A 67,189-nucleotide genomic window follows, 5' to 3' on the forward strand; every position below is an offset into this window, starting at 1 on the left:
CTGCGCCCTCTCTCCCGCACCTGCCCTGCGTGTGAAAGGGGCTGCTGGGTGGGGGGACGGTCTGGGTGCTGGGATCTGCCTGCGCTCAGGGTGGCTCCAGCTCTGCCCCTCCCTGAGCCCCGACTGCCCCCCACAACCTGACCTCACCACACCGGCCCCAACAATTCTCTGACACCATTCAGATGCCTCCAGCCTGGGTCCTGCCCTGCCCTGCCCTGCCCCGCCCCGAGGGACCTACTGGGGACTCTGACTCCCCACCCAGTTGGGGCTGGGCAGGCCTGGGGGCCACAGACGCCTCCAGGCCCATTTTTGATCTCTGGAGTCTCCCCACTCCTCTCCCTCTTCAAAGCCGAGCTCAAAGATCCAGGGAAGGGCTCTGGCAGGGAAACATTCCAGCCAGTCATCCAAACGCGGCACAGCTGGCGGAGGGAGGGGCAGCCCGCAGGCCTCGGCCTCGGCCGGCTGGCCTCGCAGGAGCCCTGGAGCCCTGGTGGCCCTGGGGGGGGACATTCCTGGGGCTAAGCGACAAATGCAGACACCACCACCACCAAACACCCACAGCCTCCTGGCCCTGGCCCCAGCCCTGCGGGGGAGACCCAGCTGCCCGGTGGCCGGGTATGCATCTGGAGGTTGTGAGTAGTGGCCTTAGCAGTGGACCAAGTGCTTGGGGGCAGGGGAGGGCAGGCAGGAGTAGTGATGCTGAGATCACAAGCTGGGGAGGGGACCTGAGGCCGCTTCTGCTGGCAAACTGTGCGAGACCCCAGCGCGTCTTGACCCTGGCTCACCAGTGAATCTGAGATCTCTCGGACGTCACAGCCAAGGCCCAGCTGTGTCCAAATGTCCAGAGACGTCCATCTTCCCTCCCCCAACCCTGAGGGGCCGGCTGGGGCTTGGCAGGGAGGAGACTGATTCCCACCCACTTCCACCAGCCAGCCTGAGCCCCCTCCCCTCCTGCTATCTTGGGGTGATGGGGAGACCCCTCCCCCCCACATCCTGTTTTTTCCATTCATTGTTTCCAGGTGAACCTGAGGTCTGAGCCTGGCAGAGGAAGGTGGGGGCATGGGGGAATTTAGCAGGGGGATCCGCGAGGAGCAAAAACAGGAAGGGGGTGGGAGCCAGCCATGGAAAATTCGCTGCCGGGAAAGGGAGGCCAGCATCTGGTTTGCATTAGGCGGAGAAGCTCCGAAGCCCAAAGCCCCGAGGGGCGTGGTGTTGTCCAGCGGACAGGGTGTGGCGCTGGTGGGGGACCAGAGCTGCTCCCCAGCAGGGACCCGGGCAGGCAGACGAGAAAGCAGGAGAGAGAAGGGGAAAGGCAAGTTCCTGTGTAGCCTGCCCGTAGGCAGACTCTTAGCAAATGCATCTTCTTGGACACTCACACTGGCACAGAGGAGAACTGAGTCCCAGAGAGGTTAAGTGAGCTGCCCAAAGTCACACAGCAAGGACTGGGATCGGAATTCAGGCCAAGGGCAGCAGGTGGAGCGTTGCAGCCAAGCCACAGCTGGCTGGAGGCAGACCCTGAGCCAGCCCAGGGGGGGCACTGAGACGGGACTGGTCACAGGGGCCGGCCAGCCTCTGGCTGAGGGTCACTCTGTGCTGCTTGGGGGTGTCCGGAAGTCTCATGACAAAGCTAACCACATGTCCTTGGGCTCTAGTCCAGTGCCTGCAGAGGCAATCCACGTGGGAAGACTTCCTGGAGGAAGGGGCATGAGCCAGAGAGGAGATAAAACAGCCTGTCCGACTCCTGTCTCTACTGCTACACTGAGCTGCAGGGGGATCTGAGGCCAGGGGGTAGTGGGGGAAGGGCCTGTGCAAGGCCTGGTCCTGTCACAGGACCAGGGCGGGACCAGACTTTCCAAAGCCACAACCTCGGTGAAGCGGGAACAAGCGCCCCACTGGGGGGCCTGGCTGAAGCCTGGGGTCCCAGGCTCCTGGAAAAGCTTCCGACCTCCCGACCCCCCCAGAAGTGTCTCACCTTCCCCTGCCCAGAGCCCAGTAGGTTGGCTCCAGGGACTTGTGCCGCCCTGCTGAGCCGCGGGAGTTAATAATTAGGGGTTGAAGGAGGCAGAGGCCTGTCTGGGAGGCGCCTCCCTCCCAGGCGGCTGCTCCTGAGAGATAGCAAAGGTTAGTGTAAGGCTTGGCCGGCCTGCCGAGAAGGCTCTGCCACCTGCCCTCCTGCCGGTCTCCGGAGAGACCTTCTGGCTGGCTCCTCACACATGGACGACACTGCCGAGGAGCCCTCCGGGTGCCCCGCCAGAGGGTCATGCCCAGTGTTCCTGGCCATGAGTTCAGGGGCCGTCCGCTATGCCCCATCAGGCCTGGGCCCTGCGCTGGAGGGGAGCTTGGGCGAAAAGTTCTGGGGCACAGACAGGTGAGCCAGGGACCTGGGTCGGGTGGGGGCAGGGGGATCGCGTCACCCCCAGGGGGAGGGGGCACGGCAGGGATGAGGTGCCAGGTGCCAGGCACAGGAACCAGGGGAATTCCTTGAGTCTCCTACAAGATCAGCTCCGAGGCGGGGGGTGGGGGTTGGGAGGTGGTCTTGATTGTCTTCTCCAGCAGGTAGGGACTGGAGCTCAGAGAGGGCAGGACACTGGCCCTGGGTCGCCCAGTGAGCTGAGGTCAGAGCTACGAGTCAGGGCCTGGGGCAGCCAGGCTGAGGGTCTCCTGCTCTGGATCTGCCTTCAGCCGTGGGTGAGAAGGGGGTGACCGGACAGAGGGAAGAAGGCTGGGGAGGGCAGAGGCCAGTGGGCAGAGGACTCGCCTGCATGCTTTATTTCTTTTTTTAAAATTTATTTTATTTATTTGAAAGACAGAGTTACAGAGAGAGATAGAGCCAGAGAGAGAGGTCGGTCTTCCATCCACTGGTTCACTCTCCAAATGGCCACAATGACCAGAGCTGAGCCAGTCTGAAGCCAGGAGCCAGGACCTTCTGCAGGGTCTCCCATGTGGGTGCAGGGGCCCAAGGACTTGGACCATCCTCTGCTGCTTTCCCAGGCGCGTTAGCAGGGAGCTGGATCAGAAGTGGAGCAGCCAGGACTCAAACCAGCAGTATGGGATGGCGGCACTGCAGGCCAGGGCTTTTAACGCTCTGCGCCACAGCGGCGGCCCCATCACCTTATATTCCTCCCTCCCTCCCTGCCTGCTGGGCCCAGGGCACCTGCCTGACCGCTTCCACCTGCCAGATCCCAGGGAACCCTCTGCTTTCTGGGTTGTCTTTATGGAAAAACAGGTGCAAGAGAATTCGACCCCTCCACCCCTGGCTGTGTGGCATCAGGCAGTTTCCTTGGCCTCTCTGAGCCCCTCTTTTTCAGACGAGGAGCAGGGTTTGCCATGCTGGAGGAGGGGGGACGCGGGGGAGGCCCAGGGGATATTTTGGGTTAGTAACTGTCGTCAGTGTTGGCAGAGTGGCGAGCACACACTTGTCCTTTCAGGCCTTGCTCAACAGCCTACCAGGCCTGAGGACTGGGGCCACAGGCTGGGCTGACACCTCCTCCACCCTTATCTCCCAGGCTCTCTGCTGCCACTGTTTATCTCCCTCCTGGCTTGGAAAGCAAGGGCCTGCTCCTTTGTGTCTTCTCCTTCCCCTAAACAGAGCGAGGAGCAGGAAGAGAGCAGTTACTCAACACTTACTTGGTAAAGGATTCGGGCCAGCAAACATATGCTGACATCTGCTTGGGGCCAGACCCTGAGCTGGGCTGGGGTGGGTGGAGGAACACAGCTCCAGGAAGGGGCTGGTCCCTGCCTTCTGGAAGCAGTAGTCATGGAAACACTTGCCCTGCAGAGTGAAGGGCGTGGGAGGCCTGGGGTGATGATTCTGGAAAGCTTTCGCAAGGTGTGCCGTGGAGGGCTGTCCAGGTTGTTTACTGCACAAGATGAAGCAAGGCGTGACATCCAGCCTGGCCTCTACTCACCGTCCCGGACCTTGGTGTGAGCTGCTCCCAGCTGGGAAAGGGGTTGTTTTCTATTTTTTTTTTCTTTTAAGATTTATTTATTTATTATTTCAAAGGCCGAGTTACAGAGAGGCAGAGGCAGAGAGAGGCCCTCCATCTGCTGGTTCACTCCCCAATTGGCCGCAAGGGCCAGAGCTGGGCCAATCTGAAGCCAGGAGCCAGGAGCTTCTTCCGGGTCTCCCATGCGGGTGCAGGGGCCCAAGGACTTGGGCCATCTTCTACAGCTTTCCCAGGCTCATTAGCAGGGAGCTGGATCAGAAGTGGAGCAGCCGGGACTCGAGGGTCTCCAAGCCAGGGCTCATATGGGATGCCGGGGCTGCCGGGGCTGCCGGCGGTGGCTTTATCCACTAGGCCACAGCACCGGCAGCGCCAGCCCAAGGGGTTGTTTTCTATTTCCAACAGAGACACCATTGGCTCGGCAAGATGTGCCCTGGGCAAACAGTGGCTCTGGCAGTGGAGGTCCTGAGAGTATGCTCCCTGCCCCCATCCCCCATGCCCTGGAGACCAGGAGGGCAGTGTCTGTGTCTGTGTGGCCTCCTTCTGTGTCCCCATCCCTTGCATTGGTCCATGGTTTGTGCTCACAAGGGGAGTGAATGAATGCATCCCCAGATGAAGACCTGATACACTTGAACCTGGGCCCCAGGGCCAGAGAGCCTGAAAGTGGAGCACCCAGGGTGCTAGTCTCATCTAGAAGGGGAAGTGCCTCCCCTGACACCCCTGACCTCCTCCAGACAGGCAGGGTGGGGACGGCACCCCCGCCAGGAGAGAAGGGGTTAGCAATCCAGTCCGAAGTTTGTGGAGGTTTGTTAAGGCCCGGTGGCGGCTCAGGGCAGGTGGTACGAAGGGACCGGGATGCAAGGAAAGGTTTTACAGGTGCAGGGAACAGACAGGTGTGGGGCAGGGGAGGGGACTTGGGCCAAAGGTGGACACTTGTCTGGGCAGCACCAGGGCTAAGACTCATTTTAGGACTCAGGGCCAGATACAAAGGGGATGGGGGCAGAGCAGGGCGAGGTTGAAGGGCCCGCCGAGGGGGTGTCTGCTGGCCTTGGGCGACAATCCGTGAGGCAGGGGTCTGGAAGCCAGGGAGCCATGGTAGGTTCTTGAGCAGGGGGAGGCCCAGGGTGTGCCCTGCGGGTGCCTGGAGAGAGAGTCAGCCGGGAGAGTCTGCGAGCAGCGAGGGCTGCCGGACCCCTGGGATCGTGCGCCCCATCCCCCACCCCCTCGGCGCTCGCTGTCCCCGCGCGGTCGCCCCGGCGGGCTGGCGGGGGGCGGGGCCGGGCACGTGTCCTCGGGCCGCCCCCTGGGCCACGTGACCCGCCCGGGGGGCAGGGGCGGCCGGGACCGACCCGGCAGCCGCGGGCGGGACTGACAGGCGGCCGGCAGCCCGCGGGCCCCGCACGGAGTCGGCGGCGGGCGGCGGGCGGGGGCGCGGCGCAGACTGGACGCTGCGGCCGTGCCGGGGACCGACTCCCGGGCGCCCCGAGGCGCCGGGATGTGGAACGGGTAGGTGCGCGCGCGCGCGTGGACGGCCGGCGCAGGGGCTGGGCCGCGGCCGCCTCCCGGGGCCGGAGGGTGGGGGCGTCCCCGCTGGGTCTGCGCCCCGAGCCCGGCGTTGCGGCTAGGGGGGCAGCGGGCCGGGCGATGGAAGGGAGTACGCTCTGCGGGAGGGAGGGATGGGGTCTCCGGGTGGGCCGTCCCGCCGTGACAGCGCCAACTCCTCCTGGCTCCAAGGGAGCGCAAGTGAGAAGTGGGGCGGGGGGACTGTGTGGCCGCCGAAGTAATTCTGGGTCCTGCGCCTAGAGGAGGGACCCCGCGCTGGGACGAACTCTTGGAAAGCCGCGTGGCTGGGGCAGGGGGGCCGGGTCCCGGTCAAGGTCGCCGGCCAGCGGATGGACGAAACTCCTCCTCCTGGGGCTCCCCGAGCGTGGGGGCGCTCGGAGGTGGAGAGGGGCAGCCCCGGCCCCGGGCCCCGGGCCCTGGGCTGGTGGCGACATCTGCTCAAGACATTGGTTCTTTCTGCTGATTCCCGCCCCTGGCTACTCTGATGGGGAGCACCCCTGCCCTGTTTGTCGGAAAGGTTGTCCTATGGAGTGCGGCAAACACTTCCTCTTCCCCGTGGCCTGGGAAGACCGGGTCCTGGAGGAAATGCGGCGAGAGTGGGGGTGGGTTGTGGCCAGGGGCAGGCTGGACCGCTCTCCTCCAGGCTCCTGGGAAGCGCGAGCCGAGATGCTGGGGAGCAGTGGGGGCCGGTCCCCAGCAGGGGGTGCTGACAGCGTGGGCTCCTGTAGGGGTGAGGTGTAGGGAGGAGTAGATGCAGAGCCAGGTTGGAATTGTGCCTCAGGGAGGGAGGATGGGGCTAGGGAGAAAGAGTTGATGTGGCTTTGCTGTGCCTGGAGAGGTTAGGGCAGTCCGGTCCTGCCGGCTCTGCGGTGCCTCTGAGAGCAGCTTGGCCTGGGGGAAGCTTGTGACCCCTTCTGCTGGGTGGACCCAGGCGAAACAGCTGTGTGACCTCCCTCTCTGGGCCCCAGGGTGAAGTAAGTAGGTTATGCATCAGGGGTGATCCCGTCCAGGGAATGCCCTTCCCTGAAGGCACACAGGCCAGGGCCCAAGGAGGCTCAGTTGACGGGAGAAACAAGGTCCCTGGCAAAGCCCCCGGTGCAGCCTCCCTGCTTTATTGCCAGGACCCTCCTGGATAAACCAGGCTACCAGTCTGACCCCCATGCAACCCTCAATACCGCGACTTCCTATATGTAGCTCCTGTCGCCACCCCCACCCCGCCTTGCTGAGTGCACGGCACACAGTAGGCGCTTCATCTGTGCAAGTGGAAAGCATGAGGGCAGAGTACAGAGCTGGGCACCCAGCCTGGGGGAAGCAAAGTTTGGGGGTTACCTTGAGCTCTGCATTTAAAAAAATACTTATTGATTTGAAAGGCAGAGTTAAACAGAGATCTTCCATCCACTGGTTCACTCCCCAAATAGCCACAATGGCCAGGCCTGGGCCAGGCTGAAGGCAGGAGCCTGGACCTCCATCTAGGTCTCCCATGTGGGTGGCAGGGGCCCGAGCACTTGAGTCATCTGCTGCTGCTTTCCCCAGGGCATTAGGAAGGAGCTGGGTCAGAAGTGGAGTAGCTGGGACTCGAGCCGGTGCTCATGTGGGATGCTGGCATCGCACGTGGTGGCTTAATCCGCACCACAGTGCCGGCCCAAGCACTGTGTTTGTAGAGACCTCTCATTTTATTTTGTTTTTGTTTTAATTTTGATTTAGTTGAGAGGCAAAGAGAGAAATAAGAAAACAAACGATTTCCCCCATCTGCTAGTTCACTGCCCAAATGCTGAAGATGAGCCAGACCCAAGTGAGGAGCCAGGAGGAACTCCATCTGAATCTCTCCACTTGGGCGGCAGGGACCCAAGTGCTTGAGCCGTCACCTGCTGCCTCCCAGGGTGTGCATTAGCAGGAAGCTGGAATTGGAAGTGGAGCCAAGGCTTGGATCCTGACACTCTACATGGGTGTCTCAAGTGGCATCTTTTTATTTTAAAGATTTATTTATTTATTTGAGAGGCAGAGTTACAGACAGAGGAGAGACAGAGAGAGAGCGTGCACTCTATCTGCTGGCTCACTCCCCAAATGGCTGCAACGGCCAGAGCTGGGCTGACCCGAAGCCAGGAGCTTCTTCCAGGTCTCCCACGTGGGTGCAGGAGCCCAAGGACTTGAGCCATCTTCCACTGCTTTCTCAGGCTCATTAGCAGGGATCTGGATTGGAAGTGGAGCAGCCGGGACTCGAACTGGCGCCCATATGGGATGCAGCACTGCAGGCAGAGGCTTAACCTACTATGCCACAGCACCAGCCCCCTGCCAAGTGGCATCTTAACTGCCGGCCCTGGACCTCTCATTTGGATGTGGAGGCAGCAATTTCAGGACCAGGGGCCAGGCTGCCATCTCCTGCGAGCACCTTCATTCTAAGCTGCCTGCATGTGGGACCCCTGGCAGCTCCTGCCAGCCCTGGGAGCTGGGTAGGAGTGACTGGTGAGTCGGGGACCTGGCCACATTCTGGAGGCTCTGTCCCCTCTCAGTAAGAAAGACTGAGGCGTCTGCTCCTGGGGGACCATGCTCTGTCAATGGCCAAGTCCCAGTGGCCCTGGGGTCGGTAGCCCCCGCTGGACTCTGCAGAAGCTCGAGTGGCTCCTCTTCCCTGGGACTTCCGGGCATGGGCCCTGAACTATGAACTCAGAGGCAGCTTCAGTCTGACGGGAAGATGCCCCCTCCCAAACTGGGCCAGTCCCCTCCCTTGCCCCGAGTGCTGGATGCCAGGCCTGCTCAGGGCTGGTGGGGTGAGCAGCATCGAACACGGGGCTATACACTTGGGCCCCGGTCAGCACAGGCCAGAGCTCGAGTTCTGGGCTGGATTTCTGCTCACTGAGTGGCCACGTGGCATAGGTGTGGCTCTACGGTCTTAGTTTCCCCACCTGATAGAGGGGGCTCATCACACCTGTCTCTAGGGAGAGCTGTGCCCTGATGGACTGCCCAGGAATGAGGAGACTTCACCCCAGCCTCCCAGAGATGGGGACATGCTGGGCTGCACACAGGTGCCCCGTACCAGCTGTGTGATCTGGAGCAAGCCGCTCGGCTGTGCTGGGTCTTCGCTGCCCTAAGAGGCCTGGGTCTGTGAGCGCCTGCCTGCGAAGTCCAAGTCATAGGGTGCTGCAGGCCCTGAGATGGCACTGACATATGGCCGGAGGGCTCCAGGCTCAGGTAGATAGGCCTGCTCATTGGGAAGGAGTTGTACAGCTTTCACTGTCGCTGCCTCCTGGAAGCCCTCTGGGATTCAACTACTTCCTTTATCCCCCCCGCAGGTGGAAGTATCTTTCCAAGATTCTCCCAGCATCTGCACAGGAGTCTGTGCCCAGCAGGCCTAGGGAAGTGAGGGGTGAGGGTGCAAAGGAAATAGAGTGTGTGGAGAAGGGGGCTCGGTGATGCTGCCAGATTCTGTTTTGTGCAGGTTGGAAGGTTCCAGCCGAAGGGGAAAAGGGGGGCTGGCACAGGATAGATGCTCGCTGTGTACGCTGTGGAGACCCGAGGTCTGGGGTGCCTGCTCTGTTTGGGCTCATACACAGGGATGCCTGGCATGGAGGTGAGGTGTGTGCTATGTTCCCTGCCCTGTACCAGCAGAGCGAGGAGACTCCCACACATCACATGGCCTGGTGCTGGCCACAGAGGAGACACGGGGCTGGCTGGATTCCCTCTTCCCAGCTGGGCTGGGCTGGGCTGGCCGACCTGGCCACCTGCCTCGGTGATCCTGACCTGCCTGCTGACCATCCCATGCTGGTCCTGACTGCTCCCTCCTCCCCTTGCCCAGGGCCTGCTGCTTGCTGGGCACACCCACCCACCCCACCCCTGCTTCCTCCTTCAGGCCCATTCCACTCCCTCCTCGCCTTGTGCTCATCTCCCCCTGGGAGACCCATTCCTGGGTCCTGTTCCACTTGCCTGCCTGGTGCCTGGGGCACAGGGTACATGCAGTCATCCCGTTGTCCTGGCTGGCTCTCGGGCCTGTCCCCTCTGTCATCCACTCACGGCCCTGCCTTTCCCTCCTGCCGCCTAGGGGACAGACCTGGCACTTCTTCCCAATGCCTCTGTCATACCTTCTGCCTCTGCTCCCCGGTTCTCAGCCTTCCCTTGGTTTTTAGTTACCTTAGTTCATTTTTGTGCCCCATTCACCAGGCCCCACAGTTCCCCCTCTGTGTGTCCTCTGCCAGCCCAAGGGGCCTGCCTGGCCACTGCAGTCACCCCTCCCCGCTTTGGGCACTGTCTCTGACTTCCTCCAGCCTAGTCCACATCCTGCCTCACTTCCCTGAAACCACCATTCATCCCCTCTCCCCGGAGGCAGGGTGACAGGTCACGTGACTCGCTGTGCCTGCACTCTCGGTTCTCTTCCCATCCTGCCGCTCTGTGCTGTGTGTTCCGGCCAGGTTGCTTGTGGTTAAAACCAGGCTGGGAGTGCATTTCCTGGCAGGGCTGTGAGACCCTGCCCAGTGACACCTGTGCACGGTGGGCTGAGAACTTATGGCCCAGGGCTAAAGGCAGTAGGCCAAGCCGTGCTAGGGTTGCAGCATGGCCAGAGTCCCTTTGCTGGGGTCCCCTGGGTCCCTGGACATGAGTCATGCAGCTGCCACCCTCGGCCTCCCCAGCCCCAGCCTGGACAACCCAAGTGTGCACCTGCACCAGGCCCCTGTGCCGTGGTACTGCCCTTTGGAGCCGGGCAGGAGTCAGGGTTCCACAGCCTCAATGGAGCCTGGGTCTGGTGGCCCAGGACAGGAGTGCGTGGTCCCAGCGCGCCCTCCCAGCCCTGTCCTTGCCCAGTGTCGGAGCTGCCCCTGCTGAAGCCAGTGTGCTCCTTGGCACAGGGTGTGTGGTTCCAGGTGGGGACTGTGGAAGGTCCTTCTGGGCTCTGGCCGAGGGCACAAAGACCTCACAGCAGGATTGCCTGGCTGGACGGGGAAGGATCAGAACCCTCGTGGGCCTTGTGGGACCCTCTTTGGCCTCTGGCAGGCCCTCCTGGCCCAATCTGAGTTACCGAGTGGCCAAGGGCCACTGTCTCTGGGTGTCCGCGTTCTGATCCTGCTGTGTTTTGTGGGTGGGGGCAACAGAGTCGCTGGCAGGGCAGGCCGGGAGGGGGTGGGCGAGGCGTGTGGCCGCGGAGTCTCCCGGGGTGGGTTTCCTGGGGAAGTGACCAGCAGGGCCTTTCCTGCATGCACTGTGTGGATGGGGATGTGGGCTCCCCCTGCTGCCACTGGCCTTGACTCCCCCTGCCCGAGCAGCCCCTTCCCCGTGGCCTCTGCAGCTTCTCCCAGGTGCTTGGCCCTGCACTTCTGCAGGGCGGGGGCCTGGGGAGGGACAGGGACAGCAGGCAGAGCCTGAGTGGTGGCCGGGGCCTGTCCCAGGACTGAGAACCACCCCTCCACCACTCAGGTATTCCCACGGGGGCTTCCCTGTGGTGTGGGGGGGACAGGGCACTCGGGCTCGGGCTGGCCCAAGGGCCAGGGTCCCACTTTTTCCTGAGCTTTCGGAGTCGCCGGAGCCGCCCTCGCGGCCTGGACGTGTGAGGGAGGAGGTCTACAAGTGCCCCTTCTCTCCCCTCCTCCCCCTCCTGCCCCTGCCACCCCTGGCCCAGGCCTTGGGAGGTCTGCAGCTGTGGGTGGCCCTGTTCTTCCCACGCTTCCTGCCCCTGGGGTTTGGCCTGCAGGCTGTGACCGGGGCAGGGCAGGGTGAGAGGTGCCTTGGAGGCGCTATCTCAGGTCTCCCCGGCCCCTGTGTCATCTTGGCTGTAAAACAGGGCCCCACGGGGACCAGCACACAGTGGGTCAGTGTGCTCAGCTGTTAAAATAGGGCCCCGGCCCCCACCGAAGGCAGATGGTGGGGACTGTGTGGCCACACCTCCATCCGGTGCCCTTGGACTCCTTCAGGGTGGCCAGAGGCCCAGACCACACTGGTGGCCAAAGCTCAGCTCTGTGGGAGGTACTGGAGGCCTTGTTATCCTAGGAAGAAGCTGTAGGTGATGGGAGGGCTGGGCCATGCCTGGAGAAAGGCCCCAGGACTGCTGTCTGGGGGCTGGCTCCCTGCCCCGTGTCCTAGGCCGTCCCTGTGGGTCACCCTTGCCCTTGGCCTGCAGCTCTTTATCCTTCTACCCTCCTGGGTAGAGTCCATGGCCCCAGGCCTGGCCCCAGTGACTTGGCCAGCGTCTCCCCGCCAGGGACGGAGACCTGCAGCTGCGGGACCCAGAGCCCGTCCACGCGCCCAGTCGAGAGACTTCTCATTTGATTCCCAGAGCGCCTCCTGCAGGTTTTAGCCATCCGGCAAGCAGGTTCCCAGAGCCTGCAAGGCCCCCCAGGCTGTGGGCTGCAGCTCTCCCCAGCCAGGCTCCTCCTGAGCCTGGTTCCCGGGCCTGAGCTGACAGTGAGAAGCCAGTCTAGGCCGGAATGAGGCCAGATTTCCCTGGCGCAGCCAAGGAGGAGCCTTCCCCCCACCCCCTCCACCGAGTCCACCTGGACCCAGAGGCAGCCTTTGCTCTGCAGGCAGGGGCAGCGATGCCAAGCCTCACACTCCTCACCCACCCGCCATGCTGCTGCGGCTGGGGAGCCTCGGGCTGCGGCTGGAGACCCGGGCACCCAAGCCAGCGCTGTGTGACTCCAGGCCCTCTCTGAGCCCCCTCTGTAGAGCGCGGGCAATGCCATCAATGCCGTGGAGAGAGTGTTGTTTAGTGGAGCAGTGTGTCGGGCACCCTGGGTAGGGCATGGAACAGGGTGGGTCCCCTGGGTACATGCTCCAACCCATGGGGGCTAAGACTCTGTTGGGGGTGTCCGGGAGCCCTGGCCAACAAGACCCCCATAAACCACCCAGTGAAGGGTCTTGGCCTCCCTGTCCTGCAGACCCTGTTGTGGGAGGGAGTGGTGATCAGTGTACCCAGCTTCGTCCTCAAGTCCAAGTCCCTGCCAGACAGACCCGGCCCCAGGAGCCTCAGGCTGTACAATGGGCCAGTTTCAGAGCCCAGGGAAGGCTGAGCTGGGCAGCTGGACAGGGCCCGGCGAAGGGTTGGCAACAGGCTCACTGCTGCACTTGCTGGCTGCTGGTCCTTTTGTGTTATCAAGAGGGAAACTGAGGCTCAGGAGCTGCTTGGTGGCCTCCCGGAGTCCCGAGAACAGGCAGGGGCGCTGGCCCCCAGACCTGCCTTTCACCCTTGCCCCTCAGCGCCCCTCAGTCCCACCTTTTGCATGGTCCTGTCTCTCCTCTTGTCTCCTTCCGCAACTTCCCCGTGGTTATCAGTGCCCTGGCCCAGCCCCCCACCCCAGCCCAGCCCCAGCGGTCAGAAGCTGCTGGCTCAGGAGCCGGGGCTTTCTGCTGAACAAGCAAGTCCAGAGGTGCTGTCTTGGCACAAACCGCCAAGCCCTCCCCCCTTCCCTTTCCAGGGTCTGGGGAAGCAGGGCGTGCGCATGGGGGCAGAGCGAGGACAGAGGCCCCACGCTGCCTGCAGGGTCTTCCGCTTCAGCTTCAGGGAGGAGGGCCCCAGACCCAGGAAAAGGGGTGCCTGCAGGAGGAGCCAGGCAGGCCAGGAGTCCAGGGGTGGGGGTGGTGCCGCGACTGCTCCCTGCAAAGCACGGGACGGGGGTCTGCCTTGCCAGGGCTCTGCAGGATCTTCCTGCCCCAGCCCTGCCGCTCTGGCCTGCCCCTCCACTCCGCTCTGCACTGGACGGGGCAGACTTTCCACGAACTACTTCCCACCAACATTTGCAGGAACCGCATCGTGGTAACTATGCCAATGAAGGCAGCTCTCACTGGAGCGACTCGGAGGGCTCAGATCTCACCCACACACACCCCCATCCCTGGGATCCACCATCACTGGGTGGGAGGCTCCCGCTTGGTGAAACAGGGACTCCAGTTCTCAAGCTCTTTTGTTTTTCTCGTTGTTCATTTGAAAAAAAAATTGTAATTAGTTTTTAACAGATTCAGTATAGTTTGTAGACACTGTTCTAAAAATATAATGGTCTTTCCTTCCTCCCTCCTTCCCCCCACCCTCCCTCCCCTCCCCTTTCTTTTTTTTAGTTTTGAGATAACATATTTTGTTTATTTATTTATCTATTTATATATTTATTTTGGACAGGCAGAGTTAGACAGTGAGAGAGAGAGAGAGAGACAGAGAGAAAGATCTTCCTTTTTCCGTTGGTTCACCCCGCAAGTGGCCGCTACGGCCAGCGTGTTACGGCCGGTGCGCTGCGCCGATCCAAAGCCAGGAGCCAGGTGCTTCATCCTGGTCTCCCATGCGGGTGCAGGGCCCAAGCACTTGGGCCATCCTCCACTGCACTCCTGGGCCACAGCAGAGAGCTGGCCTGGAAGAGGAGCAACCGGGACAGAATCCGGTGCCCCAACCGGGACTAGAACCCAGAGTGCCAGCAGTTGGAGGATTAGCCTAGTGAGCCGCGGCACTGGCCTTCAAGCTCTTTTTTTTTTAAAGATTTGTTTATTTATTTGAAAAGCAAAGTGACAGAGAGAGAGAGATCTTCCATCTGCTGATTCACTCCCCAGATGGCTGGTGGAGGCAGAAGCCAGGAGCCTCGAACTCCAGTCGGGTCTCCCACATAGGTGGCAGGGACCCAAGTATTTGGACCATCTTCTGCTACCTCCCCAGGCGCATTCACAGGAAGCTGGATTGGAGGCAGAGCAGCCAGGATTTGAACCAGCGCTCTGATTTGGGATGCCTGCATTACAAGCAGCCTCTTAACCCACTGCACCAAAATGCCGGCCCCTGGATTTCTCAAACTGTACACTCACCTGTTCAGCAAAAATGAGTTGTGCGATGGCTGTGTGTTGACCACCTACTGTGTGTCAGGCACAGATCTAGGTGTAGGGCTGGAGGGCGTGGTTGATGGAGATGTGTCAGAGACCTCACACGTGGCCATTCTGCCCCAGTGACAACCCTGGTTATAGCCGGGGTTATATTTATATTTATAGAAATGGAGAGACGGAGGCCCAAGTGGGAGGTGTGCTGCCCAGGGTCGGCCCTCCAGGCCTCAGGACCCCATCCTGCACCTGCTGATGCCTCTGTTTGCCTTGCAGCTCACCCCAGCCAGACGAGGGCCTCCCACCGCCCCTCACAGCTGTCCCTGTCCCCTGGAACAGTGCAGGCCCCTGCAAAAGCCGCAGGGAGGCCCCAGGAGCCCTGGTGGAGGCCTGCGTGAGGGAGGAGGCCCAGGGTGAGGAGGGCCCTGCAGCTGCCCGGCTGGACATGTCACGGCTGCGCAGCTCCTCCATGGAGATCCGCGAGAAGGGCTCGGAGTTCCTGAAGGAGGAGCTGCACAAAGCCCAGAAGGTGAGGGCTGAGGCCGCGCGGAGCCGGCCCTGGCCGGGTGGACGCAGCCTGGGGGAGTGTCGCTGTGGCTCTTACTGCACGCCCAGAGACGCCCCAGGGAGAGGGGTCGTGTGGTGCATCCGAGGCCCGGGCCAGGCACGCAGGGGGCACAAGGCAGAGAGCAATTCTTCTTACGTGTTTTATAGAACATTTTAAAAAATTTATTTGAGAGACAAAGAGAGCTCCCCAAACGCCTGCAGTGGCCCAGCCTCCCTCAGGCCAGGGCCAAAGCCAGGAGGTGGGAACTCTCCAGGTCTCCCGTGGGTGGCAGGAATCCAATCACGTGAGCCATCATCACTGCCTCCCCAGGTGCACATCAGCAGGAAGCTGGAGTCAGGAGCCAGAGCCGGGAGTGGAACCCAGGCCTTCTTATATGGGATGTGGAGTCTTGGCCCCTAGGTCAGACACTTACCCCATACCTTTTAAATGGTGTTCACGAGCCTTGCCTATTCAAAGACCCCTCTAACCTGCGATGGATTGATGGGCAAGGTTCCAGCCTTTCACTGTGAGCTAAAAATGGACCATAAACTCACACCTGAAGAAGTGAGCTCAGGCCCAGAGCTCCACATACAGTGCCCAGAGGAAGCAGCCCGGTCAGGTGCCGTCTGCCCTGCCCCGGAGCTCCCAGCACCTACCCTGTGCCCCCAGGAGCTGAGGCTGAAGGACGAGGAGTGCGAGCGGCTGTCCAAGGTGCGGGAGCAGCTGGAGCGGGAGCTGGAGGAGCTGACGGCCAGTCTGTTTGAGGTACGCTGCGGGACAGCCTGGGGAGCCCAGGCCTGGGCTGCCCTCGGCTCCCCACCAACCCACACGGAGGCTGCCCTCTTCCCAGGAAGCCCACAAGATGGTTCGAGAGGCCAACATGAAGCAGGCGGCATCCGAGAAACAGCTGAAGGAAGCTCGGGGCAAGGTGAGGCCCGGCCCCTCCTACCCTGGCCCTCCTGGGGCACCTGCCCAGCCCTGCCAGCTTCGGCCTTTGCTGCCTGATTAGACCAACCCAGGGCAGGAGGGCAGCGCGGTGCCGGGGGGGCTCTGGATCACACAGCCCAGGCCCTGGACTCTGCCAGTGTGTCTGCTGCTCCGGTGAGACTTTTCTGGGGCTTTCCAGGGGTTGCACTGTCTCTGTCTTCCGAGCCCCTTTACAAAGCAGAAACCCCAGTGAGCCTGGGAAGTAGCTCCCAGCCTTAGAGCCTGTTTACCTATCTGTAAAATGTGTGGCCTGGGCCCTCCTGGCTCCCAGGGCCCCAGGACTCTCCGGGAGGCCTGGCCACTCCCGCACACTTGCTCCTATCAGTCCTGGGGCAGGCCTCCTCTCCTCCGTGAGCCTCAGCCTATCTGTCTGTGGCATGGGTGCCTGGGCCCCTGCCTCAAACGATGTTCCAAGGGTGATGGGTGGGGTTAGGTGCTAGCTGCTGCCCGGGGCTGACCCTGATGGGTGATGGCATCCCGGCCAGATTGACATGCTGCAGGCAGAGGTGACAGCCTTGAAGACGCTGGTCATCACGTCCACGCCGGCCTCTCCCAACCGCGAGCTCCACCCCCAGCTGCTGAGCCCCACCAAGGCTGGGCCCCGGAAGGGCCACTCGCGCCACAAGAGCATCAGCAGTGCCTTGTGCCCCGCTGTGTGCCCCACTGCAGGGCACACTCTCACCCCAGACAAGGAGGGCAAAGAGGTAAGGACGGGCTGTGGGCACGGGGGCGGGAGACAGCCCCCACGGTCAGCCGGGTCGGAGCCCCGCGCGGTGTGACCTGGAACCTGTCCTGCCCCTTTCTGAGCCTGGGTCCTGGGCTGTGAGGGCTGGACACAGGCTACTGGGCCCCATGTGGCCACAGCCCCCTTGAGACGCCCTGTCCTCGAGGGTCCTTGGTGCCCTCTGCCTATCCAAGTGTGGCTTTTGGAGGGTGTCTGCCTCCCACCTGGGCTGTGCACACGGGGTCCTGGCGCAGGCTGGGCTGACCCTCCTGGCATTGGGTCCCTGAGCCACTGAGGCCACCTGTCGGGGGCTCGGTTTCCTTGTCCTCCTGTGGCCAATGGGCAGGCGACACAGGGGTGTCAAGAGCCAGCTCCGTGCTGCTTCCAGGGGACACCGGAAAGACAGGTGGTACAGCGCAGCCGCCTGGGTCCCCAGTGCAAACCCAGCCGGCCCCGTCCTGCCGTCACCTCTGTCCCGGCAGCTGTCGGGGAAGAGGCACGGGGCAGCCCCTGCATCTCCTTCTGAGCTCTAAGCTTTCTGATTGGTCACTGACGTCTCCTCCTTCCTCCTGTCTGTCTGTCTGTCTGCCTGCCTGTCCTCCTGCCCAGCCGGGGCTGCCCCCTCTACTCTCCCTGCTCCTGTGCGTGATCCCCAACAAGGCCGTCCACCTCACCTACGAGCCGGCCTGGCAGCTCCCGCCCGGGGAGCCGCCTGCAGCCCCCACCTCCGCTACCTCTCTCTCCTTGTCCCGGCAGGTAATGGCTCCAGAGAGGGGCCCCCCGCTGCTCCGGGCAGCCTCATGCACTGTGCATGCCGCCCAGGGCGGGCCTGTGTGGTCCCCGCGAACCTCCCCCCACCCTGTGTGCATGCGCCTGTGAGTGCGTTGTCACCTGCCTGGGCGCGTGGGGTCCTGCTGGTTTGCTCTCTCCGCAGTGAGGGACCTCTGGAGGGGTGCTCATCCTGTAGCACGGAGAAACAGGAAGCATGCCTGGAGACAGCTGGCAGCTCGTGGTTCCGGGGGCAAGGGGGCACAAGGAACGCTGCTCCCTGCTCAGCCAGCCTCTGGGGACAGACCTCACCGCCCCCTCCCCGGCACCTTCTTCCCCTGGATCTGCCTCCTCTGCCATGCTGGCCCCCAGCACCCTGATTGCCCCTCCCCGGCAGGTGGACACGACCCTGTTTGCAGAGTTCCAGGCCTGGCGGGAGTCGCCCACCCTGGACAAGAGCAGCCCTTTCCTGGAGAGGGTGTACCGGGAGGACGTGGGCCCCTGCCTAGACTTCACCGTGCAGGAGGTGAGGCGGGTAGACGGTGGCCAGCTGGGGGGCACAGCCCCCACCCCTCAGCAGGAGCCAGGCCCCTCACCCCCACCCCCACCCCCACCCCCGCCCTGGTCTCTGCAGCTCTCGGCGCTGGTCCGGGCCGCCGTGGAGGACAACACGCTCACCATCGAGCCTGTGGCTTTGCACACGCTGCCTGCTGTGACGGTGGCCGCGGTGGAGTGCGGCAGCGCCAAGTAAGCTTCGTGCCCCTTCCTGCCCATGCAGGAAAGCCCTGCCCAGCAGGTGATCAGTGAGGGCCGAGTCTCAGACCTCCCTGGGGACCCGCCTTGGAATCCTGGAGGGATGGGCAGGGCTCAGGTACGAGTGGCTCCTGACAGGAGACAGACAGCTGTGGCTCCCTTGCAGGCAAAGGAGGCAGCTTTGATGGGTCTTTGGGGAGCCCCAGGCCCTCCAAGGGAGTGCCAGAGCTGGACTCCTCCTCCTCCTGGCTGGCTGACCCCTGCTCCCCCCCACCTCCCTGTCCCCCTCACTGAGTTCTGACCCCCCCCCCAACTGATGCAGAAGTGATGTTCAGTGGCTGGCAATGCCTCCTGCCGATAAGTAGTCCAAGGACCCAGGCATCTTGTCCCCTGCACTCCTAAGCGGCACTGAGCAGGGGCAGCAGCCAAACCCGCTCGCCAGGGTAGGTGGGGCAAGTGGCAGAGACTGGGGAGGATTCCCCCCGAGATCTGGCCGGGGAAGCTGACTCCATGGTGGGAGCCTCACCATGGAAGGGAACTTGTGAGCTGGTTTTGCCAGGTAGGGGAGGGAACAGAAGGAGCGGCCGTGTGAGGAGCCGGGCAGTGGGCTGGACAGGGAGTCGGCCGAGCCTGCAGAGGGTGACTGGGGCCAGAGTGGAAAGAGGTTGGGGCTGGTGTTTTGTCCACGCAGTCACCTCCAGTCTGTTCAGACAGCCACCGTGACCCAGGAGAAGCCCTGCACCCAAGCAGCTGCTTAAATCTTTTACCTGGGATTCTCCCTAAAGCCACTGGGAAGGCGAGGGAGGGTGTTGGGAGGAGTCGCTGGCTGGGATGTGGTTGGGAGGAACTGGGAGGGGGAGGAGGTGTCGAGGCAAAAGGCCTGACCCAGCCTGGGGATAGTGACCCTGTGCCGGGGGAGAGGTGAGGGGGAAGTCACCCAGAGGTCTCTGTCCAGGCAAGAGCTGGATTTGGAAGTGGGAGACCCAACAGCAGGCCCCTCAGGCCGCAGAGACCCAGTGTGCGGGTGGCTGGACATGCCTGGGGGGAGAAGACAAGGTGGCCTGGGGTGGGGGGGCTCTTCGTGTGCCCTGGCTGGCCGCAGCTGAGAACCATGGGGGAGCTGAGGGGGCTCAAAGAGGGCAGGATGGGCAAGGCAGGTAAGCACTGGGGGGTTGGGGTGGGGGGCAGACCTTGGCTCCTGCGATTGGGTCTGAGGTCCCCAATAAAGTCTGTGGGGGCACTTTTAGAGGGTGGGGCTTTGGTACACCTGACAGGGCTCCATCAAGCTCTCCTGCCCAAGAGGGGTGAGGCAAGGGGTCTCGGGGCAGGGTCCAGCCAAAGCGAAACATTTATCCTGGGGGTGGTTGCCCCTGGGGTAGGGGAATCCAGGCCCCTACCACCGATCTGCTCGCTACCCCTCCCTCTGCATCCTGTCCACATGATGGGGGTGGGTGAGCCCCAGCCAGCCCCACGGCCCCCTCTGCTTTCCCCCAGCACCTGTGCCCTGAGCGGGCTGGCCCGCGCCTGCCGCCACCGCATCCGGCTCGGGGACTCCGAGAGCCACTACTACATCTCCCCGTCCTCCCGGGCCAGGGTAAGTCATCCTGCACAGAGGCCACTAAGGGGCCACCAGGGCTGACGCTCTGGGCCACAGGCCTGGGAACACAGTAAGGATGCCGCCTACATGTGAGCGGGTGCAGGCTGAGAGGTGCAGAGCAGGCGCGCAGCCCACCACGGGTATGAGTGCTCGTGCTTGGAGCACATCACAGCAGACCGCAGCTGAAGCCACGCGCACTTAGCATCCCACGGTCCCATGTCAGGAGCCCCGGCACCGCTCAGCTGGGTCCCCGGCTCAGGGTCTCCTCTGGCTTCGATCGGGGGTCAGCCGAGCCTTGCTCCTGTATCCAGGGTCATCTTCCAAGCTCACATAGCTGTTGGCAGAATTCAGGTCCTTGTGATCAAGGTCCCTGTCCCCTGGGGACACTCTGAGGTCCCAGAGGCTACCGGCAGCCCCAAGGCCAGGACACAGCCTCCCGCCCGGCTTCCGTCACCTCTGCCATCCGACACAAGCCTGCAGGCTAACGCAGGGCCCTTTTAGGTGGTTCAGAGGTGCCTGCCCCATAGCCCTTGTGCCCTCCCGGGGTGCGACTTCCAGCTGTGCGCTGAGTGCCCCCTTAGCAAGAGGGAGTCCCTTAGCAGAGGGGAAAGGGGGTGTGTGGCTGAGCCACACCACCTGGACCCAGGGTCTCCCCACCCTGCATGCTTGCGTCCTGTCGCCGCAGCCCCTGCCCCAGGGATCTGTGCCCAGAACCTGGTTCAGTGGCCACAGGTCGCTTTTGCCCCTTTCCCAAACCAACCAGGGCTCAATAAAAGCCCCTCTACCACGCCCCCAGCCATTGCTGCGCCCAGTGAGATTCACCTGGCACCTTCTTCTCTTTCTGGGGGTCCAGCCGGGCTGGGCGAGGCTGGGGCAGAGATGAGCTGAGAAGGGTCTGAAGTCCTAGAGAGCAAGGGGTATAGAGTTGATGAGGGCGGGGGCAGGAGGGTCTCTGCAAAGCACAGCCCTAGGAGAGACCACCCCTGTTCCCTGCCACGCCCTGCTCACCAGCCTCCCCAGCATGGCTCCTGCCCCACCTCCGCCCTGCCCCGCCCCACTCACCGCTCCCCCTCAGCCTCACCTCCTTGTCTTTGCCAGACCCCCGCCTTTGTCCTCCTGGGTGGTGGAGAGCTGGCAGGGGCACTGCCCCTCCTAACAGCGTGCCCGGCTCCCCCGCCTTCAGCACACGCAATGTGCTTTCAGCCTGGTCCCCTGTGCGGCAGGGGGCTGGCCTTGTGTGTCCACCATGCCTGGCAGTTATGGGCTGGGGTCCACAGAGTGCAGCCTGCAGAGGGGGCACCAGGGGAGAGTCCTCCAACCGTGAGAATACTCGAGGCAGTTCCTGAGCCGGCACAGGGTCCCCAGGGCCTGGCACAGTGTCTGGCATGGTTGAGGGCCTCAGGCCGTATTGGGGGCTTCAGGCACAAGGACCAGGGCAGCTCTGGCCCCTTCGCCTTTCCTGGTATCAGCAGTAGCTTGCAGGCTGGCCTGTGGGGAGTGGGGAAGACTGAGCCAGCCTGGTTTCGTGTCTCAGTGTGGCCACCTAACTAGCCACGGGATCTCCGCGGTCCTGGCGTGTCACGTGGGAACGAGAGCATGCCTGCCCCGTTGGCTGCACGTGCCTGGTTTCGCAGGCAGGTGCTGCTGTTACAAGGTGTAGCACCTGTCTGGCTGTCATTCACTAAAACTTGGCACCCACGTATGAGTCAGGGAGCCCTCTCTGGCCTCATGGGGACCTGGGGACTTCCTGCTCTGGTCTCGGACCCGTACCAGCTTGCTGGGGGGACCCCAAGCGTGGGGGCTGATGGAGTCACACCCCACCTGCTTCTGCCCTCAGATCACCGCAGTGTGCAACTTCTTCACTTACATCCGCTACATCCAGCAGGGCCTGGTGCGACAGGATGGTGAGTGCCCCCTGGTGTCCGGCGGAGGGATGGCGCCCACAGGATAGTCTCGCTGGGCTTGTGCTGTGGGTATCCACCTGCTTTGTGGTCCAGACAGGACCAGAGAGCTCCTCATTCGGGAAGCCAGCAAAGGGGCGACTGTGGAAAGGGCCCATGAACGCCCTGGGTGATGAATTGTGTGGAGAGGCGTACTGCTGAAGGAGCCCACCAGGATGGCATCCCTGTTGCTTGCCATGTACCTAGTTCCTCTGCCCCTTCTCCTACCCAGAAACTTCACCTGGCCTGCAGGGATAGCATTCCTGCCACGGCCTGGCATTCGAGGCCCTGCACAATGGGGCCTCCTCTGTGAATCTTCCCCTCCCAGTGTGGCTGTCTGAAGATCCCCGCCAGTCATTGTCCCCCACCTGGCAGGTCCTCCATCACCCACTGCCCTCTGCCTCCATTCTCCAAGGCCTAACTCCCACTCTTCCACCAAACCTTGCTCCCTGGGAAACTTCTCCTGATCCAGTTTGGTCTACATCCCCCCACCCTGGGTGAGGAGCTCCCCAGCTTGGGGGTCAAGACCCCCTTGGGGGCCAAGGCCAAGGTACACTGAGTGTTTACACCTGCCAAGCCAGAGCATGGGCTCACGCCAGACACAGGGATTGACACTGTGATGCCGCTTACCGCTCAGGGGCAGGGCGGGGAAGTATCTGTAACCTACAGAGTGTGATTCCCGGGCCTGGGGTTGTCAGGGCTCAGTGTGTGGCAGCTCCCACAAGCATGTCTGTACCAGGCTGTGCAGTAGCTGTCATGAATGGGAGCAGAGCTCAGGGCTCAGCTTCCAAGGCTCAGCATCAGAAAGCCTTAGCCACTCGCCAAGGTCACCTGTCCCAGGGCCTGGGGTGTCCTAGGGTGCAGCCATGCCAGCTGCCCTGCCCATCGCCAGGGGAGAGGCCAGACCATGGGCCTGGGGTGACCCTGAGCCGTCCCTGTCTGCCCGCAGCGGAGCCGATGTTCTGGGAAATCACAAGGCTGCGGAAGGAGATGTCGCTGGCCAAGCTGGGCTTCTTCCCGCAGGAGGCCTAGGCCATGGCCCAAGGCCTGAGGCTCTGACCTGAACACCTGCCCTGGGACAGATGGAAAGACACAGTCCTGGAGCCAACCTTGAGCCACAAGCTGAGTGGACGGACAAATGGCCAGGCCATGGGGCAGCACTGAGCCAGCACCAGATGTCCGTCCGGGGACCACAGGCTTGGACTTCACGAAATGCCTCTTCTCTCACCCCACTGGGTTCTGCAGCCACCAGACAATTCCAGGGAAGCACCAAAGACCAAGGAGCTTGGAGCCATACTCAGGGGACTCAGTGCTTGGGAAGAGACTCTGGTGCAGCCGGCACCCCCTCCCCAGCCCCAGGAGATGCCGTCTGCAGTGCCTTGTTGCTGCCCGGTCTTCAGAAAGGGACTGTCCTGGGGTGGCCAGATCTCCAGGCTGTCTTCCTCCTAGGTTCCCAAGCCCTGAGTCAGCAGCGCCCCCTTGTGGCCATCTGAGCCCAAGTGGCCTTCAGTGGGAGCGCCCACCAATGGCCTGTGCTTTCCTAGGCCCCACGGGGCAGCGGGGCTGGATGGAGGAGCTGGCCGGGCTGGGAACAGCCCCAAAGCAATCTTAAAATGAGGCAGGGCCCCTGCTCCCTCTGTCCCTGCAACCTCCCTCCCCCAGCTCAGCCCTGAGGTCCAGAAGGCTCTGCTTCCAAAGCCGCTAGGATTGGGGCCCTTTTTTCCCAAAGTAAGACACGGGTAGGGCCCAGGACACCCATGCCTGTTTGCAGCAGTGCATGGCGTTCAGACAGCAGGGCCCTCGCACGTGGGGCTGGGTGAGGTGAGCAGGGCCTGGGGTGCTCACCGGGGTGGGGGCTCCCACCTGGACTCATCCCTCACCACGGCTGGATTTCTTTTGTCGGATGGAATGTAACACGATCTCTATTTCATAAAGGAAGGCTTTGTTGGTACAGCCGGGGGCCACGCGCAGCTCCACTCCTGCACCCTGGGGCTCCCGCCAGGTCTTGGGCATCTGAAGGAATGAAACCAAATCCTCTCCTCACCCGCCCTCGTGCTTGGGATTAAACCCAAATCCTAAGGCAGCCCCCCCCCCCCGCCCCCGACAGCACCACTTACTGTGGGGAGGACGTTCCAGGCCTCCCCCCTTGGGGTTCTCTGGGGGCTGTGGGCTGCCCCTGGGAGAGGAGGCCGGCGTGCCACTCCCTGGGAGCCGCCTGTTATGGGGTTGGGCAGGCGGAGTGCGTGGAGCCCAGGCTGCCTCTCCCACTGCCTCGCTGTAGCACCAAGGGTGCTTCCCTCCTCTGGGTCTCCTTGTGGTCAGGCATGGCCAGCTCCAGTCTCACAGAAGCCTGGAGCTCAGGATCAAAGCATCGAGGCTGCCTGGGTCTTGGCAAGACAGCGGCAGGTTTGATTGGTGATGTCTGCCTGCAGCAGCAGCACGGGATTATAGAAACTCCGGGTTTTCCAGCCCAGGTCTTGGATGGGTTCTTAGCAAGGGGCAGCAGTGGAAGGTGGGGCTGAGGAGGTGACTCTGGTGCCTGACCCTCCCACACACACACCTGTACAGGTGTGGGCTCGGGCCGGCAGGTGTCTTTCCTGGCAGCATCTGGGATGGTTGCCTGTTGGGGCTGGTGACACCTTGTGGGGACTTTGCCACTGGGGTGTCTGAGACATTGGGGCCAGCTACGGGCTGGCCAGGACTCTGCCAAGGCCCTCTACCCCATCACCATCTCTGGCCCCTCCCAGGACGCTCGTGCCTCTCCAATCCCCTTCTGTTCCCGCACCTGCCTCCCTGTTCACCTGCTTTGAATCCTTCCCTCTCTCCCCAGGCCCCTTGGCTAATCGCTGGCCAGGCCTCCTGTCACAATCCTGTTTGCTCACTCAATACCAGCCGATTCCTCTGTGCCACCCATAGTGCTGGGCACACTGCGGGGGCTGAGACTCTCCAGGGAGCAGGCTGGCAATTAAAAATAAGTAAAATAAATAAAACACCTGTAGCATACCCGGGGGCGGGGCAAGAGGAAGACCCCCCTGTCCTCTCCTGCATTACAGTCTCTCCTGCTCACATCAGTCCTGGGTCAGGATACAGGTCTGGGCCTTGGCCCGGCCACCCCTGGGCCTAGCTGCTGTGTGCCTGGTCCAGCCACACCCAGGACCAAGTAGACACCAGGCAACATTCCAGGGCCTGGCAAATGGACCCAGACATGTGATGCCTGCTTCCAGAGGCTTCGCCTGTTGGCCACCCCCAGGTGGGGTTAGCTGACATCAGCCACAGAACAGCTGTTCCTCTTAAGTGTATTTTCTAGATAGCCTCCTGGAGCCTCTCTAAGTGCCCTGGGCACATCTGAGTCATTTTCAGCCTCCTTGGCTACCTCCTAAAAGCTAGCACCAACGCTGGCCTCTGAGGGTGGTGGAGGCGTTGAGTTTGGCCTTGTGCATATCTCCTCCCTTACCACACTGGACAACCTGCCAAGCCTGCCCTGATTGGAATCCTGCTAGGGCTGGGTCCCTAGGGCAAGTCACTCCTGCTGGGGCCTCAGTGTTCTCTTCTGTGAATTGGAAAGATTGGGCAACATGGCCTTCACAGCTTCCCCCCAAAAAAACATATAAAATAGACCATTAAAAAAAAAAAGATTAATTTATTTGGAAGGCAGAGTTACAGAGAGGCAGAAGCAGAAAGAGAGAGGTCTTCCATCTGCTGGTTCACTCCCAAATGGCCACAATGACCAGAGCTGGGCCAATCCAAAGCCAGGAGCTAGGAGCTTCTTCCAGGTCTCTCACATGGGTGTAGGGATCCAAGGACTTGGGTCATCTTCCACTGCTTTCCCAGGCCATAGCAGAGAGCTGGATCAGAAGTGAAGGAGCCGGGACTCAAACCGGTGCCCATATGGGATGCTGGCACTGGAGGCAGCAGGTTTATCTGCTACACCACAGAGCCAGCCTCCAAAATGGACCATTTTTAAGTGTCCAGTTCAGTAGTGTTAAGACCATTGACATTGTTCTGAAATAGATCTCCAGAACTTATAAAACTGAAACGCTGGGCAGGTGTTTGGCCTGGAGGTAAAGACTCTGGGAAAGATGCCTGCCTCCCACATTGGGTGCCTGGGTTGGGTCACCAGCTCCTGACTCCAGCTTCCTGCTAATGCAAGCCGGGGGAGGCAGTGGCTCAAGACGTTGAATTCCTGCCACCCACACGGGAGGCCTGGATGGAGCTCCTGGCTCCCAGCTTCAGCCCTGCCCAGTCCTGGCCATTGCAGGCATCTGGGGTGTGAACCAGCGGGTGGGAGCCAGTGCTGTCGCTCTCTGACTTGCTGTCTCCCCCTCCTCAAAACACCAGAAGAATATATCAGAAACGGAGACGTGGTACCTGGCCAACAACTCCCTGTTCCCTGCCCTCAGCCCCTAGTGACCGTTCTGTCTCTGTCAGGTTGACTACACCAAGGACCTCCTATGAGTGAAGCCATGCATGTTTGCCATTTGCACTTGGCTTATTTCACACAGTGTGGTGTCGTCGATGTTCACCCGTTGTGCAAGGGGGTCGGAGCGCCCTGTTTTTGTGGCTGACCCCGCTCTGTTGTGGGTGTAGCCCACCTCTCACTCATCCCTCCCCCTGTGGGTGGACACCTGGGTAGTTTGCCCCCCTCGCCCGGCTATTGTGAATGATGCTATGAGCGAGCACCCTGCTTCCCCTGCTGGACCACATGGGAGTTCCATTCCTAGCTTTTGGAGACGCTCCATGTGCTGTCTTCCACAGTGGCTGCACCAACAGCGTCCCGGGTGTTCCCGCAGCCTTGCCACCCCGTCTTCTCTGTGTGTGTGTACCTGGTAGGTCCTAGCCTATCGTGGCTTTGAGCCATCTCTCTCTGCTGACGAGCGATCCTGAGCACCCGTCTGTGGTGGCACGTGTGGTGGCTGGCTGTGTGCAGCCCCATTTCTCTCAGCGGTGTTCCAAGAGCTCAGTCCTGCCACCATGGTGGTCCCTTCAAGGAGCCCCTCTGATGGCCAGCAGGGCTGCAGTCCCTGCCCTGAATGCCCCCCACCCCCACCCCGTGGCTCCCCAGGCCCTCCCTCCTTGGGAGGGCTGCGTTCAGGGCCCAATAACCAAGTTCTCGGTGCAGCGAGCTATGGCTCAAAGCCAAGCCCTAAAGCTCTGACCTGAGTCCACTTGGTGCATCTGCTGTGGAGCCAGCGTCCCGGCTTCAGGATGGCTCTTCCCGGCTTCAGCCTGGAGTGCTTCCTTTCAGGCGTCCCTGCCAGGCGGCTGCCCAGCCTCTCCCGCTTGCCCAGGCCTTGCTGGCACTGTGCACACAGCTCTTGGCCCTAGGATGTAGCTGGTGGCTCTGTAGGGGGTGGGGATTTCACACGTCCAACAAAGAGGCCTGGGTGGCAGCTCACGGCAGGGAGAAGACCAGTAGGGCTTGGGGCAGGGGCTACATTTGGGGGCTTTGAGAGACTTCCCTTGAATCTCGAGGTTGCTTGCTCCGCCTGGCCAGTCCCCGCACCACCACCACCACCCCCCCACCCCCTACCCCCCCCCCCCCCCGCCAACACACACACACCCCTATAAACCCTGGCAGTTCAGGAATGTCAAGTGATGCCTCTCCCCTTCCAAGCAGGCTTGAGGCTCTGTGGCTGCCCTGACTTGGTGGTTTAGAGACAATGGAGTCCCCAGCTCCCCCCACCCCACCCTGACTCTCTGAAAGTTGAAAGGTCCACTGGGTTGAAGCCTCTGGGAGGTCACAGGCGAGCTATTTGTCTGCACAGGGGACATAGTAAAGGCATTATGGGAACAAACTCCAGGTGGCAGGAGGGCCCGCCCATCTGCTGTGCTGGGCTCAAATGGCTGGAGGGGACAGCTTGGCCCGAGCCTTGTCTTCCTTTAACCTCCTGGGAGACCCTGTCCGGGCCTTCGTCTTCTGCATCTCTCCTGGAGTGGTGGGAGAACCTAACACACCCCCATTCTCAACTGCCTCACACCCTGGCTGGACCTAGGCCAGGACCCCAGGGAAGGAGTCCCCGGATGGCCCCAGCGCTGGCCACATCTGACCACTGAGGACTGCTGAAGATGCAGTGGGGGCCATGTCCCCTATGGATGGGCTGGATTCTGGTTTGGGGAGGGGGCCTTTCCTACAAGAATCTGCCACCTTCATCCACACGCTCAGTGCAACCCTGTGGGGCCAGAGGCACTGCAGTCACCTCCAGCGCCAGCCACCAGCCATGGTCTACCTCCCCGACACGTGCCACGTGGGGCTGCAGTTTTGGTGGGAGCCACTGTGGAGAGGGCTCAGGCAGCCTTGGTCCGTTGACATCACGGGCCTACCCGTCGACCTGGCTACCCAGGGGAGGTGCTGCTGGTACCCAGGAGGAAGAACCGGAGGCCTTCTCTGCCCTTCTGCAGTGCCTGGTTCATCTGTGGCACAAATACAATCGGCCATGTAGTCAACTCACCCCAGGTGGAAACTGTTCCCACCCAAAAAAAATTCTAGAAATTTCCAAAATGCAAAACTTGAATTTGCCGCCCATTGGGCACTGCACTGGTTCCACGGAATGTAGGATGCAGAGGCGCGTGCAGCAGCAGCCTCCATGGGCTCACGGTCCTGATTCCAGCACTCGCTGTTGGGCACTGTACGCCCTGCCTCTCACCATGTACGTGTGGTCAGGCCTGTGACGCTTGGGTCTGTACTGAACGGGTATACAGATTTTTTTCTCATCCTTAGTCCTCAGATAAGACAGCACAACAACCATTTCCATAGCATTTGAGCTGTACTGGGGAGGGAGGTATTCTAGACCTGACAAAGCACATGGAAAGATGTGCACGGGTTATATGCAGATCCCATGGCATTTTACAAGAGGGACTAGAGCACTTGGGGATTTGGGCATTTAAAGAGAGAATTTTCTGGAACCAGTCCCCCAAGGAACCTAAAGGACAATTGCATTAACTGTGGTGATTTTCAACAAATTGTTAAGACCACGACAAAATGTTAGCATATCAGATAAATACATTTAGGGTTCTCCAAGTGTACTCCCCAAACGGAGACATCAGCTTTACCTAGGAACTTGCCAGAAATACTTTTTTGCCCCCAAACCAGATCTGAATCACATTCTGGTTTTAGCCAGGTGCATACCCTTAGCCTGGTCTTAACTCCTTCCTGCTGATGGAACTGTTAACTCTGGGGACCGGGCGTCTTTATCCCAAACACGCTCCTAAGGACTTGAATGCATAAAAAAAAAAAAAAAAAAAAAGTCTCGAAGTCAGGTAAGCAAGGGTGGGGAGGTAAGAAGCCGGCCACCCGGCGCGGCACCCTTCCCCCATAGGAGCCACCCTGGGCATCCCTGGCCCTGCAGCCGGACACGAGGCGGCCTCCAGCAGGGGGCTCCGCGTGAGCCGCGGCGTTGCAGGAGCGGCCTCGCCACGGAGACCGGGGTTGGGGGTGGCCGTTTGCAGTCACCCCCGAGGTAGCGCCCCGAGCTGTGGGCGCTCGGGCTTCAACGTTCCAGGACGCACGGCTGAGGGCCCCTGCGCCCATCATCGCCCCCCCAACACACCCCCAGCCCCGTGCGCTGACCCCCGAGGGCGCGGCGGGACGCACACCGGGTGTGCACCGGGTCCCCATCCCCCCCTCGGCCAAGCCGGGAGCCGCCGGAGCCGGGGGCGGGACGGTGTCCTGGGGGCAGGGCCGGGCGTGGTGGCCGCGGCCCTCCCGGGTGGGGCGAGTCCGCCTCGACCCCGCCCTCCCCGGCGGGCCAATGGAGGCCGAGGCGCCGCGCGGGGATTGGAGCGGGCGCGGGGCGGCCGGCCGGGGGCCGGAGCGAGGGGAGGGCGAGGCGGGCGCTGTCAGCGCGGTTATAAGGGAGGGAAAAGTTCCCTGCGCGGAGAGCCGGGCAGGCGCACGCTCGTACGGCGGCCGCAGCGGCAGGGCGGGGCCGGGCGGCGGCGCAGGAAGCCCCCGGGAACGCCACCTCGCTCCGCTCCGGGTCTCGCTCGCAGCTCGGCGGCGGCCCGGGGTCTCCGGGACTTCTGCTTGCAGCCATGGGAGGCGTCGGGGAGCCCGGCGGGCAGCCGGGGCCGCGGGCGGGGCCCGCGCAACCGGGGGCGCCGCTGCCCACCCTCCGCTGGGAGCAGATCCGCTCGCACGACCTGCCGGGCGACAAGTGGCTGGTCATCGAGCGCCGCGTCTACGACATCAGCCGCTGGGCGCAGCGGCACCCGGGGGGCAGCCGCCTCATCGGCCACCACGGCGCCGAGGACGCCACGGTGAGGAACCGGGCGCCGCGGGGTGGAGCCGGGCGCCTGCAGGGGCCTGGGTCGTGGGCGCCGTGCCCAGTCTACCTGCTGGGGTCGGGGGGAGGGGGCGTAGCATCCTCCCCTGGCTGACCTTTGGCCTCCACAACCAGGAACCAGAATTGCATTGGGTTGGGCGGGCCAGGGGCCTGGCGCGGGGTGGGGAGGCTACTTCCCCACTTGGAGAGGGTCCGTGGTGGGGGGGCGGGGAGGCAGGGGCCTTCAGAGGTGGGTGTGCCACGACTAACAGGCTCCCATCTCGGTTCTGGGTTCCCCCAGGCCACGCTGTCGGAGCCGGGTGCTTGCAGGGCGCTAGGGCCCGGCAGGGTCCCCGTGGCTGGCAGAGATGTGCCCTCAGAGCTGGGAGCTGGGCAGGGCCCCGAGGTCTGTGGCTTTCCCAGGAGCCTGTAAACTGCTGTGAGGGGCAGTGACTCACCTCTCCTGGGCTGGCAGCTGCACGTGGGAGGGCTCCCCAGCCACCATGGGTGGGCTCCTGGGGGAAGCAGTCACCGAGGAAGAGGCCGGCCCCTGGGGACCCCCGTTTCCTTTCCCCGGTCCATATCCAGACAAGGAGGGCCGAGGCCTGGCCCCGTGGGAGCGTCTGGCAGGAGCCCAGAGCAGTCCCTAGGGAGGAGACTTATCAGCCCCTGCCCTCGGCCCCCCACCTGTAGAACGGGGGTTGGGGCCGCCGTGCTCCGTCCTTGACCCTCTGGGATGCCAGGCTGGCGGCACTGGGTAACAGGATGAATCACTAATGGTGGAGCTTCAGGCGGCAGGAGAGTCTGCCGTCCCCGGGCCGCCCGGCGTCCCTGCTGCTGCTGCTGCCTTCTCCCGTGGGCTGGGCCACAGTGTTCCCTGGACTCTCTGGGGAGAAAAGTCTGTGTCCCCACTTCCATGCCAGGAAGCTGAGGGATTAGAGTGAGAAACCTGAAACTCTGAGAGCTGGGGCACAGGGCCCCTGGGCACCCAGGGGCCGGGTTGGTGGCCCTGGGGGACAGCCTGGCTGTGGGTTGAAGCAGCCGGTGGGCCAGCAAGGGGGTGGGCATGGCAAGCCTGCATTTGCCAGCAGGTGCAAGTGTGGCTGCCTGGCTGTGGGTGCTGCAGCCCCTCCCTCTGAGCCCTGGCTGCCCGGCTGGGGTCTTAGGGATGCCGGCTCTGGCTGTTGTCAGCCGCGAGGGCAGAGGGGGAGCAGATGAGGGCAAGGACTCCAGAGAGCGTTTGTTGGTTGCCTTTTCCTGCTCAGGGCCAGGCTTGGGCCCGGGGCCGCCGGCGTGGAACTCCTGACACACTTAGCTCCAGACCTCCATCTCATAGTTTTCTCATTGATTTGCGCAGCTCATAAGGTCTGTTTTAAAAAAAAAATCTGTTCCCTGGGGTTGGTCCTGGCTCTGCCATTGGAGGCTCAGAGTGACCTTGAACTGGGCGTGTCGCTCCTCTGAGCCTCGGTTCCCTCCCTGCGCCAGATCTCCGCCAGCAGGGCCAGACTGTGCCTTCTCAGCTCCGGGGCCCCAGGGCTCTGAGGCAGTGGGTTGTTGTGTTCGGTAAACGTCCATGATTGAATGCTGCTGCACCGTGAGACAGCCTCTGGCAGAGCTGCCCTGCTCTCTCGGGCGACCCCGTCCGGCTCTGACCCTCTCTGTCATAGGAAGGGGCTGCTTCAGGCTGACTCTTAGCTCCCTCACCAGGCTGCAGTTGCCAGAAATACCTGGTCTGTTCAGGCCACAGGGGCTGTGAGTGGCTGGGATGGACCCAGGATGGATCCCCAAGGCAGACCAGAGGTTGCACTGGCCCAGTGCCCTGTGTGGTGGAGCCCACATGCCAGATGCCCCAGCCGGGGCCGTGGAGCTCAGGTGGGGGTGGGGCAGCCCCTCTCACCACCCCAGCCGCCCATCAGCTGTTCATGTCCAGGCAATTGAAGCCTTCCTGCCAGGAAATTCCCAGAGTTCCTGGGCCATGAAGTCAGCCAGTGGCCATCCTGGGATACAAAGCCGGGTGCCCTGGGGAAAGTGCTGTAGGCCCTGAGCCAGGTTTTTCTAAGAGTCACAGGCGTCCTGAGACTAGCAGAGCTGGCTGTGGTATGGCAAGTCTCCACCACCCGCCGCCGACCCAGGCACACAGCGGCCGTGCTCTGAGCACCTACTGTGCACCAGGCCTTGAATGCAATGCTTGACTTAGTGATTCTCTCTTTTAGTCCTCAGGATACTCCCATGGGGCAGGCTGTTTTGGTCATCCCCACTTTACAGATCAGAAAACTTGGGCTCAGAGCAGAGAAGTGACCCAGAGTTACACGATGGGTCTGGAACGTGAATGCGTAGCCCACTGCTGTGAACCATATGCTACACTTCCACTTGGCTGTTGACTCTAGTCATTAATTCACTTTTTAAAAAATGTTTATGTATTTGAAAGGCAAAGGGACAGAGCACATGACAGAACATGTTTCCATTCCCTGGTCCACTCCCCAAAGAGCTGTAACAGCCAGGACTGGGCTCGGCCAAAGCCAGGAGCCCAGAGCTCAATCCAGGTCTCCCGTATGGTTGGCAGGGACCCAACCACTTGAGCCACCCTCTGCTGCTTCCCAAGGTGTGCATCAGCAGGCAGCTGGGGTCGGGAGCAGAGCCAGGACTCTGATATGGGGTGCAGGCCTCCCCATTGGCAGCTTAACCACCATGCCAAACGCCTGCCCCATTCGTTCATTTCGTAATAGTTGGGTCATTCGATTGGTCAGCGTGCACCCCCATGTGCTGCTCTCTGTTCTGACGCCGGAGTAGCTGTGAACGAAACATCTGCAGGGAAGAAACTCCCGGCAGGGGGATCAGCAGCACCGGAAGCTCAGAGGTGGGACTGGGTTTGCCATATCCAAGAAATGCAGCGAGGCCACAGCAGAGGGCAGTAGTGAGCAGAGCAGCCGCGTGCGCTCCAGGGGCAGCAAAGGCTGGCTCCTGCTGGGCTCTGGTGCCCTTGGAAGGACTTGGTTTTAGTCTAAAGAGCAAGGGGAGCCCTGGGAATCTGATGTGTTCCAAGGGGCCCCTAAGGGAGAGAGCAAAAGCACGGCCTCTCAGCAGAGTGGTGGGGGCTCCAGCACTGGAGGGGTGATGGGGACCTGCCTGCCCGAGGGGAGGTGGCCACTCTCCCAGTGTGGGTGTGCTCGGGGCAGAGGGCAAGGCCCTGTGGATGCAGGCACCCTGGTGGCAGCCATTGGGTCTTAGCTCTGGTTGTCCAGAGCTGGCCGAGGCTCAGTCCGTGACCTTGGATGTATTCCTTCCCGTCTGGGTCTCGGGCTCCCCGGCGCTGTAACGGGGGTAGGGATGCTTTCATCCAGAGCACTGCACGGGGATGGTGCTGCACCCCGGGGCGCTCAGCTGCCAAAGCCCTGTAGCTGTGCGGGTGGCGAGCCCACTGCTGCCCAACACCCCCTGAATTGTGGGAGGTTCTGGGATCCAGCAGATCTTCCCAGCACCCTGCCCTGGGATCCTGCCCCTAGGTGGCCCTGTGGGTCTGACCTGGGCTGGAAGTAGGAGTGGCCAGTGCCACAGCCAGAGGCTGCGTCATGGGAACTGCAGTCAGGTTGGTCACCTGGCAGCCTAATCAGGGTTTTGCATGTGGTAACTAACTTAGTCTCCCAGTACCCTATGAGCTCAGTCCTATAGCTCACCCGTTTTGCAGATGAAGAGCCTGAGGCTGAAATGGGTGATGCAATGAGACCTTCTTGGGACTCTTGAAGGGCAGAGTCTCCTTCCTTGGGCTTGAGGGGTGGGCTTTGTGCCTGGTGGGAACTGAGGTGGGGCAGGGCTGGGGGTGGGCAGGCTGCAGCCACCTAGCTTCAGAGCCCACGCTCAAGCCCACCCACCACACTAGCTGCCTCCAAAGTCCCCGTGAGTGCCAGCACTCTGGACTCCCATAGGTGTTTTCTGTGGTGCCCCCCCCCCCCAGCCCCCTCCCCAGGACTGCCATGCCGCTTCCTGGAGGCGGCGCCCCGCCCTGGCAGGAATGCAATGTGCAGAAGTGGGGATGCTGGTGGCCTGAGCGTGCGGGGCGGCTTCTGATGCCTAGCAGCCCACCCTCGGCAAGCAGGTGATGAGAAAACGCAGAGCGGAGAGTGCAGTCCCTCCAGGGTGCCCGGGCTCCTGAGTGGCAGCTCAGGGTCCACCCCCGGGGTGGGGGGGCTGGCTCCATGGTGCCCCCGGCTGCCCCGAGTGCGTGGTGGGACAGCAGCAGGGCAGCGGCTCTGTGGCCTGGCTGCTCTGAGGTCTCCAGGGACCAAGGCAGGGCTGGGCCTTGGCTGCATCCTGAGAGGGTCCGAGCGTCCCGGAAGGCAGGCCCGGCTTTCCAGTCCCAGCTTGGTCTCTGCAAATGCTGCAGCCTGGGCAGGTGTCGCCCCTGCTCTGAGCTGAGCCTCCATTGCCTTGGTGGTAGAATGGTTCATTCCCCTGTGTCGGGGGCTGGGGGGAGGGGTTGGCTCTGGTCCCCTGCTCTGCCTGCTCTGTGCCAGCTTCTGAGGACTCTGCCAATTGGTATCACCAGGAACTCGTGTTTGCGGGTGTTGTGTTGATCGCTGGACCCAGTGGGGACCTCAGGGGACCTCAGTTCGCCACCTTTGACTCATTCAGGGGCGGACTTTGCCACGCGCGGCCCCAGCCGAGTGCTCAGTCAGCACCCAGGGCCTCCCTTGGTGCCCTGAGGCTTGGTCAGTGTGGCCAAGAACCTCCCTCCTGCCCCCAGCAGCCCAGGCTTCCAGATCATGACTGGCCTCGAGGTGGGCCCATTGCCTCCCCTCTGACCCAGGAGTGGCTACCCTGGGCCGACTGCCCAGCGGCCTAAAGCACAGTTTTACAATCAGACCCGGGGTTCTGACCCAGCCTGTGCGCACTTGCGTAAGTGGCTTAGCCTCTCTGAACCTCTGCCTGGCTCCGGGGTCCTTGAACAGAGGCCTGGAGAAGACTGGGTCACATGACCCCAGCCGGTGTCCCAGGAAGTTCACCATCAGGTTTCAGCCTGAGTGCAGGAAGCTGCCTTGTTGGTGCTCACTGGCAGTGGGAGAAGCAGAGGTCGCAGGCGGTTCCCCCGGCCCTGGAAGCCCCGCCTGCTTCCCAGGGGTCTGTGCAGCCCTTGCCTTCCTGCCTCCAGAGCCCTGCCCACAAGGCCTGGGGTTTTCTGGGAGTTCGTGCACTTCCTCTGCTGCTCACAGACACAGACCTGGCGGGGAGACCCTCGCTTCTCCCCTGGGCCCCAGCCGGGGAAGGGAGGGATGCCGGGGCTGTGGCCACGGTTTGCACGTTTCTGCTGCACGCGTCCTTGTGTATGGTGTGTGTGCCAGGCTGGGTCTGGTTTCTCGTGGGCACGTAGCTGCGTGTCTGCAGCAGGCAGCGTGCATGTGTCTGCATGGGGGTCCTTCTCGCTCCTCTGCCCACAGAGATGCCAGGGCATCACCCGGTCAGGGAGGGAAACCGAGGCGACCTTGAGGGCACTGCGCTAGGTGTGGGTGAAGGAAGCCAGGCAGCACAGGACGGGCACCTCCTGAGGCCTCTCACGTGGCTCCTGTGTGCTTCCTTTTATATGCGGTGCCTGGAGAAGTCCGACTCCCGGGCGGACGGGAGAGTGGGGCGGAGAGTGATGGGCACAGCGTTTCGGGTGGACATGAGACAGCTCTGCCAGGACAAGGTGGTGATGGATGCCCAGCCCCGGGAGTGTGCTTAATGGCCCCCTACAGATGGCGAAAATGGTGCATTTCACGACTATTTGATCACAGTTTAAAAATGTGAAGCTCTACAGTTCAGGCCTAGAAGATTCCGGCGTTGGATTGCCCCAGAAGCCAGGCCTGGGACGCAGATGGCACTGGCTCAGGCTCTCGCAGCGAGGGGCAGCTGGCCCCCTTGTCTGAGTTTTGCGGCCCCTCCTTCTCTGTGTCTCCGGAGGGAGTGAGGTCTGCACGGGTGCTGCCCCCTCCCCCACAGCAAGGTCCAGGCTGCCAAGTCAGCCCCGGTTATCTAGAAGGTCCTCCCCACCGGGCCCCCAGCCCTGCTAGGGTAGCTCCTGCAGATGTGGCCTCCAGGTGGGGGCCGCAGGGCCTGAGCTGCTTCCTTCCCCCGGGACTGTGCCAGGATGTCCTGCAGGATCCAGCTGTCACTTCCGCTTTGGGCTTTGTTTTAATTGACACATGGTAATTAGACCAGTAGCGGGGTCATTGACATTTTTTAAAAAGTTTTAAATTTTTTATTTATTTGAAAGGCAGAATTCGTGAATGAGAGAGAGAGAGAAAGAGATCTTCCATCTGCTGGTTCACTCCCCAAATAGCCACAATGGCCAGGGCTGGACCAGGCCAAAACCAGGAGGCAGGAGCTTCATCCAGGTCTCGCATACAAGGGCAGGGGCCCAAGCACTTGGGCCGTCCTCCACTGCTTTTCCAGGTGCATTAGCTGGGAGGTGGGTCACATGTGGAGCAGCTGGGACTCGAACCAGTGCCCATATGAGATGCTGGTATCACAGATGGCAACTCAACTCACAGGCCCCAACACTGCGATATTTCTGCACATGTATACAGTGTGCAGTGGCCCTGGAGCACGGTGCACAGTGTCACACAAGCTGCTAGGGTCATTAGCAGGAGGACAATAGGAGGCCGGTTCTCTGTCCGCTTTCTTCAAAGGTGTTTCCTTAGCAGCTGTGAGGCCCCACAGTCACCTTCCCACGTCCACGGGAACAGCAGCGCCCCACACTGACCCCTGCAGTCCAGGCTGCTCCGTGGCTGGCCCGTTCAGAGAGACCTCTGAGAGGGCAAGCGTACAGATCAGTAGAAGAGCTGTGAACAATTCATGAGCTCATTACAGTGACACCAGAACCACAGCCCAAGCCAGGAAGGCAAAACGAGCCGGGCCTGAAGTTCAAGTTTACTGACCCTGCGGCCCCACAGCCTTTCTCTGGCCCTTTGTCCTCCCCATCGGTTTTGTCTCCCGCTTCTTTCTTTTTCTCTTCTTTTTGCTGCTTGTACCTCATCCAGCTGTTCCAGAAGCTCACAAATATGTGAGGTTTTTATTCTCCTAGTTATATTTCCACTCCTATCTTTTTCTCTTTTTTAACTTTATGAAATTTCTAGTTTTATTGGAAAATTCACTTGTGACTTCATGTGGGTCTCCCACAGGGGTGGCAGGGACTCAAGTACTTGGGCCATCCTCTGCTGCTTTCCCAGGCACATTAGCAGGGAGCTGGATAGGAAGTGGAGCAGCTGGGACTGAACCAGCAACCATATGGGATGCTGGTGTTGCAGGCTTAACCCACCACAGCACAGCGCTGGCCCCAGAAGTCAGAGTCTCTCTGATAAGTCTATATTTGATGCACTCTTTCTGGACCCCCTATTCTGAGTAAAGGGGTTGAGGCCCGGCAGGTAGGGGGTACTGAGCAGGTACCTGGGGCCTGGGGAGGAGCAGGGCTGGCTCACAGGCAAGACTGTCCACTTGGTCCTCTTTCTCTGACTACTGAGCAGCAGCCGACTGTCTGTCTGTCTGTCTGCCCTGCCTGTCCATCAGTAGCCCTTCCACCTGGTCTGCTGGGAATCTCTGCAGTCTGTCTGTCCACCTGACTGACTGTTCTCTTTCAGGATGCCTTCCACGCCTTCCATCAGGATCTCAATTTCGTGCGCAAGTTCCTGCAGCCCCTGCTGATTGGAGAGCTGGCCCCCGAGGAGCCTAGCCAGGACGGACCCCAGAATGTGAGCAGGGTCCTGACAGAGGCTCAGCCTCTGAGGGGAGGGGGCTGCGGGGGGGGGGTGGTCATTGCCAGACCCCAGTAACAGCTGCCTTGCGTTACCCTGGGGTTGTCACCCCTCCTGGGCAGACAACTACAGGAGAAGCTGTGAAGAGGCCCCCAGGAGTCCAGGGCTCCAGCTTTGGCTCGGCCAGGCACTGGCTGTGTGTCCGTAGTTGAGCCCCTCGGCTGGTCTGGGCCCAGTGTCCCCATCAGCAGTGAGCATCTTGGTGAGCTGGTTTCCAAGGCGCTCTCTGCTTTTCGGCTCCCACACCTCCTGGGTGGGGCAGAGGCCTCAGCCCTCCCACCAGCTCCCCAGCTCACACCCTAGGCTGAGTACTACTCTTGTTCCTCCATCCCTGCCTTGGCCACACCCCTTGGGCCTGGCACTGGGAGAAGTGGCTGGGGCTTGGCCAGCTGTGAGAGGCCTCCTGGGACAATGGGGGCCTCCCTTCTGTGGCTGACCGGCCATTCCACCGTGGCAGGCCCAGCTGATTGAGGACTTCCGAGCCCTGCGCCAGGCGGCCGAGGACATGAAGCTATTTGAAGCCGATCCTGCCTTCTTCGCTCTGCTGCTGGGTCACATCCTGGCCATGGAGGTGTTGGCCTGGCTCATCATCTACCTCCTGGGCCCTGGCTGGGTGCCCAGCACCCTCGCTGCCCTCATCCTGGCCGTTTCCCAGGTGACCCCAGCCTTGCCCAACAGATGTAGGGCCCGGCACACATACGCAGCGGGGACAAATTTGCTGAATGAATGAACAATGAGTGAATGAATGAGTCAGCAACAACCGGAGGGCCTGTGAGGCATGTCTGTGGGTCAGGCTGTGTTTGAAATGCGCTAGGAAGGCGCCTTATTTAGTAGATCCTGAGCGAGCACAGGCCGGGAGCCAGAATGCTGCTGCCCCACAGTTCCATGGCCCTAATGCAGGGCAGGAGGAGGGGTGAGCCCTTTCCTGCCCGTCTGACAGCCCTGTGACAGAAAACAGACTGACCGGAGGGAGGCATAACTGAACACTTGATCATAGTTTTCCCCACATGGGAGCCTTCAGAATGGAGACCCAGAGCGGGGTGAGCTCTCCGCTTTTGTGCTGGGGTTCGATGAAGTGGACACGAGGTGGGCACGGAGGGTCAGGCCTGATGGACACAGGTGGAGCCGGGGGGCCCAGCAGCACGGCCGGCCTGCTCAGGTTCTCCCCTTCTCTCCGAGCCCGTTGCTTTCTCCTCCAAAGCGAGAGGTCTCACGATCTGCTCTCAGGCAGGCGAGGACGGGATCTCCTTGTGCCAGGGCCCTCTGAGACAGCAGGGCAGGTGGGGAGCAGCCCTGTGAGGCTGTGCGGCTTGCTTTGGGGGCCAGGAGCTCCAGTTTGGGAGCCCTGCCTTGGGGAAGAGAGCTCTTAGCTTCTAGGGCTTTCTTTGTGGGGGTGGAAGGGGAACAGATCAGGGAGAAATGTGGCTCCTGAGGCCTTCACTTTGGGTGTTTTCATTCTGTTTTTTTTTTTTTTTTTTTTTTTTAAGATTTTATTTATTTATTTGAGAGGTAATTACAGACAGTGAGAGGGAGAGAAAGGTCTTTTGTCCGCTGGTTCACTCCCCAGTGGCCACAACAGCCGGAGCTGTGCTGATCTGAAGCCAGGAACCAGGAGCTTCTCCAGGTCTCCCATGCAGGTGCAGGAGCCTAAGCACTTGGGCCATCTTCCACTGCCTTCCCAGGCCACAGCAGAGAGCTGGATCAGAAGTGGAGCAGCCGGGACTCAAACCAGCACCCATAAGGGATATCGGAGGATTAACCTACTGTGCTACAGTGCTGGCCCCTTGTTCTTTTTAAAAAGGGTTTAGTTACATATTTGAAAGGCAGAGTGACAGAGAGAAAAGAGACACAGAAAGAGATCTTCCATCCATTGGTTCACTCCCCAAGTGGCCGTAACAGGGCTGAGCCAGGCCAAAGCGAGGAGCCAGGAACTCCCCCCGGGTCTCCCACATGGGTGGCAGGGTTCCAAGCACTTGAACCGTCTTCCGCTGCCTCCCCAGGTGCATTAGCAGGGAGCTGGTTCAGAAGCAGAGCAGTTGGGGACACGAACTGGCACTCCCGTGTGGGAATCCAGCATTGCAGGCAGTGGCTTTACCCACTGTGCCACAACGCTGGCCCTACCTGTGGTTTTGTTTTCTGAACCCCAATACTTGAAAACTCCCCCATCTCCCTGAAACTCGACTGCCACCATCTGCGGGTCTGGAAAGGGAGCTTTAGTGGTGGGGGTACCCTGGGAGCTGTAAGGGTGCTTGGGGTGCCCCAGGGCTGGGACCCAAGGCCTCTCACAGTCTCCTCTGCCCAGAGCCAGGCCCTGGGATGGCTGACCCTGCCTCTGTCCCCAGGCTCAGTGCTGGTGTCTGCAGCACGACCTGGGCCACGCCTCCATCTTCAGGAAGTCGCGCTGGAACCACGTGGCCCAGCAGTTTGTGATGGGGCAGCTGAAGGTGAGGGCAGGGCCGTGGTGGGCAGCCAGGTGCTGAGCTGGGGTACTGCGCCGGCTCTGCCCCCTGTCTATGGGCGCAGAGTGGGGGCTCGGCCAGCCCTCCCCCTGACAGCCCTGCCCCCTCCTGCTCAGGGCTTCTCTGCCCACTGGTGGAACTTCCGCCACTTCCAGCACCACGCCAAGCCCAACATCTTCCACAAAGACCCGGATGTGACCGTGGCACCCGTCTTCCTCCTGGGAGAGTCGTCTGTCGAGGTGGGTGGGGAGGGATGTGGATGCCCTCGGCCCAGGCTGCAGCCGACGGGACTGGTCTAAAGGGGGTCCTCCACCAACACCCAGCCCTGACCCAGCCCCCTGACTCCCGCACTCCAGCCAGCGGCCACCGGGGGCCCAGGTGCTAGAATCTAGACTTGCCTTTGACCCTTGGCCCCAGCCAGCCCCCTGACCTTGCCTGGGAGAAGGAGGGCCAGGCAAGCTGCTCCTCCCAGCCACTGCCTGTCTCCACAGTATGGCAAGAAGAAGCGCAGATACCTGCCCTACAACCACCAGCACCTGTACTTCTTCCTAAGTGAGTATCCCTCGGTCTCCCTGGGGGCGGGGCATGGTGGGGCCATGCCCGAGTCCACACTGTCCTCCCCACCACCAGGGGCAGGGCCATGCTGGTTAACCCCCGTCACACGCCAGGCCTTTGTCCTAGCCACTGCCCCACCTGGGGAGCCTCTGCCAAGTGCATTGACTGCCCTGCCCGAGCTTTCCCAGGCCCCCATCAGCATCTTTCCTGCCTTCACATCAGGGCAGCCTAGAGCCCTGGCGCATGTGGGCAGTTGTTAAGGGGGACAGGGTGAGGCTGACCTCTGACCCGCAGCAGAAGGGGCCTGGCTCTGGGATGCCCACCTGGCTTGGGTGCCCCAGCCCCGCTCCTGCACTCTGCTGCCCCCTCTTGCAGTTGGGCCTCCACTGCTCACCCTGGTGAACTTCGAGGTGGAAAACCTGGCGTACATGCTGGTGTGCCTGCAGTGGTCGGTGAGTGCGGGTGATGGGGACCCCAGGCACGCAGCTGGGAGGGCAGGAGGTGGGGTGTGGGAGCAGGACTCACACATAGGGTGCGCATGGTGTGTGTGCGGGGAGGGCAGGAGGTGGGGTGTGGGAGCAGGACTCACACATAGGGTGTGCATGGTGTGTGCAGGGGAGGGCAGGTGTGTGTGCCTGTGTGTGTGTGGGGAGGGCAGGTGTGTGTGCCTGTGTGTGTGTGGGGAGGGCAGGTGTGTGTGCCTGTGTGTGTGTGGGGAGGGCAGGTGTGCACATGGCCATGTGTGCAGGGAGGGCAGGTGTGTGTGTGCAGGGGAGGGCAGGTGTGTGCATGGCCGTGTGTGCAGGGGAGGGCAGGTGTGCGCATGGCCGTGTGTGCAGGGGAGGGCAGGTGTGTGCATGGTGTGTGTGCAGGGGAGGGCAGGTGTGTGTGTGCCTGTGTGTGTGCAGGGGAGGGCAGGTGTGCACATGGCCGTGTGTGCAGGGGAGGGCAGGTGTGCACGTGGCTGTGTGTGCAGGGGAGGGCAGGTGTGCGCATGGCTGTGTGTGCAGGGGAGGGCAGGTGTGCGCATGGTGTGTGTGCAGGGGAGGGCAGGTGTGTGTGTGCCTGTGTGTGTGCAGGGGAGGGCAGGTGTGCACGTGGCTGTGTGTGCAGGGGAGGGCAGGTGTGCGCATGGCTGTGTGTGCAGGGGAGGGCAGGTGTGCGCATGGTGTGTGTGCAGGGGAGGGCAGGTGTGTGTGTGCCTGTGTGTGTGCAGGGGAGGGCAGGTGTGCATGTGGCTGTGTGTGCAGGGGAGGGCAGGTATGCACATGGCTGTGTGTGCAGGTCAAGGCAGGTGTGCCTGTGCAGAAGGCGGGCCCACAGGGTCATACTATAGGTCTCTTGGTGATGGTGTCCTCCCTGGGAGACATTGCTGGGCCAACTCTGCCAGGCAGCTATGTTCTGGCCCCCACCACATGTACACTACACTCTGTACAGCCAGGTGACCTCCATGGTCAGCCTGTGAGCTAACAGAGCCGGGGCCCTGTCCTGTTGCCCAGCAAGGGGCAGGAGGCCGTCCCAGGCTCTGAGGCAGGGCAGTCAGGGGAGGGTGGATGGTGCCAGCTTCCCTCTCACCTCCCTAGCCCCAGGATCCTGGCTACCTGGGGCCACTCAGCATTGCCTGTGCCTCTGCAGGACCTGCTCTGGGCTGCCAGCTTCTACTCCCGCTTCTTGTTGTCCTATGCCCCCTTCTATGGCGTTCCCGGGGCACTGCTCCTCTTTGTCGCTGTCAGGTATGGCCAGAATTTGGGGGGATGGGAAGTAGGGGGTCACACTGGCAGTGGGTGCCCTGACCACAGTCCTCCCCGATGAGTCTCCATCTCCCCTTCTGCCTCCCTGGGCTGTGGGGATGATCAGTCAGCCAGGGGCGTGGGGCGTGGCAGGACCTGGGGTTGGTGGACCTGGGGAAAGCAGCCTGGCTTGCAGGTGGTGCTACCCCCGTGGGCTGGGCTGCATTGGGCTCAGACTCGCAGTGGACACTGCTCCGTTCAGCTTTTTTAAACCCCAGGGAGGGAGCAACTCCACAGTCCCATTGTGCATGTGTGGAAGCTGAGGCCCGCTTTGGGGGACACCGCACTCCAGCCTCACTGGCGGTGCCTGCACGGTGAGCTGGACATGGGGCATGCCTGAGCCTCCCCGACAGGGTCCTGGAGAGCCACTGGTTCGTGTGGATCACACAGATGAACCACATCCCCAAGGAGATTGGCCACGAGAAGCACCGGGACTGGGCCAGCTCTCAGGTGGGTGGCAGGGGGAGGACATCCTGGTGGTGGTGTTCCAGTGGGGGGCCATTCTGGGGGTGCCGTGGGGTCAGGGCTTCGTGCCAGCCTCCCTCATCTGTGCCCCGCCTGGCCCTGGCAGCTGGCGGCCACCTGCAACGTGGAGCCCTCACCCTTCAATGACTGGTTCAGCGGACACCTCAACTTCCAGATTGAGCACCAGTGAGTGCGGGCTGCACCCTGGGGCCGGACCCAGAGCCCCTTTATCATGGAGAGTCCCGGGGGAGGAGGTGCGGGTCTGCGAGGCGAGCGAGGGCGAGGGCTGGGTCTCTTTCTCAGCTGCCCGCCCGCCCTCTCCCCAGCCTCTTCCCTACCATGCCAAGGCACAACTACCGCAGGGTGGCCCCGCTGGTGAAGGCGCTGTGTGCCAAGCACGGCCTCAATTACGAGGTGAAGCCCTTCCTCACCGCCCTGGTGGACATTGTCGGGTAAGGCTGCACCTGGCTCCCGGATCCCACAGGGGTCCCTGGCTAAGAGCGGTCGTTTGCAGCCCTCCTGGGTGGGCCGCTTGTCCGTCCTCAGCCGCCACGCCCCCTTCTCCAGCACCTGTCTGCACAGTGAGAAGGCAGGGAGCTCTGACAGACGCAACAGTGAGTGCAGGTCAGGGTCCGCTGAGATTACAACAGGGGAACCAGAAAACAAGCAGTTAAAAAAAAAAAAAGAAGGAACTTACAGAACATCTGAGAAGGGTTTTGGCCAGGTAACAGTAAAAACCCTAAGAGTGGGGGGCAGATGAGGGGTGCCCTGGCTAAGAGGGTGGCGGGCTGGGTGGGACCCAGAATCTGACATGTGAGCAGAGACAGGCAGGAGGAGAGAGGCTGGCTGTGGGGGCAGCTGGTAGAGGACAGAGCAGTGCCAAGGCCCGGAGGCAGGACAAGGACTGCCTGGCTGGCATTTCTGGGAGACGCTCTGAGTGGGAAACAGGTCGGATTCTGGATCTTGCAGCTCCGTGCCTTTGCACGTGCTGGCCCCTTCACGTGGCTGCCTTTCTCTCTGTGTGTTTATGCTCAAACTCCTGCTGCTGCTTTACCATCCTTGCCGGCCTGATGTCTGTGCCCCTGCCGCAGGCACTGTCCTGTTAGAGCGCCAGGCGGTGGTGGATATTTCTGGCTCCTCTGCCTGAATGAGCTCCTGGTGGGCAGGTTCCGTGTTCTCTGGGTCACAGGGCCCAGTGTGTGGGAGGGGGCAGTGGGGAGAACTGAGTGGAAGAGGGGCAGGTTCACCCAGGCTCATGCCTGGACTTGGCCTTGGCTGCCCCCCGACACTTCTCTCCTTACCCCGACCCCCAGTTCGGGGGTTCACCATGGCCAATGAGCATCTGGCCGCCTCTCCCATCCACACCCCAGCCGCACAGGGGCTGGAGGTGTCGCCACACGCTCATCACGGGGCTGCAGGAGGAGTGCTGGTCTCCTGCAGGTGCGTCCCTAACACCTACCTGCCTCCCAGGTCCCTGAAGAAGTCTGGCGACATCTGGCTGGACGCCTACCTCCACCAGTGAAGGCAGCGCCCAGGTGGGCAGAGAAGGGGTAAGGGCCTAGGGCCCCAGCAGCCGCCAGGCCGGTGGGCAGAATCGACAGCCCCGTCCCATCTGACCCCAGCTGCGGGTGCCGCTCCTGTCTCTGCTGTCTTCCCCTCAGCCCCTCCTCACCTGTCTGCTCTGCCACCCCACAGCCAGGCCAGGGCTCAGGGGCCCAGCAGGACCGGGGGCAGGGAGGGGGGTGAGCATGGCATGTTTTCCTAGAGCAAGAATTGGGGGAAAACTGTTATTTTTCTATAAAAACAAAGCCAGAGATGTGACAGAGGAGTGTATTGACTTTGCCTGCATTTGGGAGCTGGGGCCTGCCCTGGCCTCCCCAGAGGCGTTTGGGCTCAGGGCCGTGAGGGTGTGTGGAGGTGGGGGGGGGCATGGCTGAGGAGCTCTCCCACCCCCACTGGGGTCTGTGGGTGGGCAGCCGGCAGCTGCCCCTGCCCAGGTCCTCCTGAAGGCCCGGTTACTCCCTGTGCAACCACTCATTGGCAAACTGGCCTCACAGACCCCCTCTGCTTGGTGGGCCAGGGACGAGGGCCACCTCTGCGGGAACCTCCAGTGCATGGGACGGGCAAGCCGCCGTCTCTGGACCGGTACCAGCGTCCTCGGCAGCCCTCTGCAATGGGGGCCTTCGAGGGCACCGGCCCATCTCGGTGCCACGCCCAGCATCACACGGGTAGCCCACAAGAGGAGGCTCCAATCTCTCCCCATGCCCACCTGCGCCAGGTGCTTGTCTGTCTGCAGTTGCCGCAGTAGATAAGTGGACCTCCCCCCAGGGGTGGCTGTTCCATCCCTCCGTGCCTGGAGTCTGGGACCTGCCCCCGCTGGCCAGCATCCTTGGACAGGCACACTGCCCTTCTCCCGGCCTCAGCCTCCTCCTCTGGACAGTGTGTGCAGTTGGGCTGTGCCCTGGGGCTTGGAGAATTGGGGAGGGGCTCTGAGTTGCTTCCTGGGGTGTGTGGATGGTGGACGGAGGGTGGGCCAGGCTGCCAGGCCCCTCCCCCGTTGGCACCCACACAGCAGCAGCTCCACCCGGTGAAGACACCTGGCAGCTCAGACAGCAACACAGCGAAGACTGAAAGGCCGAGCGAGGATCTGAGGGCCTTTCCCAGGGAGCCGGTGGGCCCTGAGCCATGGGGGACCACCCCTGCTCTTTATCCGGGCTCCCGTTGCTCTGCACTGGGTTCTGCTCCGGAGAGCAAAAGAGCACAAATCTCGTGATTCTTGTGAACCCCTCCTGGAGCCCAGCACCCACAGGGAGGCGGCTGGGGGAGCTGTCCAGGCTGCCACCGCAGCCCAGCCCTGCCACAGAGCCACCATGATGGCCACCACGCACTTCTCCACCTGGGCCAGCTAGCACACTCCTCAGAGCCAGTGGCCATCAGCAGAGTCCCTGTCACCGGATGCTGGCTGGGGCCAGGGTTCCCATGACAACCCCTGAGTTACTGACTCACTGGAGATTGCATGTTTCCCCAGGGGACAGCAGGGAGACTGGGTGCTGGGCGCTTTCCTTTCCTTGGATCAGAAAACGAGGGAGGGGGGCTCCCCACAGCTCACGCCCTCCCCCAGGCCTGCCAGCCCGAGCCTCTCTGGGCAGAGCTGGGGTAGCGGAGGGTGGCAGCCCCTTTGGCTTGGCCATAACTAGGGACTTGCCCTCCACAAGGGACCCCTGATGGAATTTCTACCCCTTCCTTTCCGGAGTCAGGTGGATTCAGGTGGGGGCTGGGGGTGAGGGTTACAGGGCCGAGTCCTCTTCCTTTGCCAGGACTCAATGCTGTGTGACCTGGGGAAGTTGCTGAACCTCTCTGAGCTGTGGCACCACCGCCTAGAGTGCTGGGAGGTAAAAAGGTGCTGCACGGAGGGCTCTTAGCCAAGGGCCCAGCAACGGGGCTCAGTTTACTCGCGGGTTTCACGTGTACTGTCCAGTGCTCCGGGGTCAGTGCTCCCTCTGTGAACAGGGACAAGCCGTTTGACTTGAAGCCTCAGTTTCATCCTGAGACTGGCATATGCCCGGACTGTGTCCCCTGTTCAAGGCCTCTGAACAGCCTGTTCCCGCTGCTCGAAGTCCCCCTTCCTGTCCTGCTGGCTCAGCCCATGCCCTGGCAGTCAGCGAGTTCCTGCAGAGGCTCCGATAAGCAACGCCAAGGACTCCTCCCGCCCCCGACCCCACACCTCCCACCCTGCGGGTCCGCTGAGCGTGCGGCGCCACCTAGGGGCTGCCGGAGCCTGTGTGCAGCCTGGGAGGACGGGCCGTGCTCCATGCCGCCCCTGGTGGTGGCCACGGGGAGGACGCCCTGCTATCGCCAGCACCGGCAGGCCATCTTTGCTCTGTCCCACCCAGGCCCCTACCGTACTCCAGAGCTTGGCTCCTCCTCCTCTCTGGGTTTCCTCTACAGACACCTAACACAGGCCAGGAAGAGGGGAGAGGCCTTGACAGAAGCTCTGTGTCCCTTCTTGGTTGTAGAAGCGTCCAGGGGCCAGGGACAAGGCAGGACTAGGAGAGAAGCCACGACTTGCTTATTTGTTTTTTCAATCAACCCACATCTGCTGTCTACCCTGGGATGGGTCAGGCACCTGCTGGGAGGTGTCCTCTATAACCAGCCCCTGCTGGGAGTGGCAGGCGGGTGGGGGAGGGGGAGGGCGGGTGCAGCAGGTGCTGGTCCTCCCGCGCTGCCCTGGAGCACCCTGCCACCCCCAGGCTTGGCCCTGAGTTCCTGGTTCCTGCCACAGTTTCTCTTGGAAACCTGCTCTTGAGACCTCACTCCCATCAGAATTCACAGTTTATAAGTGGAGGACAGTGTGGGCGTGACTGCCAGCCAGGTGCAAGAGTTCTGGGTGGCCACATGTTCTCTTGAGTGGGGCTGGTCTGGTGTGTGGGACCTGGAGCAGTTGTTTCAGCCGGTGGCCTCCCAGCCCTACTGGGACCGAGTGTGCCACTTCCATCTCAGGAGCCCGGCTGTCCAGAGGGGGCACCACCCCCAGGGAGAGTGCAGTGGGGCCAGAGTCTGGATGGGCCCAAGGCCTCCTCTCTCTCCCCCACTGGCCAGAGGGCTTCTGAGTGTCCAGCTGGATGCCAGAGGAACTTGCCAGGCCACCGACTTCCTGCCTCTGGTGCTTGGCCCTGCACAGCCTCTTCTGGGCCTGGTGCCCACGCCACCCACAAAGATGACCCTTTTATGTCGGGAGCCACCCCATCAGCCCTCCACTGCCTCCCCCACCTCTGGCCAGCTGTGGGGCTGGCCTGGGGCCATCTGACCTTTGACACAGTGGGGGGCAGCCCTTTCTGCATGGGAAGTCCAGGGCAGATGCACCAAGACTACAGAGCTGTGTGCCCTTGGGCCCGCCCCTTCTCTGTGGTTTTGGCCTCCTTGCCTCTAAAAGGATCTGAGCCTCAGCGCCTAGCACAGCCGGGGTCACGACTCTAGCAGGGGGCAGAAACCCATGATTCTGGGTAGGGGGCAACAGCCCCAGCCTCCCAGCCCAGTGCCGGGACAGGACAGGCAGCTCGGAGCGAGCAGGCGTGGGTGTCCCCAGCTTCGTTACCCCAGGGCAAGGCAGCCGCTGGGGGAAGAAGTCACAGGATCCAGGGCTGGGGGCTCTGGGTCGCGGTTTACCTGGTGCCCTCAGAGATGCAGCGGCCTCCTGGCCTTCAGACCCTGTCCCCACCACTCCTCCACACTCCCCTTCCCTGTCCCCCAGCTGTCAGAGGTGATGGGCCCTGGACTTCCGGTCAGTGAGGCCCAGGTCACCACCGCTGGCCTGCACCATCCTGGGAGACAGGGCTGCAGGTGCAGGCTCAGGTGGGAAGTGAGGAAGGCAAGTTCTCCACGGTCTTCCAGCCTTATAGGGTCTAACTGGGAGGGCCAGAACTGGGCTGCAGTCAGCAGCCAAGAGGGGCACCAGGAGGGGGGAGGCAGGCCCGTGCTTTGGGGGCGTCTGCCCATGGGCCACAGGGAGACCAGGCTTCCCTCCTGGTGCCCAGGGGCCCCCGCCGCAGTACCATGCCACCAGCTTGCAGAAAGCCATCTGCCGATCTCACTGAGCTACCAGAAAGAAGAAAATTGCTTCTTTTATTTCCAAAAAACCATAGGGGTGGGGAAGCAACATGGTAGAAATTAAGAGCAGTTTCCAGGGGAGTTGTTCTGCCCCTGGGGGAGCAGGCAGGCCCTGGCTGGGCCTGGCTGGGGCCGCTGTTGTCATGACAACCTGGAGACAGACACTCACTGGTCCCTCCCGGCTGGCTGGGGGACTAGAAGTCCTGCCCCAGGTGCCCCCATGCTCCGGTGTTCTCGCCCCGCCCCTCCCCTGAATCTAAGGGTCATGGGTTAGTGGGTTAGATCATGGAAAGCAGCAGCTCGGACCCCTCCCTCCCTCTCTCTCGTCCCCCTCCCCTCAGCTGCCCCGGCCTCCAGCCCCCACCTCCTCTTCCTCTTCTCAGCTCCGCATGGCCCTCATTGGGCCCCCATTTCCCTGGCACCCCAGGGTCACCTCCTCCTCAGACTCCCTCCCTCTCCGCTTGCCCAGTCCTCCTAACAGCAGCAGCCCCCAGTCCCCATGGCCCGGTGTGTGTCCCCACCTCCGCCCACAGGGGCGCCTGGGGAAAAGCCCACGTCCCACCCTCCTCTCCGAGTGCAGCCTGCAGCAAAAGGTTAAAACACAGTCACAGTAAGGACAGCAAAGACACAGAGACAGCGCGGACAGCCCCACGCTGTGCCGAGACCTTGTGGTGCTGGTGGCCTCTGGGGAGTGGCTGGCACTGCCCAGCGGGCAATGGAACATTTTGGAGAAGGTCTGGTTGCTCGAGAATCTCAGGACAAAGATCCTCGCCGGGTGGGAGAGGCCTCTGCTGTGCCCACGGGGGCGGGGCTGGGGGTAGTAAGCCCCTCTGGTCCTGAGGTCCAGTGCCCTGGAGTGGGGGCGGTGGTGGGCCGGCACCTGCACAAGCCCCAGGCAGGGAGCTCCAGTGGGCGCTGTCGAGCACACTGCCCTGGACCTCGAGGTCTAAGCCGGCTGCGCTGCAGAACCCAGGGCCCTGGGCAGCAGGCAGAAGGGCCCAGGTGCCCATCCCAGCCTTGGGAGGGAGACCCGGAGCACAAGGCACAGCTTCCTACAACAGGCACGTCACCAGCGGCCGTCAGGGAGAGCAGCGCCAGGCCCAGGGGGCCAGGGAGCTTTACCCGGCTAGCACCCTGCCCCACGGACCCAGGAGTCGCGGGACAACAGCGGGGAGTGTGACCCTGGTGGCTGGGTCAAGAGGGGAGTCCGGGCCCGACCCCTGGGTCTCTGGTATCCTCAGATCTCCAGAGGCAGAGGCTGCAGCGAGGGATGGAGACACCTCCTGGGGCCACCTCTCTGCTCTGTGGGAGAAGGGGCTGGGAGGCAGCAGGGGGAGGGCTGGGGCCCACCGAGGGCAGGGGTGGTGGCAGCAGGGGAGGGAAAGAAGAGAAAGGAAGAAAGACCAAGCATGGGGTGCATGGGCCGGCGTGTACCCCAGCCTCACGGACACCCCTCGGAACAGAAGCCCACCCCTCCCTGTGGCCGTCACCCAGGCGCCTCTTCCTGGTGGATGCCCAAGGGCTACGGCCTCATTTGTGGAGGTAGGCATCCAGCCACAGCTCCCCAGACTTCTTCAGGGACCTGCAAAGAGAGAGGGGTGGGGACAAGGCTCAGGGACCAGGAAGCTCTGGGGAGGGGCAGAGTGGGGAGGCCACCAGGAGGTGGTCTCAGCTCTCAATCAGGGTTTGCCACTGGCACAGGCGGCAGCTACTAGAGGGGGCTCCACAGGGGGCTCTGGAGGAGAGGAGAGAGGGGGGTTCCTCCACCATCCAGAGAAGCCACGTGATGCCCAGCCACGCACAGGCCAGGGAGCACCTGCCAGGCACTGCTGCCAGCATGCGTGACCTCAGCCCCTCCCTGCACCCACCTGCCGACTCCCCGCCTAACCTGATGATGTCCAGTAGCGCCTTCAGCAGCGGCTTCTCCTGGTACTCAATGCCATGCTTGGCACACAGGGACTTCACCAGCGGGGCGATCTTGTGCAAGTTGTGCCGGGGCATGGTAGGAAAGAGGCTGGGGGGAGGGGCAGGTGGAGTGTGAGGATGCCGGGGCCATGCTGCTCCCCACCACCCTCTACAGCCCTGGAGAGGCCCAGGCCACAGCCAGGACGGGACTCTGGGTGCACAGCTCCTCCTCCTGCAGGCCTGTGGGGCTCCCCGGCTGGCAGGGGAGGGGGGGGAGCTGGGGCCATTTGTAAGCTGGGTGGGCTTGTGCTCTTGGGAGCTGCAAGGACATTGGGCGGCCAGAGACAACAATGTGGTGCTTTTCACAGAAGGAAGTAGAATATAAGGAAGAAGAGGGAGAGGAAGAGCGGCCAAGGACAAAGCCGGGCAGGGGGAGTCCCTTGGCTCCCACACTGCAGGCGAGCTGTCAAGCCTGCCTCAGCTTCCCCGTCCATCAAGTGGGCTTGAGGACCCCTGCCCTGCAAGCTCTCTGCAACTGAAGCTCCGGCCACCTCTGAGGGAGGGTGGCTGTCACCGAGACCATGTGACACAGGGTCCAGCAGCACCACACCTGACCGCAGGGAGCCCCTCTCCTGACCGCAGTGGGCTGGCTGCAGAGCCATGACAATCAGACAGGGACCTTGGCAGGGGGACACAGGCCCAATCCTCCCTCCCACTGTCTCCCTGCCTCGCCCAAGCCCCCGGGGCCACACTCACTGGTGCTCGATCTGGAAGTTGAGGTGCCCGCTGAACCAGTCGTTGAAGAAGGACTGCTCCACGTTGCAGGTGGCAGCCAGCTGTGGAGGAGATAGGAGGAGTGGCCGGGGTAGATCAAAGGCCTGGCTTCATCCCCGCAAGGCCCGGCCTTGCCTGGGGCCTCAGGACCACTGCTCTGTGTCACAGGGTCCCGCCTGCAGGCCTGGGTCTGTCCAGATCACCCCCTCCCCCTCCCCCACCACCCGTTCCTGCAGGGGACTCCTGTCACTTTCTCCTTAGCCCCGAGGCCACCAGCAGGGCATGGGAAGCTCAGCACAGCCCTGTCCACTGGTCAGCCACGTCTGGGGCAGGGCCGTGGACACTGGTCCTGGCTCTGCAGGGCCTGCGTCCCCTCACCTGGCTGCTGAACCAGTCTCGGTAGGATTCAAGGTCAATCTCCATGACGATGTGATTCATCTGTGTGACCCACACAAACCAGTGGCTCTCCAGAAACCTGAAAGACAGCACAGCTCAGCTCAAGGACCCCTGGGAGGTCTCCTTGGGGCTGGCCACATGGTGACAGATCAACTCTCCCACCCAGCCCAGAACAGGTGCAGGAATGGGGACATCCGGGGCTTTCCTCCCCTAGACGATGCCAGTGCTTGGGGTCGGGGGCCCAGCGATCAACCGGCAAAGCTCAGGCACCTGATGAAGTTGAGGAAAAGGAGGGCTCCCAGGATTCCGTAGAAAGGGATGTAGGTGAAGAAGAAACGGGCGTAGTAGCTGATGGCCCAGGCCAGGTCCTGCGGGGAGGAAGAGGATGAGGTGCGGCTCCGCTCCACCCGCCCTGGCGCAGCACACTGCCCTCGGCCGAATGCACACCGCAGGCCATGCAGCAAAGGTGCCGAGAGAAGCTCCCAGAGGCACAGAGCCACAGAGAGGCAGCACCTCCCCAACTCCGTCGTCTGCAAGCAAGGGCTTTACCCGACGGCCTCGGTTTCCAGGGCGATGCCGAGTATCTCTGTAGCAGCAAGGGGACTGTGTGCTCTGCTCTTTGGCACACAGGCAGGGGTGGGCCGCGGGTCACCGGCCCAGGGGCAGCCGCAGGGAGGGACAGAGGGCAGCAGCCCCTGCCAGGGCCCAGGGGACTCTGAACACAGCCCTCGACTCGTGCCCAGGCCACCGACTGCCCTCAGTCCCCTCCCTGCTCAGCAGCACCTGGCATCTCCTTCCCTGCCTGTGAGGGACCTTGCCCGCCCCTGTCCTCACGGGGGCAGTAACAGGGTCGCCTCCTGGGCCAGCGCCTCTGCTGCAGCTCTGCCTCCACCGCAGGTGTTTTGCAGGTATCACGCACCCAGGCCCATGTGTCTCCCTGGACCACAGCAGGGGCCTCCCATTGGTCTCCTGCTGGCCCTTGGGCAGCCATGGCAACCGGAGTGACCTTTGTTCCAAGCAGATCCCATCTGTCCCCCGCTAATGCCTCTCAGAGCTCTGCGGGAGCCACTCTCTCCTCAGTCACCCTGACCCAGCTCATCCACACCGCAGGGCCTTTGCACAGACTGCTCCACCAAGGACGCTTAGACGATATCATTACAGGCTCCTGCACAGTGATCCAGGTTGGGGTGAGATGAGGCTAAGGAGGCGGGCCACAGCCAGGTCACCCCCATCTCTCGGGGACAACCATGGGAGGACATCATCACCTGGTATCTTTTTTTTTTTTTAAGGGAACAGATTTCATGTATTTCATAGATACATTTCTTTTTTTTATTAAGATTTATTTTTATTTGTTTGAAAGAGTTACAGAGAGAGGTAGAACCAGAGAGAGAGAGGTCTTCCATTCTGCTGGTTCACTCCCCCAAATGACCGCAACAGCCAGAGCTGAGCCAATCCGAAGCCAGGAGCCAGGAGCTTCTCCCAGGCTTCCCATGTAGGTGCACGGGCCCAAACACTTGGGCCACCTTCCACCACTTTCCCAGGCCATAGCAGAGAGCTATATCAGAAGAGGAGCAGCAAGGACTCGAACCGGTACCTATATGGGATGCTGGCACTGCAGGCTGGGGCTTTAACTCACTGCGCCACTGCACCGGCCCCTACATTGGTGTCTTAAAGTAGATCTTGGGGCCTGCGCTGTGGTGGAGTGGGCTAAGCCTCCGCCTGCAGCGCCGGCATCCCATGTGGGTGCCTATTCATGTCCCAGCTGCTTCTCTTCCATACCTGGGAAAGCAGTGGAAGATGACCCAAGTGCATGGGCCCCTGCACTCGCGTGGGAGACCCAGAAGAAGCTCCTGGCATCAGATTGGCCCAGCTCCAGCTGTTGTGGCCATTTGGGGAGTGAACCAGCCGATGGAAGATCTCTCTGTCTACTGTAACCCTGCCTCTCAAATAAATAAATAAACCTTTTTTAAAAAAATAAAGTAGGTCCCACCAACTGGAGGCAGGGTGATGAGGCAGTGACGTCAGCCCAGACCCGGGCCCACGGCACAGATGAAGAGGTGACAGCTCCCTTAGGAGCCACAGGGGCTGCGTTTGGTGATGGCTTGGTTGTGAGGCATGGCAAGGAGGGGCTGGAGAAGGGGTCAGCAGAAGCAGCAGAGGCCGGCGGCAGCCTCTTCCCAAAGAGGAACTCCCAGAGGCTACGGCTGGATGCGAGCCCTGGCCAAACCCTGGGAAGGCGGGGCTGGGAGAGCTTCCCCAGGATGAGGCTGCCGGTGCCTTTGCCGGGCAGTGAAAACCTCCCCTGGCGAGCCTTCCTTGAGGCCTCTGCACCCCACTGGTTCGGGGAGCCCCAGCCTGGTGTTTAGTGGACTCGCCAGACACGGCCAAGGCCCAGACTTCAGGAGACAAAGCACTGTGAAGCGCTGGGTTGCTCTGAAGATGAGAGGTGTTCTCTGAAAAACCACGAAAGGCATCCTGGGGTACAGGAGCAGAGCAGGGGCAGGGTGTGGGTCAGGAGGCCACCCCTCAGGGGTCACTCTGAGCAAATCTCACACATCAGATTCAGCCGCTCCCTGTCTGAAACCAGGCTGCACCAGCAAGGCCTGCTAAGTGGCTGTGTCCTCGTCGGCTGTGTCCCTTCTTAGGGCTGAGACTGTGTCCCTGCCGGCAAACCCTGCTCTGCCCACGGCGACTCCCCCATACAGGCTGCTCCACCATGGGCACAAAATGACACATGCACATCTATGCACATCTGGGGGCCTCCTCGGCCCCCTCTCCAGGACCCCCCCCACACACACACACTTTGGAAGCAAAATTGGGCAAGTCTTCCACGGCTGTTGTTTTGGGTTGACTGTGTCCCTCTTCCAGATACCTGTGCTGACGTCTGGCCCCCCGCCCCATCCGAAGGTGAATGTCTGGAAATAAGGTCACTGCTGATGGAACCAGCTAAGATGAGCTCATCAGGGTGCAAGAACGGGGACATCTGGAGGCAGCCACAATTGCAGGTGGGAGACAGAGGCAGGGAGAAGACAGCCAGCACCAGCCACGGAGATTGGCCTGGGACACAGCCCCGTCCCTGGCTGAGGCCTTGCAGCCCCCAGGCTGAGACCAGGGCCTCGCTCTGCAGGTGCAGCCAGAGCAACCACACCTGGAGTCCCAGACATCACTCAGCTGCTCCCCATGCCCCAACCAGCGTGGAGGTGACATGGCATTTGGGACTTCAGGGGCCCCACAGGGGTGCAGGGGGGACAGTGGCTGAGTTGCATTTTCCTCCTATCATGTTACCTTCAGGAACTCTCTGGGGGGAGGGGTCTGCCCAGGCAGTCACTGCCCCAGCAGACGGCCCTGTGGGTGTGTTTGGGGAGACCTTAGCGGGGGCCTCCCTGGCTCCTGGTGGCCTCCCAGAGTCCCTTCCAGAGAGCGACAAGGCACCAAGAGGGCAGTGCAGGCCCCCAGGGGCCCCTCACCCAGCACCCTGCCTCCCCACTCCCCACAGAGCCCGTACAGTCCCCGACTCACCACCCAGTCTTTGCGGACGATCATGGTCATGATGATTTGATACTGGAAGTACATGGGGATGAGCAGTGGGGGCCCAACTGTGCAGAGAACAGAGGTTGGCCGGCTGCTTCCTGCCCTGCCCTGCCCCAGCCCCACCCCGCGCTGCCTGGGAGATCAGGAGGGGCGGAGACACTGAGCTTAGAGACAGGATCTACAGCACAGGGGGAAGGCGGCCCATGGCCCTGGTGCCCAAGGAGCTGCCCGTGGAGCCAGCGCTCCAGACAGCCAGGAGCTGTTGAGTGCGTGGCCCTGGATGATGCTGTGCCCCCCCGCTTGTCTTCTGATGGGTTTGGGGTCTGCAAAGGGTACAGATGGGAGGAGGGCAGTGGCCTCCTGGGCGGGGCGTCCACACTCACTCAGGAAGAAGTACTCGTGCTGGTGGTTGTAGGGCAGGTACTTCAGCTTCTTCTTGCCGTACTGAGGAGAGAGGGCAGATCCTGAGTTCTCGGCACCCCCCACCTGCCCTCCGTGCCTCCCCAGCTGGGGACAGGCCTCCGGCCCATCTGTGCTGGGCTTCTGAAGCTCAGGCTCAGCGGCAAAGTCACCTCCCAGGCAACACACGAAGGGGGCCCTGGGACCCAGCACTGTGGCGTAGAGGATTAAGCCAGTCTGCAGCACTGGCATCCCATATGGGTGCCAGTTCGAGTCCCAACTGCTCCTCTTCCAATCTGGCTCTCCGCTAATGGCCTGGGAAAGCAGCAATGGAAGATGGCTCAAGTCCTTGGACCTCTGCACCCACGTGGGAGACCTGGAAGAAGCTCCTGGCTTCTGATCGGCTCAGCTCCAGCCGTTGCAGCCCTTTGGGGAGTGAACCAGTGAGACTCCTCTCTGTAACTCTGCCTCTCAAATAAATAAATAAATATTTTTTAAAAAATAGAACAAGTGGGCCCTGCTGGGAGCTGAAAAACATACCCCAAGGCAGGGCACCCACAGGAAGGACTGGGAGAAGCCGGGGAGGGCCCAGCAGTCATCGGGCTGCACCTCTCCCCTTCGCGTGCCTCCTTGTAATTTTCAATCGCTCCCCTCAAGGTGGGCCCTGACAGATGCAGGCCTCACCTGGTTACCTGAAGCCCTGAAATACCTGGGCCCAGCCCACCCTGCCCCCTGGGGACTGGGAGTGACTGATGCTGTAGGCCAAGCCCAGCGGCATCTCCTCTCATCACAGAAAGGAGGCTGTGGCTGGGACAACATCCCGCCTGTCCCCAGGACCTTTGTCCCGGCGCCAGCAGCCACGGTCATGAAGCGTCCGGCTGAAGCATCACCAGAAAGGGTCCCTTTGTCTCCCACACCCTAGCAAGGATCTACTCGTTCCCAGAAAGTATGGCCCTCTGCTCAAAGACTATCATTAAAGTCAGGGCTGAGGCTGGCCTGGTGAGGTCTGAGCCAGGGTCCTGCGCCTCTGCCGGAGCAGTTCCCAGTGCAGGGAGGGGCAGGAGGGGTGGGTTCAGGGGAGGATGCGCCACGGTGGCCAGCCTGGGAGAGGCACAGTGGCTGAGGGGAGCAGGGCTCCAGGCTGCCCTGGGTCCTGTTTTAATCTCCTACCAGGAGCAGGGAACAGGGCTCCAAGCCCAGCCTCTGCTGTGGCTTCCTAGCCCTGGCCACTGGCCTCCCCACCACATCTTAGCCCACAGTTCACCCCATCCCTCTCAGGCCCTGAGCCCAGGGGTGGCCTGGGCAGGTCAGCAGAGGCAGTTAGTGCTGGCCAGGTAGCAGGGTGGCAGGGAGAATGGGGGGTTGTGGGGAGAGCACCCAGCTGTGTTGGCATAGCAAGCATACTGCTTTATCCATATATTTTTAATGCATTTACTTTAATTTATTTGAAAGGCAGAGAGAGACCTTCCATCCTTTGGTTCACTCCCCTTGGCTGGGCCACGCACAAGTCAGAGGCCCAGAACATAACCCGAACCTCCCATGTGGGTGACAGGGACCCAAGACCTTGAGCCATCATCTGCTGTGTGTCAGAAGCAGAGCCAGGCACTCCCGCGTGGGATGTGGGCATCGTGCTGTGTCTTAGCCACTGTGCCCAATGCTTGCCTAAGTCTACTGTTTTCTTGGCTTCTGCTGCTTTTGGGGAGGTGACAGAGATTAGAGGGCCACAGCTGTCCCCAGGATGACCCACAGGAGCCAAGGGGACACTGGCTCTGGGGACAGGGACTGGGGATCTGCACGGAGTTCTCTCTGAGCTGTGGCACCCAGCAGGCCCTGGGTTCTTGTCGCACAGTGGAGGTGAGCCGCATACTTCACAGGGTTGTCGAGGGACCAGCGGACAAAGTGGCTACGAAAGCCCCAGGGGATCGTGGACGAGGTGCTGGACACAGTCCCATGCAGCTGCACATCTGTTTCCGTCTCAGGAGCCTCTCCCAGGGTCTGGCTGGCCCATAGCCCTCTCCTCTAAAGGCTGGGAAGACCCCCAGGTCTGGTTGGCTGCTGTCGCTGGGCTAGGCAGGGACTGTGCAACGTTGCCCATGCACCGTGCCCAGGTGCCCAGGGCTTAGGGCCCTGCTTAGCCACCATTAGCTTTGCTTTCGGCCGGAGGGCCCATGCACCTGCTGTCCCCCGGGGGAGTCCCTGTCACACACAGCAGGGGAGCAGAATCCTCACAGGAGAAGGCAGGCAGGCCCTCTGGACTGCAGGCCAGGGCGTGGGTGGCTCATTGTGGCCAGACCCAAGAAGGAGATGGTGGCACTCACAGGGCCGGCCTTGAGCAGGGACAGTGTGTTCCCAGGCTGAGGTTGATGGCTGGGGACACAGGCCAGGGGCAGGGGTGGGAGGCCGCCAGCCCTGGGACCGCCCTCTTGTTCCCAGCCTCTCCAAGGACCACAAGGCCAGGCTTGGGTGAGGGCCAGAGAGGGTGCCAGGGGCATGTGTGGGGTGCGTTTCAGCTTTGGAACAGAATGTCTGAGGAGTGACAAGGGCCTTCCTTGTGCAGGCACGCCTTGGGGAGGGCAACTGTTGCCGAGCCAGGCCGCCGCCTCTGGGAAGCTGCGAACTCACACACAGGGAGCCGTGAGTGGCAGAGCCACAGCGGGTCCCTGTCCCGGGTCCCTGACAGGGGTCCATGACTGTGCTGTGGCCAGCAGGGAGGGCAATGACCCACTTGCGCCCCTTCCTGGTCTGCGGGGAGCATGGAGGGTGAGCAGTGGACAGGCAGAGGGGCAGGGGTGCAGCCTGGCTGGAGGGAGGGAAGGGTGCTCTGTGGGGAGGCAGAACCCCAGTTTCTGAGTGTCCATTTGCAGCACGGCACGAACACCAGCCTGGCAGCTCCCCTCAACCACGTGCAAGAAACAAATGTCTGATGAACAAGATGGCCACGGGGCTCGCCACCGTTTAAGGCTGCTCTGAAAAGTGCACCTCAGTGCAATCAAACCCCAAGCAGAAATAAGAGTGGGGGTCAGTGGTGGGGCGCCACCTCTTGCGGAACCAGCATTCCATATCGGAGCACTGGTCCAGTCCCTGCTGCTCCGCTTCCGATCCAGCTCCCTGCTAATGCACCTGGGAAAGCAGTGGAAGACGGCTCGAGTGCTTGAGCTCCTGCCACTGATGCGGGAGACCCAGATAGAGTTCCTGGCTCCTGGCTTCAGCTTGGCCTAGACCTGGCTTTTGCAGTTACTTGCGGAGTGAACTAGGAGGTAGAAAATCTATTCTCTCTGCCTTTCAAATTGATAAAATAAATATTTTTTAAAAAAAGAATGGAGTGGAGGAGAGCATTTGGCCTAGTAGTTAAGACACCGCTTGGGACACCCATCCCACAGGAGTACCCAGGTTCAAGTCCCGGCTCCAACCTCCTGCGCATGCTCACCCTGGCAAGCAGAAAGTGACAGACAGCTTGAGTACTTGGGTGCCTGCCACCCACTTGGGAAACCAAAATCGAGTTCCTGGTTTCTGGCTTCAGCCTGGCCCAGCCCTGCCTATTGTAGGCATTTGGGGAGTGAACCAGTGGATGGAACATCTCTCTTTTTGTCTTTCCTTTTCAAATAAAACAACTAAATGAAACTTTAAAAAAAAAAGAAGGGAGCTGTAGAAAGAAAGAGATTAATTTTTCATTGTTTCCAAAGATGTGGTCGTTCTACCCAGGAAACTCAACAGAATCCACTGAAAAGTGACCTAGGTTCAGGCAGAATCCAGTACACACGAGCCAGACATAAGAGCACTAAGTAAAATCAACCACTTTCCCAAACACGAGAGAAGCCCCAGTTGTGAGAACAAAAATATAAAGCCCCTAAGGATTAATTAAAAAAAAAAAAAACACTCATAAAACCATGTCCCAGGGTGGGACCCTCACATCTCATATCTGAGTGCCTGGGTTTGAGTCCTGGCTCTGCTACCGATCCAGCTTCCTGCTAATGTGCCTGGGAGGCAGCAGGTGACGGCTCAAGTACCAGGGCCCCTGCCACCCAGCTGAGTTCCAGGCTCTTGGTTTCAGCCTGGTCCAGCCCCAGCTTTTGTGGGCAGTTAAGGAGTGAACCTGCAGATGGAGGATCTCTGGCTGGCTGGCTGGTGGGCTTTCAAATAAATAATTTTTTTTAAAATTTTATTTATGTATTTGAGAGGTAGAGTTACAGATAGAGAGAGAGAGACAGTGAGAAAGGTCTTCCATCTGTTGATTCACTCCCCAAATGGCCGTGATGGCCAGAGCTGGGCAGATCTGGAGCCAGGAGCTTTTTCCGGGTCTCCCACATGGGTGCAGAGGCCCAAGGACTCGGGCCATCTTCTGCTGCTTTCCCAGGTGCATTAGCAGGGAGTTGGATCAGAAGTGGAGTAGCTGGGACTGGAACTGGTGCTCATATGGGATGCCAGTGCTGCAAGCAGAGGTTTAGCCTACTACAACAGAACACGGGCCCCTCAAATAAATAAACTTAAAATACGTAAATAAATAACGCCATGTCCAAGGAGATAAAGGATAGGAAAAGCAATGGAGTGAGGGGCATTCAGAAGGGGGAAGCTGCCCCACTATACCCTCACAGTGAGTTAAGTGCCAGGTACAGCTGAATGCTGTGCCCAGGGCACCCAGACACTGGGGTGCAGGAGAGCCCCCACCATCACACAGGAGGGGCGTGGGAGCCCACAGGTGCCAGGGAGACTGGCTGGCTCAGCAGGCCAGTGGAGGTGGGTGAACACACATCCCCTGTGGCCAGCGTCAGACGCTGGGACAACAAACTGAAAATACTCCCTACAAAGAGCTTCCTTAGCATAACAGCAAGGAAAGGAATCTCAAAAAGAATCTCAGGGAGAGTATTTTGCTACATAAAACAAACAAAAACATCCTCCCGGAAACCATCAGTAAGCCCCAAAGGCTGAGCACTAACTGGCCAAGGCAGGGCAGCAGTGTCGACAGGGCTGCCTGCTGGGCAGACTGTGCGGCCAATGCTGGCGGCTTTGTTGATCTGTGCCTGGGAGAAAAGCCCTGGCCTACCCAGGGCCGGGAGGGGGACTCCACGGTGATGCATGGGACTACCGTGTGACAAAGGCCATCAGACCCACTGTCCAGGGCAGCACGGCAGGTACTCGGGCCCCTGCCGTCCACATGGGAGACACAGGTGGAGCTGCAGGCTCCTGCCTTCAGCCTGGCCACCCCTCTCCATTGCAGCCATCTGGGGGGTGAACCAGCAGGTGGAAGATTCCTCTCTCTCCTTCTCTCTCTTTCTCTGTAACTCTGCTCTCAAATAAAGGAAATAATTTTTTTTTAAATGTTGAGGGGCTGGCATTGGGACACAGTTGGTTAAGCCACTGTCTGTGACATTGGCATCTCTGTGAGCACTGGTTTGAGTCTTGGCTGCTCCATTTCTGATCCAGCTTCCTGCTAATGTGCCTTGGAAGACAGCGGAGGATGGCCTGAGTGCTTGGGCCCTGCCACCCACATAGGAGACCTGGATGGAGTTCCAGGCTCCTGGCCTCAGCCTGACCCAGCCCCAGCCTTTGAGGCCATTTGGGGAGATGGATGACCTCTCTCTGTGTTGCTCTTTCAAATAAATAAAATAAATCTTTTTTTTTTAAAAGTTGAGGAAAAATAAAATGAAGGGATAAGCTTATTTTGGTGTAAAAAAAAAAAAAATTGAAATCCATGCTTAGGGAGCCAGTGTTGTGGCATAGCACCCATATGGGTGCCAGTTCGAGTCTTGGCTGCTTCACTTCTGATCCAGCTCTCTGCTATGGCCTGGGAAATAAGCAAAAGATGGCCCAAGTGCTTGTGCCCCTGCATCTGCACTGAAGACCTGGAAGAAGCTCCTGGATCCTGGCTTCAGATTGGCCCAGCTCCTGCTATTGTAGCCATCTGGGGAGTGAACCAGCGGATGGAAGACCTCTCTCTCTCTCTCTCTCTCTCTCTCTCTCTCCCTCTCTCTGTAACTCTGTCTCTCAAATAAATAAAAAAGGAAATCTATGCTTAGTTATTACACATTTTCCACAAACCTCCTTAAGAACCTTTGTATCGGCAAGTGGAGAACCAGACTCCCACAGCCCCCTACCCCAACACCTGTCCCAAAGCCGGCCGGAGAAAGGTGTGGGTGAGGAGATGGTGGTGCAGCTCTTGCCAGCCACCCTGCTGGGAGCGCAGCTGCTGAGGCTGTGTGTGGCAGAGGCACTGAGCCTCCGTCCCAGTGATCCGAGGCCCAAGGTCATCGGTCTACTACCTGGACACCCTAATCAAAGCGAGCACACTGCTTCCTAGAGGGAAAACAAAAGCTTGGATTTGGGCAGAAAACAAACGCCAGGCCGGAGCAGCTGGGGTGCTTCCAAAGGCCCGGGTTGAGGCTACTTTCCTATAAGCGGCCCTGTCCCAGGGGGCTCACGTGCCCACGCACATACTCGTTCTCCAGCTGGAAACACAAGGGTGAGATAGGCACCCGCAGAACCGGGGCACCAGCTTCTGTCCTGGCCTTGTACCAGGCCCTGGCTGCCCACGCGGCTAGGGGGAGCAGCGGCAAGGTGCCACACCTCACTCAGGGCACAGGGCTCACCTGGCAGAGGCTGGGACAGCCCTCCCTCCTGAGCCCAGCACCCTCATCCTAGGGGGTGCTCTCCTACCCCGTGTTCTACGTCCTCAGCGTATGTGCAAAAAGCAAAGCTTATGTGATCTCTAAGTTCAAGTTCAACCCTCACTTTAGGGCTGCTTGTGACCTCACTAAACGATGACATTCTCCACATGCATCGAGAGTGCTTTTATTACACTAGCACCAGATTTTTCCCACCTTCTCAAACCGTGGGTTATGCTGCCTGTAGGAACGTCCCTGATCATGCACAGCCCCCAGAGAGAAAACCAGTCTCCCGGGACCCCTGGAGACGGGTTCACGTGGGCAAGTGGCACACTGTTGTGTCTGATGTTTGTGGGGAAGCAGACGGACACGTGCTCACACACCACATGGGCATGGAATTTGGGGGTGGAGAGAATGAGACTTGCTTTTTAATTTTGTATATTTCCATGCTTATACCAAGTATGTGCTGCACCTATGGTAAAGAAATGAACTAATACAAGAACAAAACGGTGTAGCAGAATGAAGAAAACACCCCGGTGGTCAGAAGATGTGGCAACTTCTCAGGGACAGGCCACTAAGTGGTGCGACCCTGGACCCACCTCACCCTCTCACTGAGCCTTGCGTCCTTTTACTCCATTATAAACTTGACCAAATTTTTATTATTTGGAAGACAGAGAGAGAGACACAAGGATAGACAGAGAAATCTCCTATCTGTGGGTTCACTCCCCAAATGCCCACAACAGCCGGGGCTGCGCCACACCAAAGCCAAGAGCCCAGACTCCAGTGCAGGTCTCCCACATGGGTGACAGGGACGCAACCACTTGAGCCATCAGCTGATGCATCCCAGGAATCAGGAGCCAGAGCCGGGACTAGAACCCGGGCCCTCTGATGCGGGATGCAGGTGTCTTAAGTGACGTCTCAACCATCGCACCAGACCCCAGCCCATCATTTCTCACTTGGCACCAGGACCTGTTGGGGTTCCTCCCAGTGCAGAGGAGGCTGCTGCTCAAAATAAGGTTTCCTGAGCACGGTCTGACCTGCTGGGGATCAGACTTGGGCCCTAGAGCCAGGCCTTCCTGCTAAGCTGGAATGAGATTTCCCTGTGTCCTCTCTCGCTAAGGAGCTGTGTCCCATGGTCACCCCAGAGGCCACGCCACATACATTCCCACTGCAATGATCAGCGGGGCGCCCAGGAAGGCTTTCCACGTGGCTGAGATGGGGACGCGCCTGGCTGCGCTGGCCCCTGCCTGTCCCTTGCTCCAGCCGAGTTCCACCCACACGGTTGCTACCTCAATGGGCTGCGACTCGCCCAGGACAAACACATGCAGCATCTTCACGTCCGGGTCTTTGTGGAAGATGTTGGGCTTGGCGTGATGCTGGAAGTGGCGATGGTTCCACCAGTTGGCGGAGGCACCCTGTAGGGGGAGAGGATTGGAGTGAGCAATGCGGTCCCCTGGGGACCTGAGCTTGCCTGCAACAGGCCCCACCCCACCCCCCGCCCAACACCCAGGACCAGCTCCAGACACCTCCAACACTCAGGGCTGACTTCACTACACTCGGGGACCCTGAATCAGAACACGGCCATGTCACCATGGAGCCCAGAAGACCAGCCAGCCCCAGCCACGGTCATGTCGCTCCATCACTCCGGGCCTCCGTTTCCCCCACCGTAAGATGGTGATGGCGGATGGAACACACGCAGATGGGACCAGGGTGAGCGCTGCAGCAGGCATGGGGTGGCCTCTGCTTCTCTGCCAGCCCCAGGCGTGGTCCAGCCCACACCCACTTCTCCACCACGTTCTTCCTGGCTGCCAGTGTCATGCCAGGGGAGGGGGCTTCAGGGACAGTGAATGCCTGGGTGAATGCCCAAGATGTTTTAGGCATTTAGAGGTGTAAAAACACATTCACATGCAAAGCTGAACTCGAGGATTAAAAAGAGAAAAATAAATTAAATGTTGTATCCTAATGTCCAGAGTAGCCCCCTTCGAAACAACCACAAGGCAGAATGACACAAATGCCCGTCAGCAGGTGCATGGGGAAAGGCAGTGGGGGATGGGCCATGCCCCCAGGCGGGCTGTAACGTGGACCGGCCCCGGAGAGGTGATGGCAGGTCAAAGGACCCCACATTCCATTGATGAGAAACGCCAAGACAGGGAGACTGGCAGAGGCTGAAAGAGGAGTGGTTGCCTGGGCTTGGGCTGGGGAACCCGGGGAGGCAGAGGGGATCGGGACCTAGGGATGGGGTGGCTAAGAAGGGAGGGGTTTCTCTGGGAGGTGATGAGGATGATTGTGGTAATGATGTTTAAAGTCATTGACTTGCACATTTTAAATGAATGAATTGTGTACTCTGTGGATTATACCTTAATAAAGTTTTCCTTAATTATTACTTTTTAAATTGAGAGATAGAGAATCATCTGCTGGTTCCCTCTCCAACCGCTCTCAACTGCCAGGGCCGCCCCAAGGCCGAAACTAGGAGCCAGGAACTCAATCCGAGCCTCCAGTGTGGGTGTCGGGGACCCAACTACTGGAGCCACCACCTGCTACCTCCCAGGGTGCACAGCAGCAGGAAGCTGGGGCAAAGAGCAGAGCCAAGGTTCCAACCCAGGCACTCTGAAGTCATTCCGAGTGCTGTCTTCACTGCTGGGCCACAGGCCTGCCCTAATAAAGCTTTAAAAAACAAAAAGGCATTGCATAAGTGGCCACTGTGCAGAGGGGTGGGTGCCGGAGCTCCTGTCCCACCCAGAAGGCTGGCAGTGGCTTAGATGACACCGGTTCTGGCTTCAATAAACTGATGAGCCCCGAGACAAGCAGCACAACATGGGTATTCGTTTCCAGGTCACAGATCGCCACCTCTGAGTCAAGCTCGTAAACCACTGTGTGGAGGCAGCTCCCGCGGCCAAGTCAGCCGGGGACACGCCGCGCACTCTCCAGTGTCAGCACTGCACTTGGGAGCTGTGACCCGATCAATGCCTTGGCTGAGGGTCTGGCCATCTGCGAAGAGGCCTGTTTGCTAAAAACAAACATTGACTTGGAAGATGCTATTGGCACGCGCATGGTCTCAGGACACCCACAGCCGTGGGTGGGGACAGCTGTGAACAGCTGTGGCCCTGGAGACAGGCGGGAGTCAAATCCAACAGAGAAAAGAAATGGCAGCAAGCGCAAGCCCAGGGGCTTGAGGAATCACGTGACACATTCACAGCTGTAGCCCCGACAGAAGAAAACTCCTGGGAAGAACTGAACGGAAAAGTCCCTGGCACAGAGATCGAGGTGTGAGGCCTGCGAGGTTTAGAATATCCCAACTCAGGGGGGGGTGGGCTGCCCGGAGGTTAGCACACCAGGCAAGGACCCACGTCCCGTGTCGGGGTAGCTGGCTTTGACTTCAGCTCCTGACTCCAGTTTCCTGCCAGTGTAGACCCTAGGGGGCAACAGTAATGGCTCAGGTGATTGGGTGCCAGCCACCCACATGGGTGACCCCGATGGAGCTCCCTGCTCCCAGTTCTAGACTTTGGCCTGGCCCAGTCCCAGATGTATTAGGTATTTATGGATTGGAGCTCTCTCTGCCTATTTCTCCCTATCAAATAAATACATAAATATTTGTTTATTTAACTGAAGGACAGAGCCACAGAGAGAGGGAGGGAGAGACAGATCTTCCACGCACGGGTTCACTCCCCAAATGGCCACAATGGCTAGGACTGGGCCAGGCAAACATGAAGAAACAGGAACTCCATCCATGGCTGGCAGGGCTCTAAGCACTTGTGCCACCTTCTGCTGCTTTCCGAGGTGCATTAGCAGGGAGCTGGATCAGAGATGGAGCAGCCGGGACTGGACTGGGGCTGTGATACGGGATGCCAGCATCACAAGAGGCAGCTTCACCCGCTGCACCACAATGCTGACCCCAATGATGGTTTTAAAAGAGTATTCCAACTCAGATGTCTGTCGAATGAACACACAGAGGAAAAGGAAGAAGGGCCGAGAACAGGGCCTGTGAGGCAGGGCACAGGTCACGGGAGCAGGTGGATGAAGACACGTCCTGTCCCTGCTGTTCCACCTGCCGTGACTCCCCGCCCTGCTCTTGGACAGGCACAGCCCTGCTCCTCCTTCAGGACCAACAGCAGCCCCCGGCGGCCCCAGAACGTGGGACTGTTCTGCGTGGCGCTGGGGACAGAGTGTGAGGCGGGAACCAAGGCCCTGCCCCGGGGGTGAACTGTGAGAGGGAGGGTCGGGGAGGAACAGGGCTGCCAGAGCCGCGAGAGCCCAGGGAGGCTGCGCCGAAGCTGCCTGCAGCTGCACAGGACATGGCCAGAGCCAGCGGGCTTTCCTAACAGAGGCCCCTGGTGTTTGTGTGTGGAACATTCCAGAAGCCGAAGGAAGGAACGCCCCGGGGCAGGAGCGTGACAGCTGGGTCAGAGCCGAAAGCCTGAGGAAAACGGTGCATCCTGGCTTTAACAACACAAACCCATCCTAAGCCCTTTAAAAATCTGCTTTTTGAAGAAAAAAAAAAACAACTGCTTTTTGGCTGAGGCCATTTTCAATTAAAACAAGTACCAACGTTGGTGATGTCTGTCAGCTGGGAGACAAGTTTAAATGATTTTTAATTGCCATCAGCTGCAGTCAGTGTAACTGGAGCTTGTCTTGGTATAAATACAGCAGTTAAAAATCAAAATCACATGGCTTTTTAGACACGGACTTCTCAAATTTTAAATATTTTTTTAACAATGGATTTGATGTTCTGGAAGAAAAGAAATCAAACACTAAAACCATGTCTGCAAGACCAGCATGGGGCACCATGGGCTGAGCCACCACCTGTGACACCAGCATCCCATATCGGAGTGCTAATTCAGTCCCAGCTGCTCTGCTTCCGGTCCAGCTGCCTGCTAATGCGCCTGGGAAAGCAGTGGATGACGGTCCAAGTACTTGTGCCCTGCACCCACATGGGAGACTCGGATGGAGTTCCAGGCTCCTGGTTTTGGCCTGACCCAGCCCTGGCGGTTTTAGCCATTTGGGGAGTAAACTAGCAGATGGAAGATCTCTCTCTCTCTCTCTCTCTCTCTATCTCTCTCTGTGTGTGTCACTCTGCC

At 60.9% G+C, this 67,189-nt stretch overlaps 3 protein-coding genes across 8 annotated transcripts in view; 2 read left to right on the forward strand and 1 right to left on the reverse strand.

Moving 5' to 3' along the window:
• The first annotated feature begins 473 nt into the window (after positions 1-473).
• RAB3IL1 (RAB3A interacting protein like 1) lies at positions 474-23,542 on the forward strand. 6 transcript variants are annotated; one of them, XM_062196019.1, is made up of 11 exons: positions 474-615; positions 14,550-14,802; positions 15,490-15,585; positions 15,671-15,748; positions 16,293-16,511; positions 17,141-17,287; positions 17,697-17,825; positions 17,934-18,046; positions 19,547-19,646; positions 21,487-21,553; positions 22,539-23,542. In XM_062196019.1, the coding sequence occupies exons 1-11, from the start codon at positions 530-532 to the stop codon at positions 22,619-22,621; spliced, it is 1,371 nt and encodes a 456-aa protein (XP_062052003.1). In that variant the 5' UTR covers positions 474-529; the 3' UTR covers positions 22,622-23,542. The 6 variants fall into 6 exon arrangements, with proteins under 6 accessions (XP_062052003.1, XP_062052002.1, XP_062052006.1 ...); XM_062196018.1 differs by lacking the exon at positions 474-615 and adding an exon at positions 2,148-2,368; XM_062196021.1 differs by lacking the exon at positions 474-615 and adding an exon at positions 5,380-5,450.
• Positions 23,543-29,524: 5,982 nt separating this feature from the next.
• FADS3 (fatty acid desaturase 3) lies at positions 29,525-44,724 on the forward strand. The gene is made up of 12 exons (XM_062196024.1): positions 29,525-29,845; positions 37,461-37,571; positions 38,092-38,289; positions 39,977-40,078; positions 40,210-40,332; positions 40,585-40,645; positions 41,024-41,100; positions 42,284-42,381; positions 42,792-42,888; positions 43,010-43,089; positions 43,230-43,355; positions 44,374-44,724. The coding sequence occupies exons 1-12, from the start codon at positions 29,621-29,623 to the stop codon at positions 44,423-44,425; spliced, it is 1,350 nt and encodes a 449-aa protein (XP_062052008.1). The 5' UTR covers positions 29,525-29,620; the 3' UTR covers positions 44,426-44,724.
• A 3,784-nt stretch (positions 44,725-48,508) lies between these two features.
• Positions 48,509-67,189, reverse strand: part of FADS2 (fatty acid desaturase 2) — a 34,703-nt gene continuing 16,022 nt past the window's right edge. Inside the window, exons 5-12 of the mRNA XM_062196033.1 lie at positions 63,404-63,529; positions 55,500-55,560; positions 55,105-55,181; positions 51,856-51,953; positions 51,568-51,664; positions 51,172-51,251; positions 50,399-50,524; positions 48,509-50,092 (exon numbers count right to left, since the gene is read on the reverse strand). Coding sequence (XP_062052017.1) covers positions 50,041-50,092; positions 50,399-50,524; positions 51,172-51,251; positions 51,568-51,664; positions 51,856-51,953; positions 55,105-55,181; positions 55,500-55,560; positions 63,404-63,529 — 717 coding nt within the window. The 3' untranslated portion in view covers positions 48,509-50,040. The remainder of the gene's footprint in view (positions 50,093-50,398; positions 50,525-51,171; positions 51,252-51,567; positions 51,665-51,855; positions 51,954-55,104; positions 55,182-55,499; positions 55,561-63,403; positions 63,530-67,189) is intronic.

The sequence above is a fragment of the Lepus europaeus genome, chromosome 7, assembly GCF_033115175.1.
Source record: "Lepus europaeus isolate LE1 chromosome 7, mLepTim1.pri, whole genome shotgun sequence".
Taxonomy (NCBI): domain Eukaryota; kingdom Metazoa; phylum Chordata; class Mammalia; order Lagomorpha; family Leporidae; genus Lepus; species Lepus europaeus.

Bases quoted from the DNA above. Each gene is read 5' to 3' on its own strand.
- RAB3IL1 (XM_062196018.1), top strand. From the start codon at position 2,214: ATGGACGACACTGCCGAGGAGCCCTCCGGGTGCCCCGCCAGAGGGTCA. The intron at 2,369-14,549 runs GTGAGCCAGGGA...TTTGCCTTGCAG, and splicing joins AAGTTCTGGGGCACAGACAG to CTCACCCCAGCCAGACGAGG. The intron at 17,288-17,696 runs GTAATGGCTCCA...CCTCCCCGGCAG, and splicing joins CTCTCTCCTTGTCCCGGCAG to GTGGACACGACCCTGTTTGC.
- FADS3 (XM_062196024.1), top strand. From the start codon at position 29,621: ATGGGAGGCGTCGGGGAGCCCGGCGGGCAGCCGGGGCCGCGGGCGGGG. The intron at 42,382-42,791 runs GTATGGCCAGAA...CCTCCCCGACAG, and splicing joins CTCCTCTTTGTCGCTGTCAG to GGTCCTGGAGAGCCACTGGT. The intron at 43,356-44,373 runs GTAAGGCTGCAC...CCTGCCTCCCAG, and splicing joins GCCCTGGTGGACATTGTCGG to GTCCCTGAAGAAGTCTGGCG.